The sequence below is a fragment of the Rana temporaria genome, chromosome 3 (genome assembly GCF_905171775.1).
Source record: "Rana temporaria chromosome 3, aRanTem1.1, whole genome shotgun sequence".
Lineage (NCBI taxonomy): Eukaryota > Metazoa > Chordata > Amphibia > Anura > Ranidae > Rana > Rana temporaria.
In genome coordinates, this window is record NC_053491.1 from 358,521,911 (window position 1) to 358,582,858 (window position 60,948).

The 60,948-nt window shown below is 46.7% G+C and overlaps 1 protein-coding gene across 1 annotated transcript; it reads right to left on the bottom strand.

The window, feature by feature from the left end:
- Positions 1-9,170: 9,170 nt before the first annotated feature.
- Positions 9,171-55,690, bottom strand: FKBP4 (FKBP prolyl isomerase 4). Its single transcript, XM_040345243.1, has 10 exons — positions 55,224-55,690; positions 45,801-45,945; positions 44,105-44,247; positions 43,899-44,019; positions 41,110-41,266; positions 39,032-39,122; positions 37,758-37,841; positions 25,873-26,058; positions 12,103-12,342; positions 9,171-9,800 (listed from the first exon to the last, which is right to left on the bottom strand). The coding sequence occupies exons 1-10, from the start codon at positions 55,317-55,319 to the stop codon at positions 9,678-9,680; spliced, it is 1,386 nt and encodes a 461-aa protein (XP_040201177.1). The 5' UTR covers positions 55,320-55,690; the 3' UTR covers positions 9,171-9,677.
- Between the last annotated feature and the right edge of the window lie 5,258 nt (positions 55,691-60,948).

A 60,948-nucleotide genomic window follows, 5' to 3' on the forward strand; every position in this document is an offset into this window, starting at 1 on the left:
TTTTTCCGTCTGGCCCCATGTTTAATAAAAATGCCCCGTATTACCGCCTTATGGGCTTCCCAGATCACCTCCGGTCTACTATCTGGGGTGGTGTTGGTGGAGAAGTAGTGTCCCAGCTCCTTCACTACGTCTGCCAGTATGTCCGGGTCCTGCAATAGGGATTCGTTTAATCTCCAGGGGTGTCTCCTTTCCGTCTCTGCTACCGACAGGGCATATACTAAGATTATTGGGGCGTGGTCCGACCAGGTTATCGATCCTATCTTGGCGTCTTTGACCGCAATCAGGTTCCTATGTTGGACCAGGAAATAGTCGATCCGGGAGTATACCTGGTGGGGTCTGGAGAAGAAAGTGAAATCTTTCTCTCCCGGGTGAAATAGGCGCCACGTGTCTACCAGTTGGCAGGTGTGAAGTGCCGTCTGTATACGTCCCCGCATCTTCCCCGAGGTCGAGGATGTCCCTGAGGAGGTGTCTTCCCGGGGGGACAGTGGGACGTTAAAGTCGCCCCCTACAATCAATTGTCCGGCAGCAAATCTCGACAGTCGTTCTAGGTGTTTTGTCAGGAAGCTGTCTTGGTTGTCATTGGGTGCGTAAAGGTTCGCCAGAGTCACGGCCGTCGAGCCTATCCGTCCTTTCAGGAACAGAAAGCGTCCCCCCGCGTCCCGCTGTATGTCATCCAGTGTCCAAGGTACACCGGCCGCTATCAGAATAGAAACACCTCGGGATTTCGCCTCTGAGTAGGAGGAATGATATACCGTAGGGTAATATCTATTTTTTAAGATTGGGAGCTTGTCTTCCCTGAAGTGTGTCTCCTGCAGCAGTACAACATCCGCTCTCAGGCTGCGCACCTCACGGAGCAGCATCCTGCGTTTTTCGGGGGTGTTCAGGCCTTTAACATTCAATGAAGTAATAGTCAGCGTGTCCATGCTCGCGGTCAGGTGGGGGTAAGGGGGCGGGTGGAGAGGTTGGGGATGGTAAGGGAGAGAAAGCAGAAAGTCTTCCGAAGAGGGCCGGAAGAGGAGGGAATAGAAAAGTGGGAAACGAAAAGTGCGTCTTAGGAAGCCAGCACCAGGGAGTGTGGCTAAGAGAGAAATCTAAATTAGCTTAATAAGCTAGAGCGCTCACCAGACCTAGTCTGGAGAACGAGCGCAGACCTATGTGGGTAGGTGGATGGACAGGGCCAGCACTGTGAACTCCCGACCCCATCCACCCCCCCCCCGGCCGTTGTTATCAGTAAAACACTATTATGGCAATGCAATCTGTAACAAGGTACATATAACACACAACAGAATTTAGGCAAGAAACATTTAACTTGAGGAACATACATAACCAACGTCGGGCGTCCCCTCTGGAGGACCCCATTCAAAGCTGAGGGGTACACCTGATAGGGAGGTCGGCCAATGAGCCACATAAAGTTCTGTGGGATCTCCGGTCCCCGTTCTCCCCCCCCCCCTGAACGGAAAAAAGTTCCCCGTCTCCTCCCTCCTCCCCTCCACCCCATTCGGAGTGCTCCTCCCCCATAGTTCTCCATTTCCGCCTCGGACCTCGGCCTCCCATTGTTCCTCTTATGTATAACCCACCACCCCCACCCCTCGTAGCACAACACATCACATAAGATCCCACCCCACTCCCCCCTCCCCGGTTGTATCGGGCAGCACGGCGGTCACTCCTCTGCCAAGTGCAGTGTATAGGGGCAGCTGCATATGTCCGTATCAGATAGGCCTGAGATATAAGGCATGCCCCGACAAAAACATCATAAAATATGTAAAAAGAAAAAAGAAAAGTACAGGGAGAAGTGGGGGTCTTTCAACCCATGGGATTGGTTCCAATCGAGGGTGATCACAAAAAATTCAGGTGGGGTCCATAGCTCGTGGGGGGGGATGTGCGGGTCTCAGAGGCGTTCCGGGGCGCGCTCCATCAGCGTGGAAGCTCCGCAGGTGTAGTGTACCGGAGCGGTCAGGGTGGAGGCTGTAGTCCCCTGGTATCATGGGTAGTGTCTCCCGGGTCACTCGGGGCAAGGTACGGGCGGGGGGGTCCACCAAAGAAAAAAAAAAAAGAAAAAAAAACAACGGGGCGGGTAACCATCCCTCTTCCCAAGAAGAAGTCATCGGGGTGTGGGGACCGGTGACCCAGAGTCAGCAGGACAGTACCACGGGAAGGGTTCCGGGACGGCATGAGAGGGGATCGGGAGGTATTAGAGGTTCCTCCTAGGGGGAGAGCACGGAGGTCAGAGAAACGCGGCCCAAGGCCTACTCACGGTGTCCCTCTCCTGAGGGATCTCGCTGTCTCCTCCGTCCACGTCCTCTCTGCCGATTCTCCATGCCAGGTCTGTACATTGAGGGTCCCGATCTCCCCGTAGCGCGGGGCAGCATCTGCAGCCAGTCAGGGACCTGTATCGGCTCCACGTCCAAAAACCTAAAGAGGGCCGGCAGGTCTGCGGGTGATTGAACCGTGAAGGCTGTACCGTCCTTTTTAAACGTCACGGCCAGTGGGTAGCCCCAGCGGTAGGTGAATTCTCGTTGTCTAGCCAGGTCGAGGACAGGTTTTAGCATCGCTCTCCTGCGTAGTGTAGCCCTGGATAGATCCGGAAGCACCCTCACAGAGGCCCCATTCAGGAGAATCTCTCCTCGGTCCCAGGCTCCACGGATAATACGTTCCTTCTGTGTGTAGCGCAGCAGCCGACACACCACATCTCGCGGCCTATCCGGGTCCGCCGACCTTTGGCCTAGAGCGCGGTGCGCTCGGTCCACCTCCACTGTCTCAGCCGGGTCTCCCAGCACCTCACGGAAAAGACCCAAAATAGCATCATCCAGGGCAGCGGGTTCCACCGTCTCCGGGATCCCCCGGATCCGCAAATTATTGCGCCTGCTTCTGTCTTCTACCTCCTCGAGGTGCAGTTGGAGCGCACTCGCCGTTTCCTTCTGCCGGTCTCTGTCTCTCTCTAGGTCAGCCACTCTCCTCTCCAATGTCGCCAGCGATCCCTCTCCAGAGGTGACTCTGTCTGATAGCGTGGAGACCTCCGCGCGCACCTCCTGAAAGTCTCTCCTGTGGGTCTCCTCTAACTTGAGGATGAGGGACTCTATGTCGGTCCTCGTGGGGAGGGCCTGTAGGAGCGCCCTTATCTCCTGCTCCGCCGACATGGTTCCCGCTGGGGGAGTCACGATCGACATATCCGTGCTGACAGCCTCAGACGTGCCCGGCACGGCGGGGTATGTTGTAGTGTCCTCCGGTTGGAAAGTCCAGAGGCTCTGCTCCAAGTCCTCTGCTGGGCTGCCACGTGGGCTGTCTCTTGGTGCCGCCACTCTCGCGCCCGGGGAGATCGTTGCTGAGGGGCTGAAAAAACGGAGTAAATCTCCTGTTCTTGCGCTAGACCGGGTGCTACGGGTCACTGCTCTGCCCTTATTCTTTTTGGCAGATTGCATGCCTGAAATCACGGGTTTTGGCCGGTGAAAGAGGGGACAAGGCCGGGAGCTCCAAGTTTCTGCTTCCTCACTCAGCCATGTCCAGGCCACCTAAACCCCTGTTTTTAAACGCATACCGTTAGACAGGTTAATTCAGTTGGTAAGCAGACTGGTTGGTGACTTGAGCTGGGAATTTTCTCTGGTTTTGACTTACTTAGTCAGCATACCACTGCTAGAGGACCAGCAGCGGGGCTCCCTGCACCTCATATTATGGAGCACCACGTCCAACCTCTGGATTCTTCTGGGCGGACAACCAGCCCATTGAACCGGCTAGGAAGGGAGACGCTGCATGCCCTGACACAGGTGACAGGAAATAGAACACCAAAGCTACAGATGGGCACATTTTTAGGAGATAGGTCTTGATTATGCAGGGGTTGGGGTGGAGCTTCACCCCAGCTCTGCTGACATGGAGCCGTCAGGAAAATTAAAGTTAGACTTACTGGTAACTTGTTTTTCAGAAGTCTTTCAGGACAGCACCTTGAGACATAGTGACTCCACCCACAGCCATAGGAGAAACCGTCTTCCTCCAGATCTTTAAAGGGAGGTACCTCCCTAGCACACCTCAGGGAACCTCCGGCCCCGGCTGGAACACATAAACACATACGTTAGTCACAGCATGGTACATTAAACCAATAGGGCGGGTCGTTGCTGTCCTGAAAGACTTCTGGAAAACAAGTTACCGGTAAGTCTAACTTGAATTTTCCCAAGGCGTCTTTCAGGACAGCGCCTTGAGAAGATAACAGAGACTTACCACCTTAGGGTGGGACCACAGCCTGTAGGACCTTTCTGCCGAATGCCTGGTCACTGGCAGATGTGAGGTCCAGTCTGTAATGCTGCACGAACGGAAGCTTGACCACATCACTGCTTTGCAGATTTGCTCAGGGGTGGCGCCAGCTCTCTCTGCCCATGCGGCTACAAGTGCTCTTGTTGAATAAGCACAGATTCCCACTGGTGGCACCACGTCTGCGTGAGAGTGGCTTCTCGAATGGATAATTTCAACCATCTAACCAAGGTACCTTTTGAAGCTTGGCAACCCTTTTTGTTGCCCCCAAAAAGAACAAATAAAGAGTCTGTGCGTCTGAAGCTCTTTGTTATTTTAAGATAGCATAACAAAGTCCTTCTAACATCTAACATATGAAAAAAAGTTTTTCTCCCCTGAGGGATTTTTACAGAAAGTAGGTACGGTAGCACAATATCCTGGGAACGATTAATTGTTGAAGCTACCTTAGGCAAAAATTTTGGATCTGTTCTTGGATCAATTCTATCCGAAAATAAAGATAAATAAGGTTCCCTTATTGACAGGGCATGTAATTCACTGATCCTGCGCGCTGAAGTTATAGCGACCAGGAATAGAGTTTTAAAGGCAAGATCTCCAAGAGATGCGTCTTCTAAAGGTTCAAATGGCTTTCCTGCCATGGATTGCAGAACTACCAAGAGATTCAATTTTGGAAAACCCTTGATTGCCAGACCCTTATCTGCTCCCTCTTGCAAAAACTCTAAAATGGACCTAAGATCGTTTGGATCTTGACCAGATAAGTTACACCAGGAAGTATACACTTTTGTGTATATAGCCCTCATCACTTTCTTCCTGCTTTCTAGCAGTGTAGAAACTAAACGGTCTGAAAAAACTTTTTTCTTTAAGAGTTGCCTTTCAGATACAATGCTGCAAGGGAGAGACTGGACACATCTGGATGATTTGCAGGACCCTGTATTAACAGATCCTGCCTGAGAGGTAGTTGCCAATATGGCATGGTCGCCATTCCTAGGACCGTCGAGAACCAAGCTCTCAAGATGACCGGTACCTTTTCTCTCTGAATCTTCCTTAGCACTAAAGGGATTAACTGGAACGGGGGGGGGGGGGGGACGACACAAAGCACAGGCGAAACCTCCGAGGATGCGCCAGAGCATCTATTCCTAGAGACCCGTCCAGTCTGTTTAAGGAAAAGAATTGAGGTACTTGAGAATTTTCCCTTGAGGCAAACAGGTTCACTTCTGGCTGACCCCACTTGTTGGAAATGTCCACAAAGACCTCCGGGTTCAGAGACCACTCTGACTCCTATACTTGATGTCTGCTCAGGTAATCCGCCACCCTGTTCAGGGACCCCTTTAAATGAATAGCTGGAGGGACCACAAGTTCTTTTCTGCCCATAGAAGAATTTTTGCAGCAAGGATTTGCAGAGGTCTGCTTCTTGTGCCCCCTTGCTTGTTTACATATGCCACTGCTGTGGCATTGTCTGTTAACACCTGAACATGGTGATTTTGGAGGTCCGGAGCAAACTTTATTAAGGCCAATGCAATCGCCTTTAGCTCTCTCCAGTTTGAGGATCTTTTTGACTTCTTTCATCCAAGACCCCTGGATGGATTTTTTTCGTAAGTGGGCTCCCCATCCCCACACACTGGCATCTGTAGTCAGTCTTTTTCCCACTGGAAAGGACCACTCCAGACCCCTTGAAAGGACCTCCTGATCTTTTCACCAATAGAGTGACCTCTTCACTCGGGATGGGATTTTTATTTGAGTGTCCAGGGATCTGAGATTGTGATCCCATGACCTCAGGATAAAGGCTTGTAGGCATCTGAAATGTAGTCTTGCCCATTGAATGGACGGCATTGTTGAAGTCAGAACCCCCAATGCCGACATTACCTGCCTTATAGTTATAGGCAGGTTGGACTGTAGCTGCAATATGGCGTCCTGAACCCTGACCTTTTTCTCCTGTGGAAGAAACATTTTTTGGTTCACCGAACCTACCTGGTAACCCAAGAAACGGATCTCCTGCGATGGAACTAGGGATGACTTTTGAAGGTTCAAAATCCAGCCCAGTGATTCCAGGTGACTTTGCACCTTGGATAGGTTGTTTAGTAACCTTTCTTTCGAAGGGGCAAAGAATAACAGGTCGTCTAGGTAAGGTATAACTGCAACCCCCTGTAGACGAAGCAGGGCTAGGGCTTCCATTAATCACTTTGGTGAAAATTCGAGGCGAGGATGACAGTCTGAATGGGAGGGCCCTGAATTGTAGGTGATGTACTACTCCCTCCATCCTCACTGCCAACCTGTACCTATGTGACTGAGGGGAGATTGGGATGTGCAGATATGCGTCTCTCAAGTCTATTGACGCCATATAACACTCTGGCGTTAATAGATTTTTGACCGAAAATATTGAATCCATCTTGAATTTTCTGTATTTGACAGATTTGTTCTGAGGCTTCAAGTTTAGGATCATTCTGAATTTTCCTGTTGGCTTCTTTATCAGGAAGATGTGAGAATAGAACCCCAGTTGCTGTACCACCACACCCTGTTGAATCAGCTCTCCCAATAAGGACTTCATGGCCAGGGATTTTTCTGGGTGTTGTGGTGTATTTATCAAAAACCTCTTTGAAGGGGTCTCCAAGAACTTTATGACATAACCCTGGGCAAGAGTGGTCAGGATATACTGATTGGATGCTACCGATGACCACTGCAGAAGGAACTTCTGTAGCCTTCCGCCTACCCACACAGCTGAGTCATTGGGATTTCTCGGCTTGTGTAGGAGGATGGAAAAGGATTCCCCTTTTCCTTTGGCCTTCTGTGCAGCCCAATTCCTCCTGCCTCCTTGGGGTTTGTTGTCTTTTTCTTGAGCCCTTTGAGGTCGAAAAAAACATCTTGGGGGTTGTTTCTTCTTTTTAACTGGGAAAGATTTTTTCCTGCCAACTGTCCCTGTCTAGGATACTTTCTAGTTCAGGCCCAAAAAGTCCCCGAAAAAAGGAATCCTGCAAAGCCGTTTTTTTGAAGCTGCATCACCTGGCCAGGTCTTCAACCACAATGCCCTTCTTGCAGTATTAGTCAAGGCTGCAGACCTCGCTGACATCTTAATTGCTTCAGCTGAAGCATCTGCTATGTAAGCAACTGCAGAAGATAAAGTGGAAAAAGAGTCAAAAATGTCCTGTTTAGGTGAATCCGCCACTATATGGAATTTTAACTGGTTAGTCCAAAACTCTTTAATGGCTTCAGAAATGACTGAGTGGACCGGAAATGTCCGACCTTGGGTTCACTTAGACCTGTATGCATGCGGTCATGTAAACTTAAATCCTTTCTTTCCTCACTTAGACCCAAAGTAACATAAATGGCCCTAAGTAACCCATCCACCTCCTCCAGGGATAATTTAAATCTTGAAGGGCATACTGCAGACTCTTCCCCTGAATCCTCACTAGTAGGAACATGAAAGTGACCTTCCTGGTAACAGGCTCTTCAGCTAAAGATTCTAATGCTGGTAAAGCCACAGAGTCCTGAGAGGACTGTGAAGTGGAGGCTTGGGTAGTGGTAGGGGAAACTAATGAGTCACGAAAAGTTTGAATCGTGAAAAAAAGTTATTTCTTTACAGAGGCAATCAACTCTTCTCGTACAGAGGTTGATTCCTCCTGAACTAAAGAAGAAAGGCATGTGCTGCATAGAGCCTTCTTCCAATTCTCGCCCATCTTTGTCCTACATGAAGGACACTTCTTTTTTGTGTCAGAAGTCTTGGCCTGGGGAGAAGAAAGAAAGCAGGGGAATCCTTAGTGAGACCCAGTCCCAGTAAATGGACCCCCCTATAGGTTCACTAGGAAAGAAATGTGCCCATTCCAGTGCCCAGACCGGCCCCTTGCCACTAGGGGGGGGGGGGGAATTTAGAAACAAAAGGAGACCGTAAAAGAAGAAAAAAAATACAGGTAAGGGAAAAAGGCAGACTTATACTGCTGCCTCCTACCTGGGCCTTGCTGGTGCCTGTGCCTGTGCCCACCGCTGTAACCTCTGCGTCCTCCATTGCAGATGAACATCGCTTCACAGTGGCTCACACACCATTTCCAGACTCCCACAGTGCCTCTGCAACGGACCGGAAACGTAAATAGGCCCCAGCCTCTGTCCTGCCTCTTCCCTCTGCGGTCGTGCCGGAAATTACGCTCGCGTTGACCCGGCGACCTGCTGTTGCCTCCTGGCCACGCCAAAATGGAAGCGACGCACACGTCCACCGTTCCTTCCAGGCCACGAGCGCTTCTCTGGCTCTCACCGAGCACTAAGGGGGAAAAGGGAGCCCGAAAGTTACCGCTGCCGTCTCCCAGGAACACCCGAGATATTGACTCCCCTCACAGAAGAGGTTCCCTCCAGGCTCGGAGGAAACAAAAACTGAGGTGTGCTAGGGAGGTATCTCCCTTTAAAGATCTGGTGGAAAAAGGTGTTTCCTATGGTTGTGGGTTGTCATTATCTCTCAAGGTGCTGTCCTGAAAGACGCCTTGGGAAAGCAAGATTGATTTAGGAGGGCTTGCTTGTGATCCCTGTTATCTACTGCCTCCAAAAGGACAGTCATGGCTCTCCTTGTGTAAACTGCAACACTCAAGCATTGTACTCGGTTAATTAGGAACACACAGAGCTCCTAAAGAGAAAGTGGATGGCTGTCACACCGACAGCGTCTCGCAGCCGGTTACAACAGCAAATCTCTAGTCTCCCAGTGTGATTTGCAAGACTGAGCTAGCAGTTTGGAAACTTAAACCCACACAGTATAGGAGATGGCCAGGTAATGCAGAGGTTAACACCCTAACTGCACCCCTCACAACAAAGAGCCCCATAGCCCAAGGCCCCTGCTAATGACTATTTTCTTTCCATCTTTTGCTTTTTCCCCCAAATTTTAATATTCGTATCATTTTAATCCACAACCAAGTTTTTGATATTCATAAAAAAGCCGTCATCACAAAATAAGCACCAATAATACATTTATTTATTATTTACAGGAGATGAACACAGTGAAACAAACATTACAAATGATGAACAAAAATAAAATAAGAAACAAAAACTGCAGCAGATAAGAAGGGGCAGAAATTAAGCACCTAAACCAGAGTCTGACATGGAAATTGTGATTTAAGAGTTGAACCCATCAAGGCCCCCAGGAGGGGTGTATTGACAAGGTACTCCTCAAAACCATTAGTGTGAACGATAGAGTGCAGGTAAACAATTTCCCATTGGTGGCCAATCAGATGAAAGGATCTCACTTGTGCTCTTTCCTGATAGTCCGATGGGATATAAACTCCTGAGATAGAATGAGTGAACAGGCTGGAATGAAGAGATTGAACAGCGGTTATGGGTGTACTGGCGTGTGGAAAGTTTGTACAGGTAACCGCATCCCCACCCTCCTCTCGTAACAAATCTTCATAACCCCTACCCTACTGGTGCAGAGACGGACTGATTTGTATAAAAAGGGACTCGCTCAGTTGCTCCTATGCTTCACTGATTTCGGCGTCTGTGGCTCCGTTGTGCCGAGGCTCTTCTGTGGATGTTTCGTCGCTCATCTCTACATCAGTGGTGCCCGGGGACTGCTCTTCGGGGACTTTAGAAGGCTCCTAGAACAGGAAATAAAAAAATAACTTAACCTGTCACCACCATAAAAAAATAAAAACTACTGCACAGAAAAATCAAGTATTTTAAATGCAGTCCTCCTCTTTCTATCAAGTTGCAATGCGACTGTGAACTTGCTATGGAATTGACACTTTAGGAAGACCCAATTTCCTAGCAAAGCCTCCTCATTCCTTGCAATTCATAGCCCATGCCTCTTCAGCTCATCTGTCCCTTCCCACCCTACATACCCTTATTTTAAGTAGCTGCCAGGGCAGGGGTGAAGACTAGACAATAGCAGGGGTAGGCAACCTCGGCACTGCAGCTGTGGAACTACAAGTCCCATGGCATTGCAAGCCTGACAGTCGTAGTCATGACTTCCAGAGGCATGATATTTGTGAATCTGTATGGGAGTGGTTTTATAATTATCAATCAGCTGTTGCACGGTCTCCATCCCTTTAGACATGATTTACCTTTTGGAGTTTCTCGCCAAAAATGACAGTTTTGTTGCAGGGGGATGCCAAAAAATAAATAAAAAAATCAGACTGGTATCACAGGGCAGAGTTTTGGGAAAATTAGCAAGCCAAATAACACAAGCTGGTAATTAAATTTCTGTGGCCCATCTTTGTACAGAAGGCCTCCAGGTAGACACATGGCATTGCATTTTACAGCGGTGCAGATTGAAAAGGTTATTTTTAAGAACATTCAATAATTACAATATGACTTTATATTTTTTGTCATTTTTTTTTTTCCTACAAAAGTGGCGTTACCCTTGAAAATAGACATAAAATCTTATGGGCAGATTTTTGTTGCAATTCATAGTGTGGCGACAGGTCTCCTTAATATGTATATCCTGCTAAAACCTTAATTTTTGTCTTGGATACAGTGAGAAACATTTCATAGTAGGTAAAAGTTGAAGACAATCGTCCATCCAGTTAAACCTGTGTAGGTGCACGTGTCAGTGTTGATAATCATTTGCCATATCCCTGTATGTTGTGTTCACTAAAATTCACGTCCAAGAGTCTTTTAAAAATATCAATACTCCCCACTGACACCACCAATTGTGGAAGAGCGTTTCCCCACGCCCCAACAGTGAAAAACCCTCTGTGCAGCTTAGGGTTAAACCACTTTCTCCAATCTCATTGTGTGGCCCTGTGTCCTCTTACAAGCCCTGAGATAGAAACTTTTTTCTTACGCTGGGATCACCATTGAGGCATTTGTATGCCACCATCATATCTCCTCTCAAGCACCTCTTCTCCAGGGAGAATAAGTTTAGTGCTTGTAATACTCCAGTCCCATTAATTTTGTTGCCCCTCTCGGGACTCTCTCCAGCACATCCTTCCTGAGGATTGGTGACCAGAACTGGACGGAATACTCCAGATGCGGCCAAACCAGAGTTTTATAAAGTGTCAGGATTATAGTTTTATTATATTATAACCCCTGCCAAGTTTATACTGCTGCCTGAGGCTCAGTTTTCGAAATTTCCCAACATTCCCTTTTATTGCTGAAAATGTTTCACTAGAAAAGAACTGAGGGAACTATATAACTGCATCACAAACAGGAATAAAATACTTTTCTTTAGTAGAGTAGGGAAGGCTAGAACCCGTCAGATTTCTAATTTGGCCTAAGACATGGTTAACCAGGACAGGAAGTAATGGGAAATCCTATTGGAGCCCCAGTTAGTAAAAACAGGGGCTTTGAATTCTTTCATGATATTTTTTTTTTTTTGGAGATACATACAAAATTAAAAGTTGCTGTAAACCCCGAAAAAAAAAAAAAAAAAAAAAAAACACCCTGCAAGACAAAAAATATAGCATAGCATACTAGCTCATTATGAATTTCTTACCCGAGATCAAAGCCCCCCTGCAGTCCTCGTACACTGCTCCGGCTGCCAACATCACCCCGGGGGGTTACTTCCTGGTATTGGCTGTGATTGGCCAGAGCCGCAATGACATCACTCCCGCTTATGCGAGCGGGAGCCGCCGGTAACGGCACACAGACTGAAGCAATGGCCCATTGCTTCAGTTTGCCCCAGTGCGGGGGACAAGGGATATCTCCTAAACCGTTTAGGTGTAGGAGATTTCCAGGGTAGCTACAGGTAAGCCTTAATATAGTCTTACTTGTAGCATAAAGTGGTTGTAAAGGGTTCACTTTAAGGTTAATAGCAGAACATGAACACCTGACTACTAATGCTTTTCAATTGTGTTTTTCTCTCTTTTGGGTTATTCATCTTCCCCTTTAAATCTTTTTTAAAATTAAAAATGTTCTCTGATGAGACACTGCCACTCCAACCACAATGCATACTCTCACCTTTTCCTCTTTCTCCGCAATCCTCTGGAACATGTTGGCATAGATCTTCTTTTCCCGCAGGTGTTGCTCATGTATACGCTGCTGGCACTTGGCCAGCTGCGTTCGTGCTGCCTTGTTATTGGGGTAAAGCTGGATCACCTTAGCGAAGTCATCCCTTGCCAGCTCGTGTTCGTTCACTCCTATGTAGGATTCGCCTCGGCGGAACAATCCTTTCTCATTGTTGGGTTCGAATTCTAGTGCCTGTAGGGGAGACAAATTTATTGTTAAAGCAGAACTCCAGCCTTCACTCCAGTCTTGTGCAGTTGTACAGGCTCCTCTCCTGAACTGAAATGGCTTACTTTGATTTCAATGCAATCTTCCCACAATGTACAGGGTGGGCCATTTATATGGATACACCTTAATAAAATGGAAATGGTTGGTGATATTAACTTCCTGTTTGTGGCACATTAGTATATGTGAGGGGGGAAACGTTTCAAGATGGGTGGTGACCATGGCAGCCATTTTGAAGTCAGCCATTTTGAATCCAACTTTTGTTTTTTTCAATAGGAAGAGGGTCATGTGACACAAACTTATTGGGAATTTCACAAGAAAAACAATGGTGTGCTTGCTTTTAACGTAACTTTATTAAGTTTCTTACCACTTATAAAAGGTGTTCAATGTGCTCTCCAGTGACATGCGGCGAGTGCTAGGCTGTGGGCTCTTGCTGAATGAAGCTAGGACAGCCACTGATGTTTCTTAACCTCCCTGGCGGTATGATTCTGTCTGGAATTACGTACCAAAAGCGGTACAATTATTTTGCAAGGAAATTTGGCGTTTTATACTGTAGGTCTGTAATTTTTTTAGGAATAACTCACTTAAATCTGACCAAACAAGAGTCTTGTAGGCATCCCGGGTATGATTTTTTTTTTAAAAACAAAATTATAAATTATAATATAATACATAATTATAAAGAATTATAACAAATAATATAATTATAATAAGAATTATTCAATAATGTAATCAACTCAAAATCACTGAAATTTGCTCAGTTGCAGAATTGTCGCTGTCATTACTTTTATTTTTTTATGACGTATTTTCCCACAAATCGCTATCGCACAATTCTGCAAGTGATAATAATTAATTATCGCTGTTTTTTAGCTGCTCTAAAACCATTTTTGACATAAAGGGACACTTTTGGACAATCTACAGTTTTCAGGCAGAAAGAATAGTTTTTATTATACAAAAGAACATGTAGGGCACTGGGCAGACCACTAGGGACAAGGGGTGTGTGTATTTTTTACATACAGTACTGTAATCTATAAGATTACAGTATACTGTATGTATTGTGTTTGTTTACTTTTTTGAATTTGGCCCCCGTGCGTCGTAACGTCGCAGGGAACGGAGATTGGCGGCACACGGGGACACTGTGAATCCAGCGAGGACCCGCTCGCTCACACAGCAGGGGATGCATCGCAGGATCCAGGGACAGGGTGAGTAACTTGTCTGTGGATGCTGCGAAGGTAAGCCGCGCCGCTGCACGCTCTGCACAGCTACCCCAAGCGTGACTCGGGGATACCGATCCTAGCATCGAAAATCCACCCTGAGTCACGCTCGGGGATACCGCCAGGCAGGTTAGACCCCTTTAACACTGGATACGCCTATAGCGGAGCGTTAAAATCGCGGTAAAACACAGCTATTTTACCGCGATTTTAAAATTTTCTTGTGAAATTCCCAATAAGTTTGATGTGTCACATGACCCTCTTGCTATTGAAAAAACAAAAGTTTAATTCAAAATGGCCAACTTCAAAATGGCCACCACCCATCTTGAAAAGTTCCCCCCCTCACATATACTAATGTGCCACAAACAGGAAGTTAATATAACCAACCATTTCCATTTTATTAAGGTGTATCCATATAAATGGCCCACCCTGTACATTTAAAAATGCAGCAAGTCAGATAGAACGGCCTCAAACATGCTTGGAGGATGTCTAGCACCATATAGCCCTTTGCACTCCCCATCCCGACTGTCCTGGCTCACTCTTTTGATTAATTGGATTTCAGTTCCTTTAATCAGCATTACATGTGGGTGTTACCCAAGGAGGTCTGCTTGAAAATACGGTCGGCCTAGGAATGCCTACTCTTCCAGACTGACATCCACAAACCCATGCATTGTGATACTTGCATCACTTCTGCTTGCATCAGGGCAGAGGGCTATTGAGAGGAGTACTTAGGCAGGGTGCTGTGATGCTTTCAAGAAGCTATGTACAGCTCCTGCAAGACCCGCCCACTAGCCATGGTCTGTCTACATTGCACAGAGAATCATAGAAACCCAGAATCATTATGCGTGATGGACTCCCTGGTCATAGGCAGGTTCCTTTATACAAGCTGCCCGTGCCTACTTCCATTAAGACATTTAGTAGCAGCAGCATGCTTTCTGTATCACCTGTCACCTGGGGTTAAAAAAAAAAAAAAAAAAAAAAATCAATTGCAGCCTCACTGTACCTATCAATTGTCACCACTGTGCCATGCCATCAAATGCAGTCACTGTGCCATCAAAAAGCAACCACTGTGTCATCAAAACGCAGCCACTGTGCCATGCCATCAGAACGCAGCCACCGTGCCATCAAAACGCAGCCACTGTGCCATGCCATCAAAACGCAGCCACTGTGCCATGCCATCAAAACGCAGCCACTGCGCCATCAATTGTCATCACTATGCCATCAAACACAGCCACTGTGCCCCCAATTGTCTCCACTGTGCCCCCAATTGTCGCCACTGTGCCCCCAATTGTCGCCACTGTGCCCCCAATTGTCGCCACTGTGCCCCCACTTGTCGCCACTGTGCCCAGTACTCCCCCCCCTGGCACTTACCATTATGGCTTTTACGTCCCTAAATGTCCCTCATCCCACCCTCGATGACGCTTCAGCCAATCAGGTTACCTGATTGGCTGAGACGCCTGTCAGTCTTATCCTCAGACGCACGGCCGGTATGTCCCGAGGATGAGCTTAAGGAAGCCGATTACAGCCTCAGGGCTGTACTCGGACAGCCTATCAGGGCCGCTGGCCCCGATAGGCACTTCCACACAGCCAGTCAGCTGCCACTATTCAGCTGACCGATGCTCAATGTCCGGTCAACTGAATAGTGGGCTGCAGCGGCGAAAATATACAGATTCATACAGTGTATGAATCTGTATATTTTACTGGCTGTGAGAGAGCCAGAGGGGGCGGCGCTCCTGCGTCCCTATGGACGCACCGCCACTGCATATAACATATGTACAATAAAGTAGGATATACAGGGTATTTTAACTGAAGAAGCAGGAGTTTCCCCATCACTCCCCCTCCATGTGAAAGTCTGTGACTCAGAGCATTGTGCATCAGTGCTCAGGATCCATGGCACGGCTGTTTATTGGCAAATAATGCAAGACACGGCTTTCCTGGTAAATTCTATCCAGCTGACAATCTAAAAAACGGCCATCTCATCATTCATCCTTTACTCAGCATATCACTGTTTAAATCTCGGGTAAGGTATATAATACTATATACCTACCCGCTATACTATTTTCCTGTGTCCTATGGACTGCAACACACATTTTTGTGCTCGCCAAATGGTTATCCATCTGCCATAATCCAATATGCCAATACCCTTTTGTCGTTTACCCTTAACAGTTTCATACAACCCACTTCATCTACAGTTTTCAATCGAACGATTTTGAATGACTACGAGCTATATATTTTATTTTATTGATTTATTTATTTTCTGTTCCCATTTTCTTTTCATAAAAAGGATTACCTGGCTCTGCATCTGATGTTGCCATATTGTTTAAATTTATATAGCATTTCTATGGCCCATATATTTATGCACATGCAGTGAAGACGTTCCCCCCTATGTTTATCAGTCTGTAATGCCGCGTACACATGATCGGAAAAAAGTCAAGACGGCATTTTTTCATCGGATATTCTGACCGCGTGTGTGCCCCATCGGAGTTTTTCCTTTGGAAATTCCGGATGGACTTAGAAAGAACATGTTCTCTTTTTTTCCCCCGATGGAAAAAATTTCTATCGGAAATTCCGGTCGTCAGTATGGAACCCTGGAGGAGAAAAAAAAAAACACGCATGCGCAGAATCAAGTCCACGCATGATCGGAAGCATTGAACTTAATTTTTCTCGGCTCGTCATAGTGTTGTACGTCACTGGGTTCTTGACGGTCGGAATTTGGTGCGACAGTGTGTATGCAAGACAGCTTGAACGGAATTCCGGAGTTTATCCCGACAGAAATTCCGATCGTGTGTACAAGGCATTAGTTTGTTTGCATTTGTCTGGTCATTGACAACATTGTCATTGGATAGTTAATGATAGAGGTTATTGATTTTATACTTTGTGTAGTCAATTACTGTTACATACAATAAAATGTATTTTTAGTATTAAAGGCTGAGACTTTTTTGCATGGATATACAGTGTATTCGGCCCCCTTGAACTTTGCGACCTTTTGCCACATTTCAGGCTTAAAACATAAAGATTTAAAACTGTCATTTTTTTTTGAAGAATCAACAACAAATGGGACACAATCATGAAGTGGAATGAAATTTATTGGATATTTCAAACTTTAACAAATAAAAAACCTGAAAAATTGGGCATGCAAAATTATTCAGCCCCTTTACTTTCAGTGCAGCAAACTCTCTCCAGAAGTTCAGTGAGGATCTCTGAATGATCCAATGTTGACCTAAATGACTAATGATGATAAATAGAATCCACCTGTGTGTAATCAACTCTCTGTATAAATGCACCTGCACTGTGATAGTCTCAGAGGTCCGTTTAAAGCGCAGAGAGCATCATGAAGAACAAGGAACACACCAGGCAGGTCCGAGATACTGTTGTGGAGAAGTTTAAAGCCGGATTTGGATACAAAAAGATTTCCCAAGCTTTAAACATCCCAAGGAGCACTGTGCAAACGATAATATTGAAATGGGAGTATCAGACCACTGCAAATCTACGAAGACCTGGCCGTCCCTCTAAACTTTCAGCTCATACAAGGAGAAGACTGATCAGAGATGCAGCCAAGAGGCCCATGATCCCTCTGGATGAACTGCAGAGATCTACAGCTGAGGTGGGAGACTCTGTCCATAGGACAACAATCAGTCCCTGTATACTGCACAAATCTGGCCTTTATGGAAGAGTGGCAAGAAGAAAGCCATTTCTTAAAGATATCCATAAAAAGTGTTGTTTAAAGTTTGCCACAAGCCACCTGGGAGACACAAATATGTGGAAGAAGGTGATCTGGTCAGATGAAATCAAAATCGAACTTTTTGGCAACAATGCAAAACGTTATGTTTGGAGTAAAAGCAACACAGCTCATCACCCTGAACACACCATCCCCACTGTCAAACATGGTGGTGGTAGCATCATGGTTTGGGCCTGCTTTTCTTCAGCAGGGACAGGGAAGATGGTTAAAATTGATGGGAAGATGGATGGAGCCAAATACAGGACCATTCTGGAAGAAAACCTGATGGAGTCTGCAAAAGACCTGAGACTGGGACGGAGATTTGTCTTCCAACAAGAAAATGATCCAAAAACAAAGCAAAATCTACAATGGAATGGTTCACAAATAAACATATCCAGGTGTTAGAATGGCCAAGTCAAAGTCCAGACCTGAATCCAATCGAGAATCTGTGTAAAGAACTGAAAACTGCTGTTCACAAACGCTCTCCATCCAACCTCACTGAGCTCGAGCTGTTTTGCAAGGAGGAATGGGCAAAAATTTCAGTCTCTCGATGTCCAAAACTGATAGAGACATACCCCAAGCGACTTACAGCTGTAATCGCAGCAAAAGGTGGCGCTACAAAGTATTAACTTAACCACTTAAGCCCCAGACCAATGTGCAGCTAAAGGCCCAGGCCAGGTTTTGCGATTCGGCACTGCGTCACTTTAACAGACAATTGCGCGGTCGTGCGACGTGGCTCCCAAACAAAATTGACATCCTTTTTTTCCCCACAAATAGAGCTTTCTTTTGGTGGTATTTGATCACCTCTGCCGTTTTTATTTTTTGCGCTATAAACAAAAATAGAGCGACAGTTTTGAAAAAAATGCAATATTTTTAACTTTTTTCTATAATAAATATCCCCCAAAAATATATTAAAAAAATGTTTTTTTCCCTCAGTTTAGGCAGATACGTATTCTTCTACATATTTTTGGTAAAAAAAAAAAAAAAAAAAAAAAAAAAAAAAAAAAAATCGCAATAAGCGTTTATCGGTTGGTTTGCGCAAAATTTATAGCGTTTACAAAATAGGGGATAGTTTATTGCATTTTTATTCTTTTTTTTTACTACTAATGGCGGTGATCAGCGTTTTTTTTCGTGACTGCGACATTATGACGGACTCTTCGGACAATTTTGACACATTTTTGGGACCATTGTCATTTTCACAGCAAAAAATGCATTTATATTGCATTGTTTATTGTGAAAATGACAGTTGCAGTTTGGGAGATAACCACAGGGGGCGCTGAAGGAGTTATGTTTCACCTAGTGTGTGTTTACAACTGTAGGGGGGTGTGGCTGTAGGTCTGACGTCATCGATTGTGTCTCCCTATAAAAGGGATGACACGATCAATGCAGCCGCCACAGTGAAGCACGGGAAAGCCGTGTTTACATACGCGTCTCCCCGTTCTTCAGCTCCGGGGAGCGATCACGAGGCGTCAGCTAGAAACTAATAGCCGCCCCCACGGAAGAACCGACTGCCACATGTACCGGGGGGGTCCCGATCGGACCCCCGACCCGCGGAAAGGCAGGGACGTACATGTACGCCCATATGCCTGTACGTGCCATTCTGTGGACGTATATATACATGCGGCGGTCGTTAAGTGATTAAGGGGGGCCGAATAATTTTGCACGCCCAATTTTTCAGTTTTTTATTTGTTAAAAAAGTTTGAAATATCCAATAAATTTCATTCCACTTCATGATTGTGTCCCACTTGTTGTCAATTCTTAAAAAAAAATAAAAAAAAATTGGTTTTATATCTTTATGTTTGAAGCCTGAAATGTGGCAAAAGGTCGCAAAGTTCAAGGGGGCCGAATACTTTCGCAAAGGCACTGTAAATATATTTAATAAGAATGCACAATACTAGTAAACTTTTACTTTAAATGTAACTTTAATGCCTTATATCAGCTCTCAATTTCCACTCTCCTGCTCGCATTTGAGAAGTGGAAATTAGTGAGGGGCAAGTGTGGAGCTGCATCGGGGGGCGGGGTGAGCGCTGACGATACCAGATCAGCTCTACAGATTTCCTCCTCCTCCTAGCCAAGTATCCGCTGCGCTGCTCTGATCTGACTGTCAGGTGAGCACCGTTCTTCTCCAGGTATGTCTATGGGCAAGGCCTTACAGTGCTGGGATGGTGGGGGTGGTAAAATGCCCCTTCCCCTGAGAAAAATCCCAGCACCATCCCTTCAGTGTCTCCTCCTTTTCCTGATCACCCCCTGTGCTTTACCGCCTCTCCCTTCCCCACAACTTTGCCTCATCCCCTGCATCTGCATGTACATCTTGCGCTGTAGGTCCAGGGCTCAGTGCCCTTGTGGTTCCCCGATTGTGCACCGGCTGTGTGGTGGCTCGCTGTGGGATCACAGAGCTCTCCCTGCTGAAAAACGCCACTCCTCTGCACCTCTGCTCCATCCGCAGCACGAAAAGAAAAGAAAGGAGGGCGCACCGACCTTGTGCATTACCACTTAAAATTTATTAAAAACAGAATAAAAAGCAATAGTCCTACTCACAAGACAATCAAGAGTAAGCGCTTTTCAGACAGCTGGAGTGGACCTCGCGGCACCTGCCAGTGGAACATCTGACATCTGAACGGCTGACGCGTTTCTGGGGCGTACCCCCTTCTTCAAAGCCTAGATAGTCCGTGATACCTCTCTTCTACTGCGTGTCCTCCTTTTATTTAGGTGCATGTGTGTATGTATGGGCGTCCCCCCATCCGCAGCACCGCTTGACTTAATTATGCGTCTCCCCAGCAGCAAGAGGGGAGAGAACTGGGAAGAAAAACTGCCAGCCGGATGTGTAATAACCGGCTGGTAAGAAGGCAAACAGTTATACCGCTGAGCCTGCAGACTAGAATCATCCCCCAAGTGGATGTTTAATTTGTTCAAGTGAAATAGCTTACTACTTTTCAGAGCCTTTCAAGTTTGCTTCCTTACCAGCCGATATTACACCAGCTATAGTACATTTTCCCAGTACAGTTGTACGGCAAGAGAGAGGGAATAGACAAAGTTGGTGTTATTTATTTTTGTAAATTAATTCTTCATAAAACATTTAAAGGGGTTGTAAAGGAAATTTTTTTTTTTTTTATAATAAGCATCCTTTACCTGCAGACATTCCTTGTTTCACCTCCTCATTGTTCGCTTTTGCTCAGAAGTTGCTCTATTTCTTCTCTGTTCTGTTCACTTCCTGCTTGTCTGATTGTTACTTACTCAAAAATATTCCAATCGCACACCTTCCTGGAGAGTGGCCAGTGAGAAAAGAGGGTGCTGAAGCGATCACCAGCTGGGAACTGGAAAAGCAAGTGAACTTGCCTGACGAAGAGGTCCTGTGTGACTTCGAAACGTTGCTTTTTTCGGTGATCGTTTCTATGCATTGAAATTTTTTGGACGTTTTAAAAACGATCCTTGGTGTGCTGGCGAATATATTTACATGATTGTTAGTTACCACCATGAAGGGAGGCTTTACTGCGGTGGTCAGTGACGTGCTTGCCCCCTCCTGGGAACTACATCTGTGCGGCAAGACGCTCTCTACGTGTTAGAGACTTCAAGGAGGTGTGAATTACTGGGCGTGCCGCAATGCATATTGGGAAATGTAGTTCTTACATGAACAAACACCGCAAACCAGGAAGTGAATGAGAGAACAGAAACTAGAACGCCGGAGGTGATATAGATGAAGGAATTTAATAGGTATTTACTTGTTTTTTAACAGAATCATTACACTATTCTGTCTGTCTACCTTGCAGACATTAATTTTAGCCAAAACATTTTTTTCCCCCCTTTACAACTCCTTTAACAGTGCCATTTCATGAGATAATCTCTAACGAGCAGGGCCCTCTGATCCCTCCTGTATTGATTTGTATTGTGACTGTACTGTCTTCCCTGATGTAAAGCGCTGCGCAAACTGTTGGCGGTATATACAGGGAGTGCAGAATTATTAGGCAAGTTGTATTTTTGAGGATTCATTTTATTATTGAACAACAACCATGTTCTCAATGAACCCAAAAAACTCATTAATATCAAAGCTGAATATTTTTGGAAGTAGTTTTTAGTTTGTTTTTAGTTTTAGCTATTTTAGGGGGATATCTGTGTGTGCAGGTGACTATTACTGTGCATAATTATTAGGCAACTTAACAAAAAAAAAAATATATACCCATTTCAATTATTTATTTTTACCAGTGAAACCAATATAACATCTCAACATTCACAAATATACATTTCTGACATTCAAAAACAAAACAAAAACAAATCAGTGACCAATATAGCCACCTTTCTTTGCAAGGACACTCAAAAGCCTGCCATCCATGGATTCTGTCAGTGTTTTGATCTGTTCACCATCAACATTGCGTGCAGCAGCAACCACAGCCTCCCAGACACTGTTCAGAGAGGTGTACTGTTTTCCCTTCCTTGTAAATCTCACATTTGATGATGGACCACAGGTTCTCATTGGGGTTCAGATCAGGTGAACAAGGAGGCCATGTCATTAGTTTTTCTTCTTTTATACCCTTTCTTGCCAGCCATGCTGTGGAGTACTTGGACGCGTGTGATGGAGCATTGTCCTGCATGAAAATCATGTTTTTCTTGAAGGATGCAGACTTCTTCCTGTACCACTGCTTGAAGAAGGTGTCTTCCAGAAACTGGCAGTAGGACTGGGAGTTGAACTTGACTCCATCCTCAACCCGAAAACGCCCCACAAGCTCATCTTTGATGATACCAGCCCAAACCAGTACTCCACCTCCACCTTGCTGGTGTCTGAGTCAGACTGGAGCTCTCTGCCCTTTACCAATCCAGCCACAGGCCCATCCATCTGGCCCATCAAGACTCACTCTCATTTCATCAGTCCATAAAACCTTAGAAAAATCAGTCTTGAGATATTTCTTGGCCCAGTCTTGACGTTTCAGCTTGTGTGTCTTGTTCAGTGGTGGTCGTCTTTCAGCCTTTCTTACCTTGGCCATGTCTCTGAGTATTGCACACCTTGTGCTTTTGGGCACTCCAGTGATGTTGCAGCTCTGAAATATGACCAAACTGGTGGCAAGTGGCATCTTGGCAGCTGCACGCTTGACTTTTCTCAGTTCATGGGCAGTTATTTTGCGCCTTGGTTTTTCCACACGCTTCTTGCGACCCTGTTGACTATTTTGAATGAAACGCTTGATTGTTCGATGATCACGCTTCAGAAGCTTTGCAATTTTAAGAGTGCTGCATCCCTCTGCAAGATATCTCACTATTTTTGACTTTTCTGAGCCTGTCAAGCCCTTCTTTTGACCCATTTTGCCAAAGGAAAGGAAGTTGACTAATAATTATGCACACCTGATATAGGGTGTTGATGTCATTAGACCACACACCTTCTCATTACAGAGATGCACATCACCTAATATGCTTAATTGGTAGTAGGCTTTCGAGCCTATACAGCTTGGAGTAAGACAACATGCATAAAGAGGATGATGTGGTCAAAATACTCATTTGCCTAATAATTCTGCACTCCCTGTAAATCCTGTATAATAATAATAATAATAATAATAATAATAATAAATTTATATGGGCGTTTTTTTGGGGTGGGTGGGGCAACTGGTGGTCAGAAACTTAGGGCTAGTTTACACTTGCTTCAAAAACAAGGCTTCGGACATGCTTTGTGAAAGCTCTCTGAACGCCAGTCAAAGCCCCTGTCACTAAATAAAATGGTTATCTTACAGTCCTGTTTACACCTTGCTTTGCTTCAAAAATTATACACCATGTAGCTTTAGTGGTGCTTAAAAGAGAGTATTCAAATGCCTCCATAGAAGTCTATGGCAAAGCTCTCTTTAAACACCTGCAGCTTTTGAAAGGCTTTAATTCAGCTTTAGCTTCGCTTTGTTTTGGAGAAATTGCAGGTATGAGATATCCACACAAACAGGGCATCTGTCAAGCTTCAACAAATCTTCAAAAGAGCATCACGGAAGCACCACTGAAGCATCAAAAACACATCATAAAAGCATGTTGAAGCTGAAGCAAGTGTAAATGAGCCTTTAAAGTGTTACTAAACGCAGAACCCTGCAGTCACTATGTCTGGTCTCCCACAGTACACAGAACATGGAAATGCAATTATTATTATTAAAAACCGGGGGGGGAACTAAATCGCAAAACCAACCTAAACAAGGGCACAACAAAGCTAAAATAAGAAAATCAAACTAATAATGCAGCTGCCACGACTAATAGTGTTCACACACTTAAAGCAATTAATGACAAGGGGGGGGGGGTCTAATTAAAACTAAATACCAATAACGATTTCCATAATGTGAATAAGTTGTCAGGAAAATGTGCTCCACTGGTTCCTGTGTAAAATGTGTTCCACTCTGAATAAAATCAAATACCCACCCAACATTAACTGAGTAATGTGGAGAGTAATAAGAGTGGATAAATGATAAAAAAGACAAATGTGCCAGTGACCCGCACAATATTAATAGTGAGTGATCTGGAATCGTTCAGATAAAATTAACAAGCAGTAGCTATCTTCATAAACATATACAGTGCAAATAATATCCTCTTTTATGGATATTATTAATTTATTGCACTATGCACTTTGGATTGGTTTGAGCTCATTTGCATATTTATATATGTTATATGTTTATGAAGATAGCTACTGCTTGTTAATTTTATCTGAACGATTCCAGATCACTCGCTATTAATATTGTGCGGGTCACTGGCACATTTGTCTTTTTTATCATCATTTATCCACTCTTATTACTCTCCACATTACTCAGTTAATGTTGGGTGGGTATTTGATTTTATTCAGAGTGGAACACATTTTACACAGGAACCAGTGGAGCACATTTTCCTAAAAACGTATTCACATTATGGAAATCGTTATTGGTATTTAGTTTTAATTAGATCCTGTTGCAAGTGCCATTTCACCCCCCCTTGTCATTAATTATTATTATTAAAGTGGTTAACCCACTTCTATTGCATGCTGAAATGCATCAAGGTAAAAAAAAAAATATATATATATATTTTCTCATGTTAAGTCCAAATTTTCTAGGTAATGTGCCAGTGTAATACTTGTAATACTAACAGATCGCAGCAAAGTACTTTCCGACAATGCCTTCATCTTTTTTTTTTTATTCCAGAAGGTTGGAGTATTCTTTGCTCAGGCATTATCCACTTTTACCATTTACTTCCTGGACTGAGATGCCAGAATCATTCAAATCCTGGTGTCTCTGCAGTTCTAAAGCCTCATACACACACACACACACACACACACACAATCAGATCGGACAAATTTTTTTCCGTTTTTTGTTGCATGCTAGTCTCATATCGAAAGTGAAGAGGTTACTCAACGTATGAAAATTCTCGTACGACAGAATTCAACTTCAGAAGTGATGTAATGTATTAAATAATCCACAGATCGTTGGGACGAAATTTTACTTTCCAATCTCGTGTACGGGCCTTTATAGCCCGGACACACAATCCGAATATCGTACAATAATCAGATCGTTAGTACACCGGTTTCAAGAGCCGATCACGAAAATTCATCCGATATTATTCGATCGGACAAGCGCGAAAATTTTCCTTGTACGATTTCGGTTTAGTCAGTATAGTTGTCCGAAAATACAAATACATTACAACACATGACATCACGTCCGATTTTTTTTGTTGTACGAGAATTTGTGACTTTAGTAACTTATTCAATTTCTACTTGTGACTATCAAGCAAAAAAGTCAGATGATCTATCGTCCGATTTTCGGGTCTTGTGTACGGGCCATTAGTCTGTGTTCACAAATGTCTCAGGCCCTGTACACACGATCAGTCCATCCGATGAAAACGGACTGAAGGCTGAATTCTGATGGTCTGATGTGCCTACACACCATCAGTTCATAATCCGATCGAGTCCAACGCGGTGACGTAAAACACAACAAAGTGCTGAAAAAAAACGAAGTTCAATGCTTCCAAGCATGCGTCGACTTGATTCGGAGCATGCCCGGGTTTTGAACCAATGTTTTTGCGTACCAACCATCGGTTTTGACCGATCAGTCATCAGTCCGATTTTAAAGCAAGTTCTAAAACTTTGGACTGAAGGACAAAAGTCTGATGGGCCGTACACACGGTAGGTTTGGACTGATGAAACTAAACCTCAGTCCGTTTTCATCAGTTTGGACTTCTCGTTTGTATAAAGCCTGGCAGATCAATTCCTGCAGCAGCCTCTCACCTTGTGACTTACTGCAAAGTTGCAATGTTACAGTCTGATCACAAGGAAAGCAGGAGGAAGCTGAGGAAATGCTTCCTCTTGCCTGCAGCAGACCAATGACATAATCTAACCACTGGATAAAATAAAGGATGGCTTTGGATATTTGGAAGCTTTACTGGTGCCATGTTTTGCAACAAGTCAGCAATTTATGACTTGTAGAGCTTCTGAAAGGTTCACTTCAATGCTGATTTTCAAAACATGCATTCGTCAGCAATTCACAGCATAGCAGTAAGCCATGCCGGTGGAAAGCTGAAAAGAGCCTTCAAAAACTTCCTCTGCCGTTTTTATGTGGTATACAGTATATTAAATATTTATAAGAATTGCTCTGTCCTCACCTTGTTACAATGTTCCAGAGCATGCCTGTACTCTGCCAGCTTCAGGTAACAGGCGGCCAGGTTTAGAAATGCCGCCAGAAGCAGGGATTTGGATTTTGCGCTCTCTTCATCTGACAATCCACTCTCATGTTCCAGCCACTGGACAATCTTCTTGTACTGGATGACAGCTGGACGGAACTTCCCTGCCTAAGATGTAAAAAGTAAAATATAAAATAAAAAACTACATGAACAACATTTTATTTGCACACATTATTGCCCATTCTTCTTTGCAAAATAGCTCAAGCTCTGTCAGATTGGATGGGGAGCGTCTCTGAATTTTCAAGTCTTGCCACATATTCTCAATTGGATTTAGGTCTGGACTTTGACTGGGCCATTCTAACACATGAATATGATTTGATCTAAACCATTCCATTGTAGCTCTGGCTGTATATTTTTTTTTCCCCAGATAAATCCAAGTTTATTAAAATGTAAAAAAGGGTATACAAACATTTATAACGCTGGGTCAACATTCCCCATATATTCAATGGCAAAAACAGTTCCATTTATCCATAGCGACTACATTCCCTTCCGTAGGTGTACCCCCAGGCATAAGTAAATAGAAATAGGCACATCCGCGACCATGTATAACATAAAAAGAAACGTATTGATCGACAGCACTGCCCGCTAGGTCCCAAGTGACTCCCACCCGTCCAATCCCCCTCTAACTCACACCGTGTTTCGGCACCTCTATACTCAGACTGTACACGTTTCACCACCTCTATACTCAGACTGTACACGTTTCACCATCTTCCAGCCATCTGTCCCATACATTGGAACATTTTTGTGGTCTCCCTCTATGTGTATAAATCATTTTCCTGTATGGGAGAATAGCATTCACCTCCCTCTTCCAATCCCTCAGTGTCGGCGCCTCAGGTTGCATCCATACTTTCGCCACTGCCTTCCTAGCCAGGATTAACGTTTCACACATAAAGATTGCTTGATACTTTTCTAGATCTACATCAGGTAACAGTCCAAAAAGACACAACTTTGGGTCCATCCCCACCGGGGTTCCCATATTATCGTGAAGAAATTGTGTCACCTGCAGCCAGTATGCCTGTGCATCCGAGCAGTGCCATAACATGTGATAAAACGAGCCCTCCTCAGCTGCACACATGGGACACAAAGGGCTCCTTGTGGTTTGAAATTTTGCCATTCTCTGCGGTGTAATATATGCTTGGTGTAGTATGTACAACTGGGTTAACCTGTCTGACAGCTTTGGGGACGCAGCCTTAACCCCCTCCAGCACCTCATCCCACTCTGTGTCATCTATGGGGCCCAAATCTCTCTCCCATTTTAGTTTGGCTACCTGCGCTATCTTGCTGGTCCTACGCCTCCTGATAACATAGTAACAATTGGACGTGAGTTTAGCCGATTCCTTCCCAAATATCACATCCAACACCTGCGGGGCGCTCACATCTATACTGTCCGAGCCCAGCTGGGCTCTGAGGGCATGCCTGAGTTGCAGATATCTAAAGTGGAGCTGTGGCGGGAGGGAAAACTCCTCCCTGAGTCTGGTGTACGGCTTTGGGCCCGTAGTGGACATGACCCGAGACAAAAATAGTATCCCATAAGATGCCCATACCCCCGGATCAGGTACTGTATCTAGCTCAGGCAGGGAGCTATTTTTCCATAGCGGCGTATGTGAATGCATGTGACTCCTGCCTTGTTTTTTTAAGGCCAACGTCCCATACTTTTTGGTGGTGTGTCAGCATGTCTGCCCCGAATCGGGCAGTCTTGCATCCTCCATGACCTCTTCTAAAGATTGCCTGCACGGGAGTGTGGAAAGGGCTATCCGGCTTATTACAAACTAGTGATCTATACCTCTGCGACTCAGACATGTTAAAATAGTAAAAAAGTGAGACAATTATGATCTGTAATAATCCTGTATGTCAGGGAGAGAGCACCCCCCCTCCGTGTTCGGGTTTTGGAGTATACACCATGCCAGCTTGTGCCTGCCTGAGCCCCACACAAACGAGTTTAAGATTGCTTCAAACTGTTTAAAAATCTTAAGAGATATGTAAAGGGGAGCATGCCAAACCATGTATAGAATATTAGGCAATAAGATCATTTTAATCAGGTTTATTCTACCCATCACCCCTAGGGGTAGCTTCGCCCATGCCTGCGTTCTAGATTTGACCACCGCAAAGAGTGGTTCCACATTAAGAGGGACATAATCTTTAAGATTCCTCGTGACCCGCACCCCTAAATATTTAACTTCCGCCACTCTTAACTTCCACTCAATTTCCCCACCTCCTCTATAATAGTTAGAGCTGCCCTCAGTGAAGGGCCCTGGTCCTCCAGATATAGAATCGTGTTATCCGCATATAGGCCAATCTTTTCCCATGTATTTCCCTTCCTGAGACCCACCACCTCCGAGCTTATTCCAATGGCGATTGCCAACGGCTTGGCAGCTAACGCATATAACAGCGCGACAGGTGGCATCCCTGCCTCGTGCCTCTCTCCAGGGAGATCTGTTCCGATAGCCACCCATTCACGAACACTCTAGCCTTGGGGGTCTGATATAACAACTGGACCCATTTAATGAAACATGGGCCAAAGCCGTAACATCTCAGGCATTCCCACAGATATAGCCACTCGACTGAGTCAAAGGCCTTGGCCGTGTCCAAAGCAACTACCACCCGGGTTCCCACGTTGTCATGCTGCGCTTGTATGTTCATAAATAACCTCCTAATGTTCATGGCGGTGTTCTTCCCTGGCATAAACCCTGTTTGGTCTCCATGAATCAGTGAAAGGATCACTGAGTTCAATCTAGATGACAGAACCTTGGCAAAAATTTTAATGTCCACCGGAAGCAGGGATATTGGTCTATAAGATTCGGGGTATTGAGGGTCCTTGCCCGGCTTAGGAAGCACAATTATCTGTGCTTCCTGCATGGAGGAGGGGAGAGTTCCCAAATCAAATATAGAGAGGTATAACGCCCTCAACCTGGGGATCAGTGTCTCCGAATATGTAGTGTAAAACTCTAGCGGGAGGCCGTCTAGGCCAGGAGCCTTAGACTTGGCCAGTTGCGATAGTGCCGTGGCTATATCTTGAGTAGTAATTGGGGCTTCCAGCATCTGCACTTGCCCCCGACTCAGCTGTGAAAATTGCAGTGTGTGTAGGTATGCCCATATTTCCTGCTGCGTATGTCTACTTTGGGATCTATATAAGTCCTCGTAGAAGTTTCTGAACCTATCTGCCACCACTGGAGGGTCCGTGACGACCGAGCCGTCCGGCTCCACCAGTGAAACCACCACTGGCGGTCTGTCCTCCAAGTGCGCCAAATACGCCAACATCTTCCCCGCTTTCTCCCCATGCTCATACACTCGTGTCTTGCTGAAAAAAAATGTGCTATTTGGCCCTCTCCAGATGTAACTGTGTGACCATCCTAGTCTGCATGCTCACCTTGGTCAGGTTCTCTATTGTGGGCTGAGTGTTAAATGCAGCCTCAAGGTCCTGCAGCATGTCTTCCGCGCTATTTACAACTATTTTGGAGGTCTGTTTAAGTCTACGTATCTTAGTGTCTAACACCCTGCACACCCGAGTTTTAAATGTATCCCACCGGGAATTAATATCCTTGTACCCCTGACCCTCAGGAAGTAGGAACTGTAGTTCCCGTTCAATTCTGTCATGGTCAGTCAGGGCCCTCAGCCTCCTCACAGGGGCCCTATCTAGCAGAGATAACTGTACCCAACATGGCGAGTGATCTGACAGGGCCCTGGGAGCAAATCCAGCCCCCCCCCCCCCACTTTGGGCAGTAGTGCAGCTGAGACCAGAACATAATCAATGCGGGACATAGTAGCGTGGCTGGCTGAATGGCACGTGAAAGCCCTGACCTTAGGATTCCTTTGTCTCCACACATCTACCAAAGCAAATTCTTTCATCAGGCGGCCCAGTCTGGACAACCCGGGGGCCCCCGCAGGTCCCCCCGGCATTGCCGGTCTATCCAGGCTGGGGTCCATAACCATATTAAAATCTCCCATCCATACCACCGGTACCGTCGGGTGCTTAGCCATAAATGCCAAGCCCTGAGTGGCGACCTCCGAGCTGTAGGGAGGAGGGATATAGCAGGCAATCAATAACATAGGCATTCCCCCAATGCGTACATGTAAGAATAGATATTTCCCCTGCTGATCCGACTCCAGTGTAAGCAATTCAAAAGGGGTGGCCTTCGACACTAGGAGTGAAACTCCCCTGGAGAAACTGGAGTGGGTGCTATAATAAGCCCATCCAATCCATGGGCGTTTCAGTGCGGACTGTAAATGACCGGTAACGTGCGTTTCTGTTAAAGCAATAACATTCGCCTTTTGCGCTTTAAGATAAGCTAGGGCCGCCCTGCGCTTGATTTTGTTCCTGGCTGTATATTTAGGGTTGTTGTCCTGCTGGAAGGTGAACCTCCGCCCTAGCCTTAAGTCTTTTGCAGACTCTTAGGCCTTGTACACACGATCAGTCCAAACTGATGAAAACGGACTGAGGTTCAGTTTCATCAGTCCAAACCTACCGTGTGTATGGCCATCAGACTTTTGTCCTTCAGTCCAAAGTTTTAGAACTTGCTTTAGAATCGGACTGATGGACTAATGACCGATCAAAACCGATGGTTAGTACGCAAAAGCATCGGTTCAAAACCCGCGCATGCTCAGAATCAAGTCGACGCATGCTTGGAAGCATTGAACTTCGTTTTTTTCAGCACGTCGTTGTGTTTTACGTCACCGCGTTGGACTCGATCGGATTTTGAACTGATGGTGTTTAGGCACATCAGACCATCAGACTTCAGTCCGTTTTCATCAGATGGACTGATCGTGCGCACAGGGCCCAACAGGTTTTCTTCTAAGATTGCCCTGTATTTGGCTCCATCCATCTTCCCATCAACTCTGACCAGATTCTGTCCCTGAAGAAAAGCATCCCCACAACATGATGCTGCCACCACCATGTTTCACAGTGGGGATGCTGTGTTCAGGGTGAGATGCAGTGTTTGTTTTCTACCACACATAGTGTTTTGCTTTTAGGGCAAAAAAGTAACATTTTGGTCCCATCTGCCAAGTGCACCTTCTTCCACATGTTTGCCGTGTCCCCCAAATGGTTTCTTGCAAATGGACTTCTTATGTTTTTCTTTCAATAATGGCTTTCTTCTTGCCACTCTTCCATAAAGGCCAAATTTGTGGAGTGCACGACCAATAGTTGTTCTGTGACAGATTCTCCCACCTGTGCTGTGGATCTCTGCAGCTCCTCCAGAGTCTTGGTAGGTTTGCAGTTGTGCCATACTTTTTCCCCATTTTCAGATGATTAATTGAACAGTGCTCTGTGAGATTTTTAAAGCTTGGGATATTTTATAACCTAACCCCGCTTTAAAACTTCTCCACAACTTTATTCCTGATCTGTCTGGTGTGTTCCTTGGCCTTCATGATGCCGTTTTCTCACTAAAGGTTCTCTCATGCCTCGTACACATGGCCGGACTTTCCGAGTAAAAAAGTAAGACGGGTTTTTTTTTCCCTTCGGAAAGTCCGGCCATGTGTAGCCTCCAGTTCTTTCTTTCCGTCGGACTTCCGGACGGACTCACAGCGGACTGTTGCAATCAAAAGTCCGACCGTGTGTACGAGGCATTACAATCCTCCAAGGGCCTCACAGCACAGCTTTATTATATATATATATATATATATATATATATATATATATATAAAAAAAGGCTGATGTTTGTGCAAAATCAATATACGCTTATTGGGATTTTTTACCAAAAAATATGTACAGAGTACATATTGGCCTAAATTCATGAAGAAGTTAGATTTTTTAATGTATATCTTTTATAGCAGAAAGTGAAGATTTTTTTTTGTTTTCCCAAAATTGTCTGTCTTTTGTTTATAGCACAAAAAAAAATGGAGTTACACTTACCGGTAACGTCCTTTCCAGTAGTCTTTCAGGACAGCCACAACTTGAGAGATAGGCTCCTCCTCTTCCTTAGGAAACACTGCCCAGCCTTTAAAATCTCTCCTCCCCCTGCTAGACCTCAGTTTTTATACGAGCACTCCGGTCCGCTGGGGAGACACAAGAACATGTTAGTAATCCATAGTTAACACATCAATATCATACTATGTTCCTGGATTAGAAACCCTTTCTTCTTACTTTTCGGGAGGGTAACTAGGGCTGTCCTGAAAGACTACTGGAAAGGACGTTACCGGTAAGTGTAACTCCATTTTTCCCTATCCGTCTTTCAGGACAGCCACAACTTGAGAGGATAATCGAGTACTTACAATTTAGGGTGGGACCACGGCTTGCAAGACCTTTCTCCCAAAGGCTTGTTCACCTGCTGACACCAGGTCTACTCTGTAATGTTTGATGAAAGTGGCATAACTGGACCAAGTTGCGGCTCTGCATATTTGATCCGGCGTCGCTCCAGCCCTTTCAGCCTGAGAAGTAGCCACCGCCCGAGTAGAGTGTGCCTTAATTCCTGTAGGGACTTCCCTATCAGTCAAGGAGTAAGCCTGCCCAATAACTAGTCTGAGCCACCTAGCAATAGTGCGCCGAGACGCTTTCTGTCCCTTTCTGGTCCCAGAAAATAAAACGAACAGAGAGTCTGACTTCCTAAAGGCTCGAGTCAGCTCCAAGTACTGTAGGATACATCTCCTAACATCTAGTGTACTAAACTTAAATTCCCTTTCACCAGAGGGATTGGAACAAAATGAGGGTAACACAACCTCCTGGCTTCTATGGAACTTGGAAGCCACTTTCGGAAGGAAGGCCGGATCGGTTTTAAAAACAACTCGATCCGGGAAAATTACACAAAAAGGAGGACGAATGGACAGGGCTTCCAATTCACTGACCCTCCTGGCAGTAGTCACTGCAACTAAAAAGACTGTTTTAAATGTTAGATCCTTTAAGGAACACTTGTCTAAGGGTTCAAAGGGTACCCCTGTTAGCACCTGTAAAACTAGTGATAGATCCCACTTGGGGAAGGAAGGTCCCTGGGAAGGTTTCTGTCTGGACAAGGCCTTAAAGAACCTGATGACCCAGGGATTGGATGCTAGAGGGCTCTCTAGAAACACACTGAGTGCTGAGACCTGGCCTTTAAGGGTACTCACTGACAAGCCTTTATCCGCTCCGCACTGGAGAAATTCCAGAACGGACTTGTGGCTTTGTGCTGGAAAGGAAAATTCCTGGCACCAAGTATTAAAACGAATCCAGATTTTTTTATAAATAGAACGTGTCTCCTTCTTCCTACTGTTGAGAAGGGTGGCAGTCAGTTTGTCCGAAAAACCTCTTGACCTCAGCAAGGACTCCTCAGTAACCACGCCGCCAGGTTCCACCTGTGTACCTGAGGGCACAGAACTGGACCCTGCGAGAGGAGATCCTCTCGAAGAGGGAGAAAAAGGGGGGGTTCTGTGGTCAGTTGCTTGAGAACCGAAAACCAAGCCCTCTTGGGCCAGTGGGGTGCCACCAGGATAAGTGAGGTGTTCTCCAGCTGAAATTTTCTCAGGACCAGTGGTAGAAGAGCTGGGGGTGGGAAGGCGTAACAAATCTCGAATCGCCAGCTCTGGGATAGGGCATCTATCCCTCTTGCTCCCTCTCCCTTGCCCCGAGAGAAAAACCAATGTGTTTTTGCGTTCTCCCTGGATGCGAAGAGATCTATCTCCGGGGATCCCCATCTCTTGGTCAAAAGATGGAAGACCTCCTGATTGAGGGACCACTCGTCTTCCCTCAGTTGACTTCGACTGAGGAAATCCGCTGTACTGTTTTCTATCCCCCTTAGAAAAACTGCTGATAAGGACAGGGTGTTTGTTTCGGCCCAGCGAAAAATTCTTGTTGTTATGGCCGACAGGGCTACACATCTGGTGCCACCCTGCTTGTTTACATAGGCCACGGCCGACGCATTGTCTGACCTCACCTGGACGTGGTGTCCTCGAAGTCTCTCCTGGAAGAAGATGAGCGCTAAACCGATCGCCCTCAGCTCCTTCCAATTGGAGGAATGTTTCAGCTCTGCCACTTCCCAAACACCCTGTGCTGGAAGTACCCCTAGGTGAGCTCCCCAACCTCTGCCGCTGGCGTCTGTGGTGACAATCAATGGAGATCGGATATGCCATAGACGACCCTGTGACAGATTGGTTAACCTTCTCCACCACCAGAGGGATCTCTTTACCTGACTTGGGACCTGTACCAGGACGTCTAGGTGTTCTGAGCTGTGGTCCCAGATTCTGAGTACAAAGGCCTGCAGGGCCCGAAAGTGAATCCCTGCCCACTGGACTGCCGGTAAAGTGGAAGTTAACAGTCCTAGTGTTGACATCAGGAATCTGATTGAGACCTGATGGCTGCCCTGGAGGGCAGATACTGACCTTTCTAACTTTAGAGCCTTCTCTAATGGAAGGAAGACCCTTAGGAGGGTGGAGTCCAGGGTGTACCCTAAATAAGGAATGCGCTGTGATGGTATTAGACTGGATTTTTCCAGGTTTAACAGCCAACCTAGGCCCATAAGGGTCCTTTTGGTTAGTTCCAGGTCCCTGGAGACTTGTTCCGGAGAGGCTGCAAAAAGAAGCAGGTCGTCCAGGTATGCTATTATACCCACTCCCTGAAGACGCAGAAAAGCTATTGGTTCCGCCAGGACTTTTGTGAACACGCGGGGTGAGGAGGATAGACCGAATGGCAAAGCCTGGAACTGTAGGTGCACCACCGAAGTTCCCAAGTCTATCGCTAGCCGTAGAAACTCCTGAGACCCCTCTGCAATAGGTATGTGCAGGTACGCGTCCCTGAGGTCCAGGGAGACCATAAAGCAATTCTGTGGTAGGAGGGCCCTTACCGTGAATATTGACTCCATACGGAATCTTTTGTATGTTACTGACTTGTTCAGTGGTTTCAGGTTTAAGATTAACCTGTACTTGCCAGAGGGTTTCTTTACCACGAAAACGTGGGAGTAAAACCCTCTTTTCTCCTCTCTTTTTGGGACTCTGCAAACAACATTTTGGACCTCCAGATCCCTCAAGGCCCCCACTAGAGCTTCTGCTTTTTCCTTGGCTTTGGGAAGCTGAGTGACCAGGTACCTCTGTGGCGGAAGGCATGAGAACTCTAGGGAATACCCCTTTCTCACTATCGCCAATACGTACCTGTTTGGGGAAAAAGACTCCCATTGTGGGAGGAAGGCCCCCAACCTTCCCCCCACTCTGATCTGGGAGTCATTGTTTTTTGGGGGGCTGGTCAGGTGGGCGAAAAATCGCTCCTCTTCCCCTACCCCTAGGTGTCCAGATCCTTTTTTGAGTCTCTGGCTTCGGGACCCCTGTTTGTCTTTGGGGACGAAACCCTCTTCCTTTTTGTGGAGTTTTACGTTTAAACGGAAAAGATTTTTTCTTATCCGCCGTGCGGTCTAAGACTGACTCCAGGTCAGGACCAAATAGGAGATCTCCTGTAAAGGGAATCCCACATAACTTAGACTTGGATGCAATGTCTCCTGACCAAGTCTTGAGCCAGAGAGCTCTTCTGGCAGAATTAGCCAGGGCTGCTGACCTGGCTGACATGCGGACGGATTCTGCTGAGGCATCCGCAATGTAGGCTACCCCTTTTAAAATTGTGGGGAAGGAAGCCAAAATAGTGTCCTTGTCCGTATCTGCCTCAATATGTTCCTGGATCTTTGAGAGCCAGTGTTCTAAATTACGGGCCACTACTGTAACTGCTAATTCTGGTTTTAAATTGCCCATTATGGACTCCCATGCTTTTTTCAACAACGAGTCCATTCTCTTATCCATAGCATCCGTCAGGTTGCCCATATCCTCAAATGCTAAATCAGTCTTTTTAGAGACTTGTGAAAAGGCCGCATCTAATTTAGGGTTTTTATTCCAAACAGACGTGGAATCTTCCGCAAAGGGAAACCTTCTCTTAAGGGATTGAGAAAAGAAAGGCTTTCTTTCAGGGTCCTGCCACTCCTTCTTAACAGTATCAACCAGAAGATCGTGCACTGGGAAAACCCTACCCTTGTGTTCCCCTAGACCTTTATACATCTGGTCATGGAGACTAAGAGGTTTAACATCCGTGTGAATGCCTAGGGTCGTGTAAATGGCCCCTAGTAGTTCCTCAACCTCATCAAGAGATAGCTTGTATCTGGAAGACTTCTTGGACTCACTGTCCTGGTCTTCTTCACCTGACTCTGCCTGTGAGTCGAAAGCAACGTTCTCCATTAGGGAGTGCTGCCCCTGAGAAGGGCCTGCAAAATCAACTGCTTCCGCTGAAGGATCAGGAGAGGCAGGTGCAGAACCCTGAACATCAGGGTGGGCTGTAACCTGTGTGGGTACCAGGGAGGGTTGCACCCTTTCAAACAAAGTCTTGAAAGAGGAAAAGGTAGAGGCTAGTTCCTTAACTGAAGCAGCTAGACTATCCTCCTGTTCTGCATCCCTTTCCCTAACTAGAGAGTTTATGCAATCTCTGCATAAAACCTTTGCCCAAGAATCAGGAAGGGAATCCCTACAGGAAGCACACTTTTTCCTAGAACTATGTGTCTTTCCTGTTTTTTCTTGGCTCTTTTCTAGGCTCTTCTGAAAAAATAGAAGACATAGGGACCCACATTAAAAGAGCAGAGATCTGCAAACAACATTTTATAAAAAAAGTTTTTTTTTATTTTTTTTTTTTTTTAAAATAACAACATGGTTACAACCCTCTGGGAAGCACTAGACAGACACTACTGCTAGGTGCCCTGCTGTCTTTCCCTCCTCTCCCCCAACCACCAAGGGAAAAAATAGAGGAAGGGAAAAAAGACATAGTCTAAAAGTTTTTGGGAACCCTCCCCAGGAACCCTTACCTTGGACTGGCTGGAGGTAGCGTCCCTAGTCGGGTCCCGTTCCGGAGAGGTTACCGACATAGCGGGGTGGTTGTGCTGTGTCTAACTCGTCCCAACGAGTATCCGACACCTCCAGCAGGACGCGTGGGTCTCCTATCAGCGCCGCGACCCGGAACCGGAAGTCGCGGGTCATAGGGAATCCTTTCCAAGGCGCACCGGAAATGACGTCGCCCGTCCACTCGGCCCGCATTTTTCAAAAGGAAAAAAAAAAAAAAAAAATAATATGCGGCCGCCCGGAGCTGAATTCCCCCGCCGCGGTCCTGTGGACACGATAGGGACCCCCCCACAGAACCGTCTGTCGCGCTCGACCTGGTTGGGGTGCGTTCTTTGGCGGTAAGTCGCTCAATCTCCTTTAGGAAGCCCTTGCTTCCTCCACAGGAAAAGATAATGATGGCCACAGTCCCCTGACTGCTCTGCCTGGTTCCTTAGCAGTGTCTCCCCACCGGAGGAAACACTAAGAACTGAGGTCTAGCAGGGGGAGGAGAGATTTTAAAGGCTGGGCAGTGTTTCCTAAGGAAGAGGAGGAGCCTATCTCTCAAGTTGTGGCTGTCCTGAAAGACGGATAGGGAAAATAAAACGCTCTAGTTAGTAGATTAGAAATATTAGAATATAGAATGCTCTATTACTGCGATTAAAATTACATCAATTATATTGGATACAGCGTTCCACGACCACACAATCGTCAGTTCAAGTAGCGCAGTGCCGTATCCCAAAGAAAATGGCCTGGTCACGAAGAGGTGTAAATCTTCCAGGAGGTCAAGTGGTTAAATATAGGCTGCTAAAAATTCCATGGCAGCTAGTTATGTGATCAAATACCAAAGCATTTAGTCATGTGATCGCTGCTGCTAGAAGGATCATCTAAAATCTAATTTTCTATTATAAAAAAACTTTACAGTAAATTACCTTAAATTCATGTTCACTGAAAATATAGTACAGCGGTCTTTGGAGCGCTACTAATATAGTTTACAATTATATGTTAAAGTGTTCTCATAACTTTATAAGACCTGAGACACTGAAAAGTGTTATTTTTGACACCTACCCTGAAATATTGTGTTCCTCTTTCCTTGACCAGAACTCCTTGCTCCAACTTTTCATCACTATTCATCTCCCATGATTCCTTGGCCTGATTGGGTAAAAAAAATAGCAATATAACATCAATTTCTTACAATGCTCTCTGTAATACTAACAGCAAGCAAAGCGCAGGAACAACCCCAACCCGCATTGCCCATGGACAACTATTCCTGTGCAGACATGACCTGGGGACAACACTTCCTTAATATGTACTCTCCGGGGACAACACCCTCAAGCACAACACTCCACCTTCCCCCTGGCACTTGCCCCTCAAGCACAACACTCCCTTAGGCCCCTTTCACACAACACTCCCTTAGGCCCCTTTCACACAACACTCCCTTAGGCCCCTTTCACACTGGGGCCCCCGCTAGCAGCCGAGAAAGGGTGTAAACCGCCCACAATCAGGGCTGTCTTAATGAGAGGGCACACCTGGGCACTGCCCAGGGGCCCCAGATGCATGGGGGGGCCCTGCCCTTTCCCCAAAGCAGTTGGTCCTTGAGCCCGGGCTGCCCCTCTGCATCATAGATGTAGAGGGGCAGCACTCTGACCCCTCTACACCCCAGATATCCCCCCCAGCACTCTGACCGCTCTACACCCCAGATATCCCCCCAGCACTCTGACCCCTCTACACCCCAGATATCCCCCAGCACTCTGACCCCTCTACACCCCAGATATCCCCTACCTCCTACCTTCTTGATTTCCGTTTACCTGCACTGTCTCCATTGTAGGGGCCCCAGAGCATTACTTTGCCCAGGGGCCCATGATGCTATTAAGACGGCCCTGCCCACAATGCGCCTCTGCAGAGGCGCATTGCAGGCGGTATAGCTGCGGTGTCCCACCGCGGCTGTTTAGGGTCGTTTGCAGGCGCTAAGGGCGAAAGGGGTCTAAGAGAAAAACACCCAGCATGCATCACCTGAGGATGACACTCAATGAGCATACATCATTACCAACATTGCCCCACTTCACTCCCGGGACACTCAACCACAGTCAACCAGCAAGCACTGTCCAAAGACAACATGCCCATAGTGCATACCGTGTAGGCACAACTAAGAACAGCACTTACCCAGCATGCACCAGCCGAGGACAACTAGCACACGCACACGCGCGCACACACACACACACACACACACACACACACACACACACTTTAACACTCCCCATCAAGTACTGCCAAAGAAAAACACTCAACCAGCATGCCAGACAACGTTCACCCAGAAACCACCGCCCGAGGACAACACTCACCTTCTCAAAGCTCTTCAGTTTGACTTTATATTTCAATTCGGCATTGGGTGGGATCTGAAATGGCTCATAGCCTGCGCTGTCAAAACCGTATCTGTAACAGAATGATGCTACGATCAGTGCAATTACGTTCCACAAGCTGGATAATGTTCAGAGCAGTAAACAGAATAATGTGCTTTATATTACACCTTTTCCCCCCCAAACAGAACATGTGTCCAAACCACTCAAAAGGAGACCAATTACATTGTTATTTACAGCCTTGAATCTGTCTATTATCATCAACAGTTGAACTTCTCTTCCAGAGCAGAAATACTGTTTGTGAAGGGAAAGGAAATGAGGGTGGAGATGAAGTGGAATTCCCGTCTAACCATAGCTTATATAACCCGTCTTTCTACCTATCTTACAAATTCTGCATGGACCCTCTGCACACTGCTATATACCCTTTCCAGAAAACTATGCAATGAAAAACAGGGATTTTTAGTTCACACATATTGCAATACATGCTTAAAGAGGAAGTAAACCCTGATGGGTGTTACTTCCTCTATGTCTCCCTGCAAAGGTAAAGCATAATGGGCTACTATGCATCGCATAGTAGCCCATTATGTGACACTTACCTGCAAAAGAAGCCCGCAATGTCACCATCTTCCTCCATGGCAGCGAGCAGCCATTCTTCACCCCTCTTCTTCCGGGAGCCGCAAACTCCGGCTCTGTGACTGGCCGGAGCCACCTTAAACGACATGACCCCGGCTTAAAACGACACAGCGTGCCCTTTCAACGTGGAGCATGCACCGTTGAAGGCATCGCTCGGGGAAATTGCAAATATCTCAGAAACCGTGTAGGCCTCTGAGATATTACAAGCACTTACAGGCAAGCCTTAAATCTAGGCTTACCTGTAGGTGTAAACTTGTCCCTGAGGGTTTACTTACTCTTTAAGCTAGCAAACGGAAAAAAAAAAATATTATTATTATTATAATAATTCCTCTAATGGCCAGTCCTACACTGCTATGGTGGACACTATGCCAACCTGGGGCATAAAGACACAAGGTGGGGGAGGAGCTACTAGGTTCAGGTCTTGTCAATGACCTGCGTTACAACAGGGGGGGGGGGGGGAAGAAAAAAAAAAATCAAGAAAGATAGATATACCTGTGCTCAAATCCCAATAACTTGTACATGTATTTAAACTATCAGGTGCTAAAGAGGTGTGACCGCATATTAACACTACAAATCCTGGATGGACCCTCTGCTAACTGCTATATACCCTTTCCAGCAAATGCAATGAAAACAGGGATTTAGTTCACACAAATTGCAATACGTTCTTAAGCCCACCGACTGAGTCAAAGTAATCCCTCTTATGGCCAGTCCTATACTGCTTTACCACTACAAATGCTACTGTGTACACCATGCCACCTCGTGTCTTTATGCCCCAGGTTGGCATGGTGTCCACCGTAGCATTTGCAGTGGCAAAGCAGTGTGGGACTGGCAATAAAAAGGGATTACTTTGATGTAGTTAGCCAACTTAAACATGTATTTCAATATATGTGAACTAAAAATTCCTGTTTTTTCATTGCAAAGTTGGCTAGAAAGGGTTTATAGCAGTGTGAAGTCCATCCAGAATTTGTAGCGTTAATATGTGGTCACACCTCTTTAGCGCCTGATTATATACAAGCTATTGGGATTTGAGCACAGGTATATATTTTCTCGCTACCTATCCTGTCTACCTTCTGAAGAAAAAAAAAAAAACACACACACACACACACACACACACACACACACACACACACACACACACGCAAACACTTTTTTATAGCCCACTCCATTCCAGTCACATGATCCCCTGTGTCAGTGAGCAGCCGGCTACCGGATCACACCTTTTTTTTTTTTAAAAGACATACATTTTGTTTGGGTACAGCGTTGCATGACCGCGCAATTGTCAGTTAAAGTAACAGTGCCATATCGCAAAAAAATGACCTGTTCATGAAGGAGGGGGGTAAATATTTCAGAGGTGAAGTGGTTAATCAAGAACCTAGTAGGAAACAGTCCATAATAAGCAACCAACCACCACACCAGGACAGTCAGCTCACTCTGGTTTCAGGTAGAGCACAGCTTCCTCTCCTTTCTCCATCTGCTGCAGTGCAGTCTCCACTCCTGGGGGGATCCCGAGGCTCTCTCCCTCCCCAACTTCAAACTGCATCTCCCGTTCATCAAACACGCGCTCATTGTGGATTCCTTGCAGCTTCACTGTATTAAAATAGCAGAGAAACAGATTATTCTATGGTGCTCAATCAGACCCTAAACAGTTATAGATACTTCTAATATGCCTAGGCTAATCAAATAAATAACTGCAACAAAAACAGATATATCAGTTTTCTTTCGGTAATGGCAGGTGAAGTCACCAGACATGTATACATTCATCTTCTTCTAAAAACGTAGGCCTCGTTCACACCATGGTTCAGAGACAAGAGTTTTTCTGAACACTTTCTGAAAGGACTAAAAAAAAAAGAAAACACTGGTGCGATTAGGGCACATAACTGACACGTATGAAAACTGCTGTCCACATGCATGAAAACTGAGGTAAGCTGATGTAAACGCATGTCTCTGCAAGGGAAGTCGGCACGGTTTTCTGAACGAGTCCTTAATGTTTGAAGCCAAGGATTGGTGAGGTGGGATGTAGCAATTAGAAACTTTTAACCTCTTTACCACCGCGCCATAGACAAAAGACGTCTACAGCGCGGTGGAGTTATTCTGGGAGGACGTCCCTGGGACGTCCTCCCAGAATCCTTCACTCGCGCGTCCTCTGGGGCGCGCTCCCGGAATCATCTGTGAGCAGCACAGATCTCAGTAAATTGCCGCTGATAGCGGCCATTTACCACGTGATCACTTGTAAACAAACCGGCGTCATGTAATGACGCCGGTTCCTCCCTCTCCTCTCTGTACCGATCGGTACAGTGTGAGAGGAGAGGGGGGGAGAGCGGAAGCAGCAGCAGCTGCTGTGGCTGGATCTGTGACAAATGCAGTCACAGATCCAGCCATCCCTCCCTGTGCAATACTCTGCAGTACCATCAATACTCTGCAATAACCTCCCCATACTCTGCAATACCCCCCATACTCTGCAATACCCCCCATACTCTGCAATAACCCCCCCCCATACTCTGCAATAACCCCCCCCCATACTCTGCAATAACCCCCCCCCCCATACTCTGCAATAACCCCCCCCCCATACTCTGCAATAACCCCCCCCCCATACTCTGCAATAACCCCCCCCCCATACTCTGCAATAACCCCCCCCCATACGCTGCAATAACCCCCCCCCCATACGCTGCAATACCCGCTAATATGACAGAAACAAGATTTTTTTTTTTTTTTTTTTTTTTTACATAATTTTCAGTGTTTTTTCTTTTATAGCGCAAAAAATAAAAAACCCAGAGGTGATCAAATACCACCAAAAGAAAGCTCTATTTGTGGGGAAAAAAGGACAAAAAATTCAGATGGGCACAATGTTGTATGACTGAGTAATTGTCATTCAAATTGTGAGAGCACCGAAAGCTGAAAATTGGTCTGGTTAGGAAGGGGGTTTAAGTGCCCAGTGGTCAAGAGGATAAATATAACCGAAAAGGTACAACTGTCCTTTACCTTCCAAACTTTAACTACCTAAAGATTTTGAATGCAAGAGATATGTCCTAAAAAAATAAATAAAAATAAAAATAAAATCCCCATCAGACATTTTAGGACGCATTTCTTTCCAGCTACTCTTCCCTCTGCCACCGCTTTCCCTACCGCAAGGGCCAACTGTCAAAACGCATGTGTAAAAGCCATTTCTTTCATATAAGGAGTGGCATTTCTTTAGTTCTCCATATACCATCACTTAGTTGTTGTAAACCGCAGACATGAAATATGGGCAAAGCATATCCCTCTATAGTGTGTACCTGTCTCAATTAAGAGCAGCAAGTTTGATTTCTGTTTACAACCACTTTCAAGGCATGGTAAACATTTCCACCTGCACGCGATGTGCATTTATCATGTAGTTTCACAGTGTAATTTTTTGCCCTATATGCAGAGTCTACAGTAGAAGGAATCTTCACATTCCTGTGTCAGTAGTTTCAGTTTAAACATGAGGCATGGCAATGCACATGTTAATGCATGACCTCTGCCTGTAGTGTGAGACCTGACACTTCCTTGTGAACATAGCTCTACATATATTTATTTCTGTCTATATATTCTCTACAAAATATACATTTTTGCAAAGGAATACAGTGGAACCTTGGATGATGAGCATAATTTGTTCCAGAAAAATGCTTGTAATCCAAAACACTCGCAAATAAAAGTGAATTTTCCCACAGAAGTCAATGGAAACGAAGAGAATAAGTTTCACATTAACTTCTATTGTATGCAGTACCGCATGTGGCCAGAGGTGGGGGGTGCGGGAGAAACTCTGAAAAGTTTTTCCGAGTGTCACAGGCGCCCCCCGCACCTCTTGCCAAATGCGGTACTGCACACCGGTGCAGCTTGAATCCTTCTCGTTTTGCGAGACAACACTCGCGAACTGAGTCAGGATTTAAAAAATAAAATATCTCGTATTGCGAAACGCTTGTTAACCACGTTACTAGCAATCTGAGGTCTTACTGTATTGCCAAAAGAAAGCCTAGCTATTTTTCCCCCCTTCTCAAAAAAAAAAAAAAAAAAAAAAAAAAAAAAAAAAAAGGGGGTACGTATTACTTTGTAATTTTCAAAATAAAAAAAAGCCTAAAGAGGAAAAGTAAAAACTGTGGTGGGTCATAAGGGGTGCACAGATATAGGGTGGAAGTGATTAAAAAAGGCCATGTGGACAGCGCAACATGAGATTTCCCCTTAAGCAGGATCGCCAATCACTTACATTCTACCACGGCACCCTCGTTGGGTTTGGAATATCCCTCGCCCTTTACTAGAATTCTACGAATAATACCGCCATCTTCTTCTTTTGACAGATCTTCACCTTGGAAGTCATAAAGCTCAATCTGGAGGCAAACAAACGAAATGATACAGAATATGAAAAACTCACGAAACATTCACCAATAGAAGAGCTTGAAATGTGTCTCGTACCTCAAAGATGAGCGTAGCATTTGGTGGAATTTTGGGAGGACTCCCTGATGCTCCATAGGCATACTCTGGCTTACAGGTAACCTGACAGATCTCTCCAACTTTCATGGTGGCCACAGCGATGTCCCACGCTTTAATCACCTGACCTGTAAGGAGAACATATGAACTTACAGCTGGAGATTATCATTACTGAATGACAATGGCGACCGGTCCATAGAAAAGCGATTAATAGAAAGATTTTTAAATAAAATGAGAACATAATTAACATTTTTTTTAACTTTAAGATGTTAAAAAAGGTTAGTCATATTATCATTTATTTAAAAATATAAAAAATAAATTGTTTTACGTGTGTGCAGTGCACTGCAGGGGCGGACTAACACAAGTTAAAGCGAGGGTTCACCCAAAAAATTTTTTTTCTAATATTACATCTAGCAGAGCCAGCATAGTAAGGGCATTTACTTTCGGCTGGGTTTTTTTTTTTTCTCCGTACATACCTTTATATTCTGTTTTTGTCCAGGGCTTCCGGGATCCAATGACTGCGGGACTGGGCGTTCCTATCCTTCCATTCGATGATTGACGGCTTGTGAAACAGGTGACCTGTCGCACAACGCGCGTCACCAGATGTCGGGAAATAGCCGAGCTCCAAGTCGGCACTATACGGCGCCTGCGCAGTCAGCTCTACACGGCGGGCGCAGGCGCCGTATAGTGCCGACTCGAAGCTCGGCTATTTCTGGAAATCTGGTGACGCGCGTTGTGCGACAGGTCACCTGTTTCACAAGCCGTCAATCATCGAACCGAAGGATAGGAACGCCCAGTCCCGCAGTCATCGGAGACCTGAGGCAGGGATAGAAACGCCCAGTCCCGGAGTCATCAGAACGCGGAAAGCCCTGGACCAAACCAGAATATAAAAAGGTAAGTACGGAGAAAAAAAAAAAAAAATGCCGAAAGTATATGCCCTTACTATGCTGGCTCTAATGTTAAAAATTTGTTTTTAGGGTGAACCTCCACTTTAAACAAGCACGTGATTAGAGCCCGAGGCTCCAGTTGGCTTATTTTACAGTGTGCTCAGGGCGCAGAACCCTCCCACTTTTGACTTTAGCAAATCAAAATTTGTCCAATCAGGAGGCTGAAGATGGAATATGGAAACCGTCGGGTATCGGGAGCCATGACAAATACCTGGAGGGGTTTGTGGGCCCCCCCCCAAATTTTATTTTTTATTTTTAACACCAGCCGCCCCTGCTTAATGATCAGATACTGAAATCACAGCCATCATAATATCAGTTTTATGCCCATGACTACTTTCCGAATAGTCCCTCTGTCTTCTGGTACCTATGTGTCTCCCAAAAGGCAGCATGGGGGTGGTTGGAAAAGGGTCCAGAAATTTCAGGTTTTGACAGGTATCCGCTCCTCCCTCCCCTCAAAAGGTGCTAAATGTGGCAGCGGGTGGGGTATTGGCGAACAAGCGGAGCTTCCACTTTTGGCTGGAGCTCCGCTTCAACTTCAGAAAATAACTAAAGTGTGCATGTACATGTTAGATAACACGGAGGAGAATTTATAGGCGAAGAAAAATAAAAACCCAAAAGCAGCTTCTTTGAGCTCCAGTGTCCATGAGGCGCTCACAGCGCTAAAGATTCTATGTGCAATTTTTGCATTACCACTAGATGGAGCCGGTGTTCAGACAGCGGCTTGAAGACCGTACCTTTCCCCAGGTCAAAGGTGAACTTGTCCTTTCTGTCTCTGCTGGAGTCAAACTTGGTCCCATCAGGCAGCCAGCCAGTGTAGTGGACGCTGACTTTATCCCCAATCATAGGATTCTCTGTCCCGCTGCCTTCTTTCTTCATTTGCTGGAGAAAGAAGAAGAAGAAGGGCAAATAAAAAAATAACCCCTTGTAGCGAGGATGTGCCCACCTGACATCATAGAGACCAGAGCAGGGTCCTTAGCCCACCAGGGGATTACGGGGGCGCTCCACCTGCCAGCAAAGCAAAGGATCAGGTAAGTAACACTGTTTCTCCCCTAGACAAAACAAGCTATTGACCCTTACAAGAGTCAGCCCAATGCCTGCATCAGGACTGAGCGTTCCTAGGCAGGGTGCTGTATTGTTTTCAGGAAGTTACACCGCTGGCCCCTTCCACCAGCCATGATCTGACTTGCATTGCACAGAGAAGCACAGAGACCTAGTGATCACATCACTTGGGACTAAAATAAGGTAAGAATTAGAATAATGGAAGTTTTTATTAAAAAAAAAAAAAAAATGACCATGTGGTTGAGGGGCAAAAAAAAGTAGTAACTAGGGTTGTCCAGATACCGATACCAGTATCGGTATCGGGACCGATACCGAGTAGTTGCAGGAGTACTCGTACTCGCGCAAATACCCCCGATACCTAAATAGAATACTTCCCCCCCCTCCGCTCCTGCCGCATCGTGCCGCCGCATCGAGGGACATGGCTAGAGGGACATTGCTGCATATGTGAGGGACATGGCTGCATATGTGAGGGACATTGCTGCATATGTGAGGGACATGGCTGCATATGTGAGGGACATGGCTGCATATGTGAGGGACATGGCTAGAGGGACATTGCTGCATATGTGAGGGACATGGCTGCATATGTGAGGGACATGGCTAGAGGGACATTGCTGCATATGTGAGGGACATGGCTAGAGGGACATGGCTGCATATGTGAGGGACATGGCTAGAGGGACATGGCTGCATATGTGGGGGACATGGCTGCATATGGGGGGGACATGGCTGCATTTGGGGACACATTTAAAAAAAGTATCGGTATTCGGTATCGGCGACTACTTGAAAAAAAGTATCGGTACTTGTACTCGGTCCTAAAAAAGTGGTATCGGGACAACCCTAGTAGTAACCACAGAAGGAAACATATAAGTGGATTAAACTTCAACTTTAAAAGAACAATTCGTTACAACTTTATGCAGTATTTGTTCAGAATACAAAAAAAAAGGTACAACAATCAAAAGAGAACGATAAATTCAACACACTAATCTTATGTATAAATCTCTTTCCCTGTAATCTATCGCAATTATTTATTCTCCAGACAGGTTGCGTGAGCTCAACAATTTCCTTTGTCTCGGTCACCTGATCCCTTAGGTAAAACTGAGAGGAGGAGCCAAACAATAAGGTCACGGTACAACAGCTTGGGGGTGTGGCCCATTTCTGGGCGTCGCTGCATATTGTCAGAAGATCTTGAAGCGTCTGGGAAGTCCTGAGGACACCCACAGATACCCTCTATTATTTTAATTAAATCTATAAAAAAAAAGAGAAAGCGCAAACATGCCCGACTGTGCAACATAAAACAGAGCTGAAAGGGGGGTTCCACACGCAATTTTTTTATTTATTTTTTAAAAGTCAGCAGCTGCAGTGTTTGTAGCTGCTGACTTTGTCGCCCCCCCAGGCCGATCCCTCGATCCCGACAGGTCAGGTAAGGGGGGGAGGGGGGGAGGGGATTGAAAGGCTAAGTGCACCTTTTCCAAAAAATAACTTATGCAGTCAAACCCCCACATCCCACCTTGTTTCCAAGATGCCAAAGTGGTTGACTTTCCCTCCCTAGCAATGGGCATGTGGGGCGCGGCTAACTGCAAGGAGGGGATCTAAATGGCCTACAGGTAAAACAATAACATTTTACAAAGTGGCACCGATTTCTTATATCCCCCTTGACCATATACACCATTTTCTGGAAAAGATGAACTTGGCCTTTAAGGGTGGGGGGTTTGGGGAATGTGACCATGGCTTATGTTACACCCTAAATATAAATGTAACGTGATACATGCTCCCAAAAGTGGACAATGCATTTAAACTATATCTACACGCAAGAATTAAAATGTAATATATCGCAGCTCAACAATTCTTCGATGTAGTAGCTGCATTAGGCTTTTTCCCCCGTTGGTCCTGCCAGTAACATACATCCTCAGTTAGGGCGAATTCACACATACCCTCAATCAAATCGCAGAGCAGCCAGCGAGATTCAAAGTTCCAGTAGCTCTGCGTCGCCCGCTGGCTAGTGGACAGTGTGGTGTACGATTCAGTGCAACGCACCATCCCTTCCCCCCCCTCTGTTTTGGACAAGCTTTATTTGAAGTGTACAAAATGTACACTTCATTTACTGCAATGTCGGGGGGAAAAAAAACCTTGGGCCAGATCCACATACACTACGCCGCCGTACCTTACCTGGCGCATTTTCGAATCCTTAGCGATTTCGCGCCGTAAGTTACGGTGGCGTAGTGTATTTCTGGCGACGGATTTCAAATTGGGCGGGTTTCATTTAAATGAAGCGCATCCCGCGCCGAATGAAATGCGCGTGCTTCGTCAAGAAATAATTTTTTGAACTTGGACGTGAGTTACGTCCATCCCGATTCACGGACGACTTACGCAAAAAAAAAATTCAAATTTTGACGCGGGAACGACGGCCATACTTAACATGGCAAGTCTATGTATACGCCGGAAAATACCAGCTTTAACTATACGCCGGAAAAAGCCGACGTTAGAAAATGCGACGGCCGCGCGTACGTTCGTGGATCGTCGTAAATCGATAATTTGCATACCCGAAACAGAAAACGCCACCCAGCGGACGCCAAAGTATTGCATCTTAGATCCGAAGGCGTACGAAGACGTACACCTGTCGGATCTAACCCAGAAGCCGTCGTATCTTGTTTTGAGGATTCTAAACAACGATACGACGCGGGAAATGTGAAAGTATGCCGGCGTATCAGTAGATACGCCGGCGTACTTCGTCTGTGGATCTGGCCCTTAGTATGTGTGTCCAGGACTCCCCCTGCAAGTAGGAATCAATGACTTATGGCTCACATATAATTTGCCAATAGCGCAGCGCTGTGTATCATACTATTATATAAGAAAATAACCAAATATACAATCTTCAATTCCAGAGATGAACTGCACAATGTAACAAGTCCTTGTGTAACCATCCAAAGAAATCTTAAATAAATAATTGTGATAAAACCAAGACTCCTGTGTTTAATAAAGAAATAGTTCTTCAAACAAACAGCGCTGTGCAGATCCACCCTTGCTTACATTGAATACTTTGTGCACACCATCCCCGGCTAAAGTGCCCACTCACCTCAAGGATGTTGATGTGATGACATCAGAAAGGCTCTCTTCATCTTAAGACCCCTTTCACACGGACGGATAGAATGGGGCTTTTAGCTGCGGATTTTCTAGTTTTCTACCGCAGCTAAAAGCACACAATGCTTTCCTATGGCCCCATTCACACACAGCGTTTAGCTGCGATTTTGTTACATGCGGTTTGGTGCGAATAGAAAAAATAGAATTGAATGCGTCCAGGTGCAATTTAGCGCAGCTATATGCACATAACCGCAGTCTTTTGTGTCAACTGCGTATAGCAGCATGAGAAAAAAAAACCGGAAGGACATCATAATCAAAAAAAAAAAAAAAAAAAGGGTTGCTAGGGGAATGACTACCGCAGCTAAACGCGGGCGCATGTAACCGCACGTAATCGAAATGTACAAATGCAGCCAATCTCAGTGCCTGGAGCCTTGAATTTCACAGAACATTTACATGCTTTTAACAGCGGCAAAACAGCCGTCCATGTGAAAGGCGCCTTACACTGTGAATGAAGAGCCCCCTGCACCCACAGGGTGGCCTCAGTCTTCCAGTATAGGGGACATCATTCCTGAGGACATCTTGTGGTGAAAAACGATTACTCCAGGGGAGAGCGTGTTTATTGCAGGTGGAGCTGCATTTTTTAACCTCCTGCAAAACCCTAAAGCTTTATTTTCACTTGAAACTGGTAGAAACTGCAGTCTGCTCACAGTTTGTAATACAAACATCTTTGCCATTCTGAAGCTTCCCTCCGACCACTTTGCATATACTGTGATTCTGTACTTGCCAAATATGCTGCAGAAATCTCCCTCCACCAAGTCTGGCTGCATCCATTTTAACTGTGGGCAGTTGAAGCTGCTGCCTGTTCACTTCCTGGATTTACACAGAAGCACACCTCCAGATCTGCAGCTCTCATTGGCTCTTTTATGACCCATCCCTTCCTGACAAACCTTCACGAGGATGAGAGAGAGCGCTGTGCATGATGTCATAGGACTAGTGCTACGTCCGACATCAGATGCAATTCGCACCGCAGTGCAAATCACATGTGCTCTCTGTGCGATGAGATTTGAGCCATACGGATAGAATGGCTGAATTTGCATCGCATTCGGACCAAACTCGCTCAGGACCCTTTTTTGGTCCGCAGCAGAATCCAATTTCATTCACACCCATGCTATCTGATTCCTGTCCGAATTTTCAGTTCGCACTGCGATATGTGAACTGATTTGTGGGTGTCATCAACTTTTAATTGACACTCCCAGCATTTTTCAATGCTGCCGAGAGAAATGTGATGTGGGAACCTGTAGTGGATTCGCAGGGTTCCCACATTGGCTGCAGTGTGAACTGAGCCATAAGACCATACAGGAAACAGGAAGTGGGCTGTATAAGGTATTTACTTGCAGAGAAAAAAAAAGTTTTACTATCCAAAGGTAAAACAAGGGCAGATGATTTAATAGATGGAAAGATGAAGAAATTACTGAAGGTCCGCTTTAAACCCAAAATGGTTTATTTAGCAGCTTACCAAGCATTAGATATGGATGGCTGCATTTGTTTTCTTTGCTTTGTTTTTACCTGGTGATCTGGCCAATAACACACTTCCTGTATTAGTGAGACACAACTCTGGATGAATGAGAACAGGAGGCACAGTGGACAGGAGGAGGACAGTGGTAAATATTTTAGCAGATTTAAATACACTAACAAATTGAAAACAAACTCCAGCTTACACTTCATAATCAGTTACAGCAAACAGTTTTGCACGACTAAATAAAAGCTGATCATTTTAAATTATCCCTACCAGTGTTAAAGCGGGAGTTCACCCGGAAAAAAAAAATGTAACATTAGATTCATGCTCATTTTGTCAAGGGGAATCGGGTAGTTTTTTTTAAAAACGAAGCAGTACTTACCGTTTTAGAGAGCGATCTTCTCCGCCGCATCCGGGTATGGGCTGCGGGACTGGGCGTTCCTATTTGATTGACAGGCTTCCGACGGTTGCATACATCGAGGCACGAGTAGCCGAACGTCGGTGTGGCTCTATACGGCGCCTGCGCACCGACGTCCGGCTACTTTCGGAAAATCGTTACGCGATAGATGCGACCGTCGGAAGCCTGTCAATCAAATAGGAACGCCCAGTGCCGCAGCCCATACCCGGAAGCGGCGGAGAAGATCGCTCTCTAAAACGGTAAGTACTGCTTAGTTTTTAAAAAAACTACCCGATTCCCCTTGACAAAATGAGCCTCAATCTAATGCTAAAAATTAACATTTCCGGGTGAACCTCCACTTTAAGGCTTTTTTTTTTTGTGAGCTGCAGCTTTAAAAATGCCGCGGTCGCGTTTTTGAGCGTTTTTAACGTCTGGCATTTTTACAGCTCTACTCTGGAGCTTCAGAACGCCCTGGTCCCGCGTTTTTTTTACAGCTCAAAAACGTCTATGCCACTTGCAGCTCAAAAACGCCTATGTGGGAATGAAGCCATAGAATAACATGGACAGGCGTTTTTAAGCTGTAAAAAACGCTCAGAAACGTGGCTGTAAAAACGCCAGTGGAAATGAGGCCTAAGTGGTTTGTTTCATCCATGTAAACTGATACATTCTGCTGTGGAACATTAACATCCCGTTACACACCCAGAACAAAATGGAGTGGGGCTGAGCAGCACGCAGCCATTCATATGCAGCTTTGTATTATCTGAATGAATACAAAGCTTCCTCCGATTGGCTGAGGCGAAGAGGCATAGGGCACTAAACACGTCGTGTGCCACTTGGTACAGTGTCCAGTCTCATTGTATGTCAGCATGTGCTAGATTTTGACAAGCTGCAGGAGTATGGCTGGGCCCTGTACCTGTGCCTCTGGGATTGGATGGACAGGGCATAAAATGCCCAGTGTACATGTGGCCTGGGGCATACCCACTACTAGAAAATGCAGCATTAAAACATTAAAAAAAGGCCCATTTGCTGATTTTATGGCCCGTTACGACACCATGATTTTTAGTGTGTCAGAAGGAGCTTATAGATTGGCTTAAAGAGAATCTGTCACAAAGTGACAAGAAGCCTCAGCTGCCACCCTCTGTCTCCTGGGTGGCACACCAACTTCAGGGCAACGATGCCCTTGAACGTTTCAACTCTGCAGCCTCTAAAATAATGTGTGGTCCAGAACTCCGACAATGGTCGCTTCCATCTGAGTCTTCTCATACAGGTAAACTGCTTGGTGACCTGCTGTATAGACTCATGCAGTGGTGGCACCAAGATAAAATGCAGGAGCTTACAGTCTAATGATCCTGTCACAGTCATAACCCAATGTAAAGACCTCACCACAGTCATACCCATGATAGGCTCACTCTGGTTAAAACCATTACCTTACCAGTACATGACAGAATGAGGGACAAAACTTGAAGACCCGGAAGAAACCCCAGAAAACAGAGGGATGACGTACAAGGCTAACCAACAAGCTACCAGACTGTCGCTATAAACTTTTTTTTCCCTGACGTTTTGTACCTCTGCAGAATTTTATAGAAGGATATAGGCTCTGGTTGGGCAAATCAGTTTCTCTCCAGCTACTGAACTACACAGTCCAACATTTATTGCTGCTCACTCTAAGTGGGAGCATACTAGTTTTTAGAGGTAGACCGATATGGGTTTTTCTCTGGCCGATACCGAAAATTTAAAAATCTGGGCGGCCGATGGCCGATATATGATGCCGATTTTTGCGGCCGATTTTTTTTTTTTTATTGGTGGCACTGGCTCGTGGCACTGGATGGCACTAATTGGCACTGGAAGGAAGATGGCACTAGCAGAAGGCACTTATTGGCACTGGCAGGTTGCACTGGATGGCACTGAAAGATGGTACTAGCAGGTGGCACTGATTGGCAGATGGCACTGGCAGGTGGCACTGGGTGGCAATAGTTAGCACTGGTTGGCATTGGCAGGTGGCACTTATGGCTTTAGTTGGCACTGGTAGGTGGCACTGGATGGAAGGTGGCACTTACTGGCACTGGATGGTGCCACTGGTATTGGCACTGGCAGGTGGCATTGGCGGATGGCACTGGATGGAAGGTGGCACTAATTGGCACTGGATGGTGGCACTGGCAGGTGGCATTGGCGCATGGCACTGATGGAAGGTGGCACTAATTGACACTAGATGGTGGCACTGGTATTGGCAGGTGACATTGGCACTGATGGAAGGTGGCACTAATTGGCACTGGATGGTGGCACTAGTAGGTGGCATTGGCGGATGGCACTGGATGGTGGCACTGGTATGGTTACTGGCAGATGGCAAGTGGCACTGGCAGGTGGCACTGGTCCAAAAAAATGGTGTCACCCCCCCCTCAGTACAGACCCCCTCTCCCTCCAGTATAGACACCCCCCCCTGCCCCCCGTAGTACAGACACCAGAGCGGTGTGTGTCCCACAAGCGCGGGCCCCACCTCCTCTGTGGGCGTTAACAGAGGAGGGACGCCGCGCTGGGTGTACCAAGTTGGCTGCGGCTCCGGAGCTAGGCCGAAGTCGCGGTCTTTCCTGATGCCGTGACCGCGGCGGCAATCCGCGGATTGCCGCCGCGGTCACAGCATCAGGAAAGGCCGCGGCTCCGGAGCCGTGGCATCGCTAGCGGGAATTGTAAAATATCGTCCCGATTTGGATAAAAAACGGCCGATGCCGATTTCGCCAAAACGGCCAAATATCGGCCTGCCGATATATCGGTCGACCTCTACTAGTTTTCATCGCTCAACCAAAGCATAGCTGACCCATATGCAGACCCGATCATCTTTATGGAGGCCTTGGGCAAACCCACCTCTAATAAGTCATAGATGTGGAAGAAATACTTTAAGAAAGAAGAAGATGATCTATGCAATTTTTTCCACATTACTGTACACTAGGAATGCCAAACATATGAATCATACTGATCAACATATATATTTTGGGGGTACATGGGTCAGGTATGGTGTATCAGACATCAGTCTTCATTGTGTCCAGTTTCCATGCCTGCTAGTCTTTAAAAGAGGTATGGACGAAGATTTTCTAGCAATACTTCTCTTCTGAGTCCCAGGAGTGCTCTTGTGTCACAGAGCCACTCCAGGCTCTGGAAGGATCCCTACCATATTGTTGGGATCCACCCAGATGCCTGATCTGCAGCTGGCTCTGCACGCCATGGGGTACATGAACCTGTGTGTAAATAAATAAAATAAATAAAATTACTTTCAAGTCCATGGAGTTCAGCGTTGTCCTCCTTCCATCTCAAAGTTCTTCAACCCCACTCTGCTCTGGTGGCACCATCTTGGACCAATATCCTACAAATGCTCCGACCCAACTTGGGTCTCGGCCAGGTTGGCATGTGCAAAGATCCCACTGCGCTTCTCTTTCTGGTCCTGTGACCAACTTTCTGTGCACGAGGGGGTTCTCAGAATTTCACATGTGCAGTCAGGTTGGATTCACAGCTATGCATTTTTTAGTGCATTTTGCAGATTTGCACTACAGTACACATTCTGTAGTGCAAATCTGCAAAATGCACTAAAAATGCATAGGTGTGAATGAGGCATCATGCTGCGGGCGAGATATGGGCAAATATCATTCAGGACATGTCAACTTCTCCGTGGTTGAGAATGTAAAAAAAAATTAAGAAAAAAAAAATATCTATTGATAAATAAGATAAAAAAATAAAACTTTCCAATAGTGTAACATGGCCACACGTACCTGTTCCAGCCCTAGGAATAACTACTGGCCCTTTGCACAAGGGGCCCCGCGTACAGGTTTCATACCGGGTGGATTATTGTACCTTGCAATATCTGATCTTTACCAACATTTCATGCAGTTTCCATACCAGGCCACACACCCTACTGTGCAGCCATTACAATCCATACAGCAAACACATCAGCTGCAATAATAAAAAATAAAATGTTAAACCCATTTATAAAAACTGCTTGAGTACTGGACCTCACAAAAGTACCCCCTTTTTTTTTTAAATCTGCCTCAATGCACTTTGCAGATCATGCTCCAGCACAGTGCATGCAATCACACACAAGACAGGGGTCAGTCACTGCTTTACCTTCAGCACACCATGATCTCCCTTTGGGCTGATGTCTATCCCATCCATGGAGATCTCCTGGGGTCCCTGTTCTGTCTTCATCTCCTCCGCTGTCATTGTGATCTCCTACAGGTTAGTCTGAGCTGCTGATAAATGCCAGTACTCTCAGGGGGTTCTCCAGGTGAAGTAAGATCTGTAAATGCAACTGTCTTCTAGATCTGGGTGCTGGAGGGTCAGGATTTCTGGGGGCAGCAGGGTCTCAGCTGTGGATCTCTGGGTGCAGATCTCTCCCAGCTCTGGCTCTGTGGGTGCAGCAAGATCTCCGCTCTGGATGTGTGGGTGAAGATGTCTCCCAGCTTTGTGGGTGCAGCAGTGTGTCAGCAGAGCAGGTCAGGCTGCAGCATGCTGTACAGTGTTGTCCATGCTCAGATCTGTCTGGGAGTTCTGTAGGCCGGAGAGGCTCTGCCAGCTCTGAGCCCCACCCCCTCCACTTGTCAGCACTGGGAGGAGGAAACTTCCTGGAGATACTAGAAGTTTCTAATACGAAGAGGAGTCACCCTGTAATCTAAACATCAACAATGGGAAGATGTTAGAAGGGGTGGAGCTCAGTACAGCTCGACAGACACTGACAGCGATACACAGAGCATAGCTACTGATTGGAACATACCAAACCCCTTTCTCCATATAAATACAGTGCCCTGCTTCCATATACTGAGTACCGGAGGAGTATACTCTCCTCCTCACCCCCCTTTTCTTCCTAACCCCCAGACACTCCCTCTTCTCACCTACCACCCCCAGACACCCCCTCTTCTCCTCACCTACAACCCCTACCCCCCTCTTCTCACCTACCACCCCCATACACCCCCTCTTCTTCTCACCTACAACCCCCACCCCCCCAGACACCCCTCTTCTCACCTACCCCCCCCAGACACCCCTCTCCTCACCTACCCCTCCCAGACACCCCCTCTTCTCCTCACCTACAACCCCCACCCCCCTCTTCTCACCTACCACCCCCAGACACCCCCTCTTCTCCTCACCTACAACCCCCTACCCCCCTCTTCTCACCTACCACCCCCATACACCCCCTCTTCTTCTCACCTACAACCCCCACCCCCCCAGACACCCCTCTTCTCACCTACCCCCCCCAGACACCCCTCTCCTCACCTACCCCCCCCAGACACCCCCTCTTCTCCTCACCTACAACCCCCACCCCCCTCTTCTCACCTACCACCCCCAGACACCCCCTCTTCTCCTCACCTACAACCCCTACCCCCCTCTTCTCACCTACCACCCCCATACACCCCCTCTTCTTCTCACCTACAACCCCCACCCCCCCAGACACCCCTCTTCTCACCTACCCCCCCCCCCCCCAGACACCCCTCTCCTCACCTACCCCTCCCAGACACCCCCTCTTCTCCTCACCTACAACCCCCACCCCCCTCTTCTCACCTACCACCCCCAGACACCCCCTCTTCTCCTCACCTACAACCCCTACCCCCCTCTTCTCACCTACCACCCCCATACACCCCCTCTTCTTCTCACCTACAACCCCCACCCCCCCAGACACCCCTCTTCTCACCTACCCCCCCCAGACACCCCTCTCCTCACCTACCCCTCCCAGACACCCCCTCTTCTCCTCACCTACAACCCCCACCCCCCTCTTCTCACCTACCACCCCCAGACACCCCCTCTTCTCCTCACCTACAACCCCTACCCCCCTCTTCTCACCTACCACCCCCAGACACCCCCTCTTCTCCTCACCTACAACCCCCAGACACTCCCTCTTCTCACCTACCACCCCCTCTTCTCCTCACCTACAACCCCCCCCTCTTCTCACCTACCACCCCCAGACACCCCCTCTTCTCACCTACAACCCCCCCTCTTCTCACCTACCACCCCCTCTTCTCCTCACCTACAACCCCCCTCTTCTCACCTACCACCCCCAGACACCCCCTCTTCTCCTCACCTACAACCCCTACCCCCCTCTTCTCACCTACCACCCCCAGACACCCCCTCTTCTCCTCACCTACAACCCCTACCCCCCTCTTCTCACCTACCACCCCCATACACCCCCTCTTCTTCTCACCTACAACCCCCACCCCCCCAGACACCCCTCTTCTCACCTACCCCCCCCAGACACCCCTCTCCTCACCTACCCCTCCCAGACACCCCCTCTTCTCCTCACCTACAACCCCCACCCCCCTCTTCTCACCTACCACCCCCAGACACCCCCTCTTCTCCTCACCTACAACCCCCTACCCCCCTCTTCTCACCTACCACCCCCATACACCCCCTCTTCTTCTCACCTACAACCCCCACCCCCCCAGACACCCCTCTTCTCACCTACCCCCCCCAGACACCCCTCTCCTCACCTACCCCTCCCAGACACCCCCTCTTCTCCTCACCTACAACCCCCACCCCCCTCTTCTCACCTACCACCCCCAGACACCCCCTCTTCTCCTCACCTACAACCCCTACCCCCCTCTTCTCACCTACCACCCCCAGACACCCCCTCTTCTCCTCACCTACAACCCCCAGACACTCCCTCTTCTCACCTACCACCCCCTCTTCTCCTCACCTACAACCCCCCCCCCTCTTCTCACCTACCACCCCCAGACACCCCCTCTTCTCACCTACAACCCCCCCTCTTCTCACCTACCACCCCCTCTTCTCCTCACCTACAACCCCCCTCTTCTCACCTACCACCCCCAGACACCCCCTCTTCTCCTCACCTACAACCCCCCCCTCTTCTCACCTACCACCCCCAGACACCCCCTCTTCTCCTCACCTACAACCCCAGACACTCCCTCTTCTCACCTACCACCCCCTCTTCTCCTCACCTACAACCCCCCCCCTCTTCTCACCTACCACCCCCAGACACCCCCTCTTCTCACCTACAACCCCCCCTCTTCTCACCTACCACCCCCTCTTCTCCTCACCTACAACCCCCCTCTTCTCACCTACCACCCCCAGACACCCCCTCTTCTCCTCACCTACAACCCCCCCCCCTCTTCTCACCTACCACCCCCAGACACCCCCTCTTCTCACCTACAACCCCCCCCCCTCTTCTCACCTACCACCCCCAGACACCCCCTCTTCTCCTCACCTACAACCCCCCCCCCCTCTTCTCACCTACCACCCCCAGACACCCCCTCTTCTCCTCACCTACAACCCCCCCTTTTCTCACCTACCACCCCCAGACACCCCCTCTTCTCACCTACAACCCCCCCCCCCCACTTCTCACCTACCACCCCCAGACACCCCCTCTTCTCCTCACCTACAACCCCCCCCCCTCTTCTCACCTACCACCCCCAGACACCCTCTCTTCTGCTCACCTACAACCCCCACCCCCTATTCTCACCTACCACCCCCAGACACCCCCTCTTCTCCTCACCTACAACCCCTACCCCCCTCTTCTCACCTACCACCCCCAGACACCCCCTCTTCTCACCTACAACCCCCCTACCTCTTCTCACCTACCACCCCCAAACACCCCCTCTTCAACTCACCTACAAACCCCCCCCCCCCCCTCTTCTCACCTACCACCCCCAGACACCCCCTCTTCTCCTCTACAACCCCCACCCCCCTCTTCTCACCTACCACCCCCAGACACCCCCTCTTCAACTCTCCTACAAACCCCACCCCCTCTTCTCACCTACCACCCCCAGACACCCCCTCTTCGCCTCTACAACCCCCACCCCCCTCTTCTCACCTACCACCCCCAGACACTCCCTCTTCTCACCTACCACCCCCAGACACCCCCTCTTCTCACCTACCACCCCCAGACACCCCCTCTTCGCCTCTACAACCCCCACCCCCCTCTTCTCACCTACCACCCCCAGACACTCCCTCTTCTCACCTACCACCCCCAGACACCCCCTCTTCTCCTCACCTACAAACCCCACCCCCTCTTCTCACCTACCACCCCCAGACAATCCCTCTTCTCCTCACCTACAACCCCCCCCCTCTTCGCACCTACCACCCCCAGACACCCCCTCTTCTCACCTACAACCCCCACCCCCCTCTTCTCACCTACCACCCCCAGACACCCCCTCTTCCAGAGCTTTTTTCTCAGAAAATAGGTGCAGGAACTCAACCATGACCTCGTTTAGATTTCACAAACAGTAGAAGGGTTATAAAGGGGCATTAAATACGAGGTTTGCACTACATACAGAGTGCAGAGTTCAGGGGGTTACACACAGTGCAGAGCTGTCATTTGTAAACACAGAAACCAGACTTCTGTGTTTACAAGTGATTGTGGTGAGCAGGCACCAAAGGGTCTGAGCCAGAGGTGGTGGAACTGAGTTCCCCCTGAAAAAAAGCCCTGCCCTCTTCTCCTCACCTACAACCCCCACCCCCCTCTTCTCACCTACCACCCCCCCTCTTCTCACCTACCACCCCCAGACACCCCCTCTTCTCCTCACCTACAACCCCCACCCCCCTCTTCTCACCTACCACCCCCCCCTCTTCTCCTCACCTACAACCTCCACCCCCCTCTTCTCACCTACCACCCCCAGACACCCCCTCTTCTCCTCACCTACAACCCCCATCCCCCTCTTCTCACCTACCACCCATAGACACCCCCTCTTCTCCTCACCTACAACCCCCCCCTCTTCTCACCTACCACCCCCAGACACCCCCTCTTCTCACCTACAACCCCCCAGACACCCCTCTTCTCACCTACCCCTCCCAGACACCCCCTCTTCTCACCTACCCCCCATTCAGACACCCCCTCTTCTCCTCACCTACAACCCCCATCCCTCCCCACATACCCCATCTCCTCCTCACACTGCAGAGGACAATGGCAGTACACACCACGTAGCTTTAGGTGCACACTGCAGAGGACACAGGCAGTACAAGCACAGGCTATCCCCTGGGACGCGCGACATCTTTTCTTCCGCAAGGTTTTAACCCTCTGGTTACCCATTACTAAACGGTGTATCTTGGCTGCCCTGTTTGGATGCAACTCCCACTTGGCTTTGTCCCTCGTTCTTTGGTCCCGGTTTTTTGATGCTTTGGCTATTAGCTAGATTTACTTCCTTTAAACGCATCTCATTAGATTCCGACGCCACTTAGAGGAATCCCCCTATGCTTGGTACTACAAGTTTTTTCCATAAACTACGCATAAATGATTGACGGTACACCTGCGATCACAAGCATCTTTGGTGCACGGAATGCTGGCGACCATTTCGATAAATGAAATATTTAATGTCCTACTGCCAAAATTCTCCTACCTCGTCCTGAGGAAGCCAAAAGACGAAACGCGTAGACGAGAGGATATTTTCAAACCTATTGCATACTTTATATGGTTTTTATGCATCTTATTGTACTTTTTGTAATTAAAATTATATATCCTTTGTTCCCGTCTTGCCTTTAAAGTCCGCCCTATTACTGCCTCCTAGCAGTAATTTTTTTCTCTACTTGAATACAAAGCTCATCCCTGCTGAGAAGTAAAAAAATAAACTATAGTTACATTTTAGTATACACAAATGCAATATACTACCTATTTTTAGTAATATACAATTATATTGACAATTGACTGTAATTGTAAAGAGAGGTTGGATTGCATGATTGTTGGTTCTGTAAAGGAAATGTTAAAGAATGTATAAAAATAATTTAAATAAAAATATAAAAAGGTGAGGTTGTGCTGAGTAAATAGATACCAAGCATGTTAATCCTTAAAAGTGTGTACGCCCATGAAATGGTGACAAACTTCGGCAACCCTATATTTTCCATAGGCAGCGTA

Bases quoted from the DNA above. Each gene is read 5' to 3' on its own strand.
- FKBP4 (XM_040345243.1), bottom strand. From the start codon at position 55,319: ATGACAGCGGAGGAGATGAAGACAGAACAGGGACCCCAGGAGATCTCC. The intron at 44,248-45,800 runs GTACGGTCTTCA...TTCTCCTTACAG, and splicing joins CACCTTTGACCTGGGGAAAG to GTCAGGTGATTAAAGCGTGG. The intron at 39,123-41,109 runs GTGAGCTGACTG...ATTCTGTTACAG, and splicing joins GTGCTCTACCTGAAACCAGA to ATACGGTTTTGACAGCGCAG.